At 37.7% G+C, this 71,769-nt stretch overlaps 4 protein-coding genes across 11 annotated transcripts in view; all 4 read right to left on the reverse strand.

The window, feature by feature from the left end:
- Positions 1-490: 490 nt before the first annotated feature.
- Positions 491-11,621, reverse strand: zc3h11a (zinc finger CCCH-type containing 11A). 6 transcript variants are annotated; one of them, XM_027144300.2, is made up of 17 exons: positions 11,483-11,621; positions 10,077-10,648; positions 9,809-9,937; positions 9,572-9,691; positions 9,233-9,356; positions 8,920-9,114; positions 8,768-8,839; positions 8,598-8,678; positions 8,396-8,512; positions 7,946-8,014; positions 7,726-7,836; positions 7,118-7,642; positions 6,971-7,029; positions 6,402-6,861; positions 6,148-6,314; positions 5,967-6,046; positions 491-1,691 (listed from the first exon to the last, which is right to left on the reverse strand). In XM_027144300.2, the coding sequence occupies exons 3-17, from the start codon at positions 9,869-9,871 to the stop codon at positions 1,487-1,489; spliced, it is 2,448 nt and encodes an 815-aa protein (XP_027000101.1). In that variant the 5' UTR covers positions 9,872-9,937; positions 10,077-10,648; positions 11,483-11,621; the 3' UTR covers positions 491-1,486. The 6 variants fall into 6 exon arrangements, with proteins under 6 accessions (XP_027000101.1, XP_027000102.1, XP_027000103.1 ...); XM_027144301.2 differs by having other exon boundaries at positions 10,077-10,592; positions 11,483-11,616; XM_027144302.2 differs by having other exon boundaries at positions 10,077-10,143; positions 11,483-11,605.
- A 22,618-nt stretch (positions 11,622-34,239) lies between these two features.
- On the reverse strand, positions 34,240-37,311 carry chia.2 (chitinase, acidic.2). 2 transcript variants are annotated; one of them, XM_027144306.2, is made up of 12 exons: positions 37,241-37,311; positions 37,085-37,142; positions 36,974-37,000; positions 36,653-36,857; positions 36,493-36,549; positions 36,204-36,369; positions 35,960-36,084; positions 35,679-35,802; positions 35,370-35,552; positions 35,169-35,285; positions 34,962-35,094; positions 34,240-34,875 (listed from the first exon to the last, which is right to left on the reverse strand). In XM_027144306.2, exons 2-12 carry the CDS (start codon positions 37,107-37,109, stop codon positions 34,610-34,612), a joined length of 1,428 nt encoding a protein of 475 aa, XP_027000107.1. In that variant the 5' UTR covers positions 37,110-37,142; positions 37,241-37,311; the 3' UTR covers positions 34,240-34,609. The 2 variants fall into 2 exon arrangements, with proteins under 2 accessions (XP_027000107.1, XP_047659857.1); XM_047803901.1 differs by lacking the exon at positions 37,241-37,311 and having other exon boundaries at positions 37,085-37,226.
- Positions 37,312-48,837: 11,526 nt separating this feature from the next.
- Positions 48,838-56,048, reverse strand: chia.1 (chitinase, acidic.1). The gene is made up of 12 exons (XM_027144307.2): positions 55,980-56,048; positions 55,606-55,669; positions 55,445-55,468; positions 54,120-54,324; positions 53,886-53,942; positions 50,960-51,125; positions 50,606-50,730; positions 50,389-50,512; positions 50,119-50,301; positions 49,833-49,949; positions 49,366-49,492; positions 48,838-49,225 (listed from the first exon to the last, which is right to left on the reverse strand). The coding sequence occupies exons 2-12, from the start codon at positions 55,628-55,630 to the stop codon at positions 49,017-49,019; spliced, it is 1,362 nt and encodes a 453-aa protein (XP_027000108.1). The 5' UTR covers positions 55,631-55,669; positions 55,980-56,048; the 3' UTR covers positions 48,838-49,016.
- Positions 56,049-57,221: 1,173 nt separating this feature from the next.
- Positions 57,222-71,769, reverse strand: part of cntn2 (contactin 2) — a 27,164-nt gene continuing 12,616 nt past the window's right edge. For both annotated transcript variants that reach the window (XM_027144298.2, XM_047810344.1), the window contains 21 exons: positions 70,961-71,102; positions 70,664-70,839; positions 69,996-70,091; positions 69,697-69,909; positions 69,144-69,246; positions 68,833-69,014; positions 68,455-68,591; positions 68,150-68,279; positions 67,414-67,564; positions 67,028-67,155; positions 66,559-66,734; positions 65,997-66,117; positions 64,879-65,037; positions 64,416-64,565; positions 62,716-62,786; positions 62,285-62,519; positions 61,982-62,097; positions 61,202-61,388; positions 60,529-60,641; positions 59,867-60,035; positions 57,222-59,736 (listed from right to left, as the gene is read on the reverse strand). In XM_027144298.2, coding sequence (XP_027000099.1) covers positions 59,624-59,736; positions 59,867-60,035; positions 60,529-60,641; positions 61,202-61,388; positions 61,982-62,097; positions 62,285-62,519; positions 62,716-62,786; positions 64,416-64,565; positions 64,879-65,037; positions 65,997-66,117; positions 66,559-66,734; positions 67,028-67,155; positions 67,414-67,564; positions 68,150-68,279; positions 68,455-68,591; positions 68,833-69,014; positions 69,144-69,246; positions 69,697-69,909; positions 69,996-70,091; positions 70,664-70,839; positions 70,961-71,102 — 3,068 coding nt within the window. In that variant the 3' untranslated portion in view covers positions 57,222-59,623. The remainder of the gene's footprint in view (positions 59,737-59,866; positions 60,036-60,528; positions 60,642-61,201; positions 61,389-61,981; positions 62,098-62,284; positions 62,520-62,715; positions 62,787-64,415; positions 64,566-64,878; positions 65,038-65,996; positions 66,118-66,558; positions 66,735-67,027; positions 67,156-67,413; positions 67,565-68,149; positions 68,280-68,454; positions 68,592-68,832; positions 69,015-69,143; positions 69,247-69,696; positions 69,910-69,995; positions 70,092-70,663; positions 70,840-70,960; positions 71,103-71,769) is intronic.

The raw sequence follows: 71,769 nt of genomic DNA on the forward strand, positions 1-71,769 counted from the left end.
TACTTAAAGTCGTAAGCATAAGAAATCACATGCTCAAGGCCCAAACAAATGCTCCTGATCTTGAAAGCAATTCATAGCCTATCTTTCATGTCCAAAAACACTACAGATTAGGTATTGACTACAACAGGATTGTGGATCCTGGTAACAATTCTGCAAGGGTAAAAATTCACAAAGACCTAGCATTGAACCCCAATCTTTGTTGGGGCTCACTGCATCAAAAAATATTAGAGCCTGCTGCCATATGGACAAAGGTTCTTGCTTAGGCAAAGACATGTTTCAAAAGGCAGAACCCCTTGTTCTGATGGGTGGTGACAGATTGGATCATGCATAAACAAGAATGGTAAAAATGTAGCACAAATGGAATTATTTGTATGAAATTTTTTGTTCTCCCTGTGCCAAACAGCAAAGATTTTAGATGTTGTGAGATGGAAACATGCTGTCCTGAAAGGCAAGGGTTATGAAAGTACAAAAGAAAAACGTCCAAAAAAAATATGGAAAAAATATTTTAATAAAGCCCATAAATAATGTCAAATTATTTCACAAAGCTGCAGTTAAACCAACCATGATGCAGATGCCAAATATATCTATTTAAAAACCTAAATTAAAACAGTAATCTTGAGGTCAAGCAGTAACAGCTAACAGTACAGAAACTAGAACCTCTATCTGTATAGGTACTTAAATCCACCATGGGAAAAATATTTGGAAAGCTAAAGCAGTCCCTGAGAACCTACACAAAGAGTAAAAACATGTAAGACAACTAACTGACAATTTCTCATTGGGTTTTTGCAGGAAATATTGATAATGGTTCAAACATAAGCAGATGTAAAGTAAAATACATGCAACACAATATAGTATGTCAGACAAATGCCAGAATCCTAAAAACAAATCTATGACCATTCATTCTTAAATTTTAGACACGGTTTCAAAATCACACAACTAGTTCATTAAAAGAATATAATCAATTCACAGCCGATAAACATTCAGCAAATCCAATATCAAACAGTACAATTTACATGAATGAGAGCACCGATTAAGACATCACTTGCCTTCCTGGCCCTCCATCATCTTAGTTCTCTGAAGCATACACAGTATACAAATAAACACTTTCTGCCTTATTATTACATGATTAGCTGTAAGTTCTTTGTACTACAACAAAAAAGATTTCATAAACAAGCTATAAATGTACAGTATGATCATAAGAGATGCACATAATGTTTTAATGGTTCAATGAATTTGAGATCTTTACAATATCCATCAATATTGAAATTAATTTTACTGAATATGCACAGCATTTAAATAGTCAAAGACAAGAGAAATAAATGGTAAACTAACATTTACTAAGAAAAAAAACATTTGAAAGATATTTAAAAATAAAGATTTTTTTTTGTTTAAGACAATGAAAAGCATCAGATCAATAAGTAAAGGGTGTTTTAAAGGACAAATAACTTGACATAGTTCCATGAATGAGTATTCCTTGAGATCAAGCTTAGCTGTCAATCATCTCTGAAAGCTCCAACAGAAGGTCATCCTCGCCTTTGCCTGGGTCCAGTTCAATCTCATCCTCCAACCTGTCATCTGTAAATTCATCCAGCAGGTCCTCCAAGTCGTCTGCTGTGGAGGAGTTTCCTGAAGGAGCACTAGTACGTGCAGAAACCAAACTTGCCCGGCGTGGCCGAGTTTGGGTGGGAGTCCTATTGAAGATGAGAGAGACATATATACAGACAGGTCCATACATATTGGGACATCTACACAATTCTAACATTTTTGGCTCTATACACCACTACAATGGATTTGAAATGAAACGAACATGTTGTGCTTTAACTGCAGACTGTCAGCTTTAATTTGTTGGCATTAACATCCAAATCAGGTGAGCGATGTAGGAAATAACAGTTTGCATATGTGCCTCCCACTCGTTAAGGGACCACGAGTAATGGGCCAATTGGCTTCTCAGCTGTTCCATGGCCAGGTGTGTGTTATTCCCTCATTATACTAATTATACCAATTACAATGAGCAGATAAAAGGTCCAGAGTTCATTTCAAGTGTGCTATTTGCATTTGGAATCTGTTGCACTAACAGTGAAGCAAGCCATCATTAGCCTGAAAAAACAAAACAAACCCATCAGAGAGATAGCAAAAACATTAGGCGTGGCCAAAACAACTGTTTGGAACATTCTTAAAAAAAGGGAACGCACCGGTGAGCTCAGCAACACCAAAAGACCTGGAAGACCACAGAAAACAACTGTGGTGGATGACCGAAGAATTTCCCTGGTGAAGAAAACACCCTTCACTACAGTTGGCCAGATCAAGAACACTCTCCAGGAGGTAGGTGTATGTGTGTCAAAAGCCCTATTCGGACAGAATTAGTTTTACGTGGGGACGTGGAGTAATGCAATTTTACCTCAGGACGTCTGTAATAGGCCAATTCGCACAGGACAAGACATCTCAGTAAAACTAGCAGAAGTGGGAGGGGTAACTCGCTTTAAGCACCGTAGTAACCTCCTTGTCGTCATGTGCGTATGACGTTGCTTCCTGTTATCACGTGCGCAAACAGACAACATGGGGCCCACAAGAAAAACGCGAAACTGGAGCAGGGAGGAAACACTGTTTAATCTCGGTTTGGGGAGAATGTCGGTTTCAGAGGCAGTTTGAGACCATGGCGCTTAATCACACTATTTGGGAACAGATTTATTGAGAAGTTGTAAGTAAATGTCCCAAAGTGGAGGAAGATTTTGTGGGGAGTGGGGAAAACTGAAGGTTTGCCACAGAGTTGGCCCACCACCTACAACACAACCGAATGCTTCTTCAAGCGCCTCCATGCTTGCAAGATGCGCCAAAAACTACTTTTAAACAAGAAATTTACCGTGCATTTTTACAGCGGGTCTATTCGGACGGGATTAGTATTACCTGAGGTAAATTTTTCGGACCTTTTTACAGAAGGTAAAAGGTCTTTACTGACATTGTCCGTAATGATTACCGAGATGGCACATTCGGACAGGACTAAAATCACTGAGAAGCTCTGTTAATAATTACTTTACCCCCACGTCCCCACATAAAACTAATCCCGTCTGAATAGGGCTAAAATCAAGACAAGACTTCACCAGCATGAATACAGAGGGTTCTCCACAAGATGTAAACCATTGGTGAGCCTCAAAAACAGGAAGGCCAGATTTGAGTTTGCCAAACAACATCTAAAAAAGCCTCCACAGTTCTGGAACAACATCCTATGGACAGATGAGACCAAGATCAACTTGTACCAGAGTGATGGGAAGAGAAAGAAAGGAACTGCTCATGATCCTAAGCATACCACCTCATCAGTGAAGCATGGTGGTGGTAGTGTCATGGCGTGGGCATGTACGGCTGCCAATGGAACTGGTTCTCTTGTCTTTATTGATGATGTGACTGTTGACAAAAGCAGCAGAATAATTCTGAAGTGTTTCGGGCAATATTATCTGCTCATATTCAGCCAAATGCTTCAGAACTCATTGGACGGCGCTTCACAGTGCAGATGGACAATGACCCAAAGCATACTGCAAAAGCAACCAAAGAGTTTTTTAAAGGAAAACATTTAAATGTTATGCAAAAATGCTTTAAAGCATTTGCAACCAAGTATTAAAAGAGTGAAAGTTTGATTTATGATTATTATTCTGTCTCATTACTTTTGGTCCCTTAACAAATGGGAAGCACATATGCAAACTGTTGTAATTCCTACACCGTTCACCTGCTTTTGATGTAAATGCCCTCAAATTAAAGCTGACAGTCTGCAGTTAAAGCACAACTTGTTCATTTCATTTCAATTAATTAATCCATTGTAGTGGTGTATAGAGCCAAAAATGTTAATTGTGTCAATGTCCCAATATTTATGGACCTGACTGTAAATATATAAAATGATGCAGTGAAAAGTATAAATGATAATGAATTCTGTATAGGCTCTAGATTCTAAACACCAGAAATGCACCCACACAACAAATTGTGAGGTTAAATATTTCTTTAGGATACTATGATAAAAAGTGTTATGTTTATATAAGCTTATGGTTATTTTGTTGGTGTACACCGATCAGGCATAAAATTATGACCATGTGCCACAACTGTGTTTGGGCCTCCCTTTTGCTGCCAACACAACCCTGACCTGTTGAGGCATGGACCCCTGAAGGTGTGCTGTGGTATTTTGCACCAAAATGTTAGAAGCAAATACTATAAGTCCTGTTTGTTCATACCACACATGCTCGATTGGATTGGGATCTTATCAATTTGGAAGACAATTCAACAACTCAAACTTGTTGTGCTTCTCCATTCCTGAACCACTTTTGGCACTTTAACCTGCTGATAGAGGACAAGCACCCGGCCTTACAGATGATATAAAAAAACGTGATTTATCAGGCCAGGCCACCTTCCACCATTGTGACCATGACCATCTATGGTCCAGTTCTGATGCTCACATGCCAATTGTTGTGGCTTTTGGCAGTGGACGGGGTCGGCATGGGCACCCTATCTGGTCTACGGCTATGCAGCCCAATATGCAACAAACTGAGATGCACTGTCATTTCTGACAGCTTTCCATCACAACCAGCATTAATTTCTTCAGCAATATGAAATACAGTATCTCATCTCTTGTATCAGACCACACGGTCCAGCCATCGATTTGATTGGCCAGCCTTGGCAACCTATGACCCTGTCTCTGGTTCACCCAAGTTCTTGGACCACTGCAGACCGGGAACACCCCAGAAAAGCTGCAGATTATTGGCCATCACAATTTGGCCCTTATCAAACTCACTTCTTACACTTGCTAATTTTTCCTTCTTTTTGTATCAGCATTGAGATGTGGTAGAACGATCGATTTACTGAACAAAGCCAATAAATCTTTAGTAAATTGGTGATGCAAACATGTAAACATGGATCAGAATATGAAATTAATTACCGCAACCCTGCAAGTACATTTTCATTTCATCTCGTAACACATGAACTTTGAGGAGTCTGTCTGTTGTGATTAGACATTGTTGAAATTAGTGACTTGGCAGACTTCCAAAGGGAACAGATAATGGATAAAGGAGCATCTGTAAACTTTACAGTCCATTTTTTTGGTGTTTCAAGAGCAACAATGATCACAATTATGACTGCATATACAAAGTATGGCAGGATTTCATCAGCTAAGAATAGTGGAAGAATATATTCCAAGAAGGCAAGAAAAAGACCTTATTAATAAAGATTAGATATTTCATCTGTGTTCCCATTATTTAATCCAAGGAACACACACACATCTCTTGAGTTTACACAGCATGGTGAAAAAAAATTAAAACAGTGAACAACAGAATGCATAGCATTAACAGTTAAATAGTAACTCATTCCATAACCATAACATTTCACTGGTAATTATGAGCTTAAACGTCACATTAATAACCCTGAAACTGCCCTCCACCATAAAAAGGGAATCAGAGATGCAATATAGTATGCAATATCAAGAGATTCCATAAGCCCACTACTTGTGCTAAAAGGACACATCACTGCCAAGGACTATCAAACCATTTTGGAGGAGCAGGTCATGAAACATTTTCCTCCAAGCTAAGAAGCATTTATTGTCATTTCAACCATATATAGCTTACACAGTACATATTGAAATGAGATGAGGGTTTTCAAGGATCATGGTGCTACACAAAACAACATGGAGCTAAATTGTCCTAGCCAAATCAAGTGCATCGTGTGCAACCAGTTCAAGACAAATGTTAAAAAATAAACATGCTAAAAAATATTGTGGTATAAAACTAGGTGTTTCAGTTTCATTGTCCCCTATGGATCACTTGGACAACAATTTTTTGTTATTTATGTCTCCTATGAAATAGTTAAAGATCTAAAACACACATGCAAAAAATTGTGAACACAAACATTTAGATTCATAAACGAACGCAACATGTATTACTGTTTTTCTTCCTAAATTTTCCGAAAACTGATTCAGAAAAACCAGAGCAGCATACCTTGGCTTCAATGGGCACTGCTCGGTAGATGACACCTGCTGAACCCTGGCTTCATCTTCCAAACTGCAGGATGGTGCCGACTAGGAGACACAGTGAAAGATTTCAGTTAATTAATTATAATAACCATCAGTTAATTATGTAGTAATTCTGCAAATTGTTGTGAAAATGTTCAGTGCTTCACCTGAGTCTGCTTGCAAGGTGGTCCATCATCAGGAGTAGGGACAGCATTAAGAGGTCTCACTGCAGCAACAGCAGAGCAATAGATGCCTGCAGCTTTCCTTTTCTGGCCAGGTTTTACCTGAGCAGCTGGCTTCATTACTGAAGGTTTTACATTCAGTTTGGGCCTCACTGAAAAGCAGACATAAATCAGTCAATTTAACAAATAGAAAGAAATTGATCAATATACTGCATTATGTCTATATTAATACACTGTACCTTTCAATTCATCAGCTTTGTTTGGTGGCATCTTGGTGACTATTTCAGAGTTCTCCCTCTGTTGCTCCTGTGAACATTGTCCTAAAGAATCTGCCAAGTCTGACACTTGTACCGGAAGTGCCACTGAAGAGAATGACTTGGATTTTTTAGGGCATACTGTAAGAGCGTTTTCCTTGTTCTGCCTCTCTGGAGACTTCCTTTGGGGTACTACAGAAAAGACAGATGAGGCCGGATGACTCTTGCCTGGTTGAATGGCATTTGCTTGGATGGTTATTCCTGGGCTGATTACAGCAGGAGGCTTCTTTTCACAAAGTACTGAGACAGCAGCTTTCTCTGGCTCAACAGTAGATACAGCATGCTCCTGCTGCTTTCGAAGTTTCTTCTCTCGCATTATTTCTTCAAAGCTCTTTACTGTTATATCCTGAATGGAAGAGTCACTCTTTACACTGGTTACAGTAGACTATGTTGACAAAAGAGAAAGAGGTGTAATTTTAGAATTGTATTGTATATTGCAAAGTAATTATATGCCTCAAGATGACCACTAGACAAAAATTACAATTGGGCCTTGCCTCTTCAATGCAATCCATCTTCTCCGAATCATGCACTTTTTGAGATCTGGTGATAGCTGCTGCAAATAAAATATAATACATTTTACCTGACTGATAAACTCTCAAACCATTTCAAAACGACCAATGAAAAACATGGATATAACTTACACCCGGTCTTGGCAACGCAAAGCAACCGTCTTTTTGGGACTGGTTCATGAGAACAAGGTACTTCTTCATTTGTGGTGTCCTGAGTCTTTGCTTGCATTCTGGCAGCTTTTTCTTTACGAATCTCTTCAAGCGTCTTTACTCTGATCTCTGCTGTTTGGTCGGTCAGTTTGATCACTCCAGTATTTGTAGGGTCCTCATTTTTTTCAGTACTATTACTATTTTGCTGAGATATCACCTTTGTCTCCTGGAATTTCTTCTTCTCATGCAGGACCTCTGAGAAAGTCTTTACACTAGGCCCAATGAAAGGCTTATTTATTTTTTTAGTGGAAGTTATCATTTTTGTGGGGACTTCAGCGACACCCCTGATACCTTTGCACTGCGTCTGAGATTTAGCAGCCTTTTCCTGACGAATCTCCTCAAGAGTTTTGATGTGGATCTCACCAGAAGGCTTTGGCTCCCTGTTTGGGCACTTGGGTGCAGCGATATCAGGGGTTATTCCAAGTCTTTCACGCACTGGTCTCTGAGCTAAAACAGTGGATATGAAGAGATTCTTTTGTGTAGAAAACAATACTAATGAAATAAATCATGGATATTGTAAAGATACTTACTTTTAACTTTCTTTATAGCCATATTGATTTTATACTCAGTTGAGTCAGCAAATCCACCAAGGCGCTTAGCAAGGGACCCTTTTAGCCACTCATCTCCAGCAACATGCATGTCTAAACAAGATAAACATGAAAAGCTACTACAAAGTATTATGCTCTTTTATTTTACAACTGTATTGCAAATAGGAAATGAAAAAAAAAGAAACTAAATCTATCAAAATACCTTCCTCAAATTGTTTTCCAAGCCTGTCAGTAATTTTCCCTTTTCCAGAATCCTCCAAAGCAGGAGACTCTGAAAAGGACAATATTTGAAGAAAAAAAAAATTAAAGTAAAGTTTAAATAAACTTTAAGCTAAACTTGTTACAAGTTTGTATGAGGTAGCATAACTCTAATAATATACCCAGATTGTCAAAATATGCATTTACATATTTTGCTCTGCTATCAAATATTCAATCACACCAAAATATTTTATTCTCCTCAAAAGAAACAGGAGATAAATCAGTGGATATTAAAATATGGAATGATTGTAATGCTGTTTTCATATTTGTACCATCAAGGAACACCAACTGTAAATACCCCTTAAGGTACCTTTGGAAAGGTTAACACTGCAACATTAAATAATAAAAGTGGTGGTGGTGGTGGTGAGGGGGGTTTGTCGGGAGAGAGACGTACCACTGGTAGTGACTGCCTGTGTGATAGACTGATCACACTTTTCCTTCTCTGTGCCAGTTCCGTTGCTACTCTGTTTTGTCGAGGTGAAACTATCACGGCCTTGCAATAAGGGATGACCTTAAGATTTAAAAAGAAATGTTTATGTATGAGCACAATTTTGGTAGGTGAAACTGAAATAATCTTACCATGTGACAAACTTTACCTGGTCCATTTAGACTAGCCTTCAGAGCCTTCCCCAACCTGATTTCCTCCAGTGATTTGATACCAAAATTTAGCGATTCATCTGTGCACGCGATATATTTCAATACAATTTAATTTTTCAGAGAATGTAACAAGAAAATCAGAAAAATAATTGTAGAAAAAATATGCTACCTTTACTGGAGCTCAGCAGTTTCTTCGGGGAGACACCAGATACTTCTTCTCCCTCTTCAGAAAACTGATCTACTAACAATACAGGACAGTTAGGCTTAGAAATACTAGGCAGGAAAGTTGTATAGCACATGAGAATCTAAAAATGATGTTACCATCTTCGTCGTCCTCATCATCCACAGGGTTAATCACTACTGGTGGGTGTGTAGGACTAGGGACACTCTCTTGAGTCTCCACCTTGATTACTCCTCTGAGTTGTGGGTTGGTGGTGTTGGACATGTTAGCAGAAACTGAAGAAACATGGTCTTCCTGTGGAGTTTCTTCTTCTTTTTCCTTCTTCACCACTGTACCTGTAATGTAAGCAAACCTTTAGTGTGACCACAAGGTAATTATTTGTTTGTCTGCAGTACCTTGAGTCAAAAAGACTGGAAGCATTGTGAAATAAATGATGTCCAATTGATTTCATACCTTTGTCTGGGGCAACAAAGAGGCCATCAATTAAACGTGGCTTCTCATGGTGAAAAGCACAATGAAACTTTTGGCATCCACCTGGCTGATTTTCCCAGTAACAAGGGATTTCTTTGCGGTTTTTCTGCCAGATACAGCATAACATATTGATAGTAAAATAATACAAGACTTCCACATTTTTAGAATTTATTATATATTCAGATCCCTTAAATTCACAGATTTACAGAAATAGCCTTACAGTGATATAACCACTTATCCGCATAAGTGAAAAGGTCAGAAAATTACAGGCTTATTAGTGTGCATGTAAGCCAAGTGTAGTTCCAGTAGCCTCCACCTTACCTTTATTTCCATGTGACGGAATTTACAAACATTGCGAAAGCAACGGTTCTCCTGCCAAAGACTGCAGACAGTCTCGTTACCCATGGCAGCCTCACAATGTCGGAAAGGGCAAGCATCACCCTTCAATGAAAACAAACATTAATAAAGATACAAAACTCCTTCCATATACCACACAAGGTAAAGGTATATGTAAATAGCAATTCATTATGATGTTTGTTCTTGCTCAATCAATACTACCTTAGTGCACGTCGAATAATAAAAGAAATAGCAATCATCTCCCTTATTGCTCATGCTGGTCATAGCCAGGAAATACTCTGGCTGGTAAGGAAATCTTCAGGTGCTGCTACAAGGCCCTCTGGAGTTTTCCTAGTCAAAGTGCAACAAAAATGTTCAAATCTCCATTGATACCATGCCTTCCTTTTATAAAAATAAAGTTAAGCCTAAAACTCGTCACAAACATTTACATGAGTTTTTCCCCCATACTACCTAGGTTGGGGCCATTCACCTGCAGTGGTAAAGATATCCACTCCAAAACGTGTACGTCTTCTGGTTGTCTCCAAACTGTAATGGTCCTGAAGGAACACTTGACCGATGAGTTAAGAGTGAACAGGGCGAGAGAGGCTTTCGTCATTGAGAAACTTGCTTGTCTTAGACTGCTTTGTTACAAGTAAAACGGTGGTGAAATGTCCTTTTCTATTCCTCAATAAAAACAATTGTTTGGTGACAAAAATCCTCAGGCTAAACGTTCAGGTGACAGCCAGGAAGAACGGGAATGAAAATCTTGAAGGGGGGTGTGTGTGGGGGAAGGGGTGTCTTCTATTTCTTCACACTCATCATGGCATTTGATGACAGGAGAGGACATTTAAAATTAGGTAAAAGTTTAATTTTCAAAATTGGAAAAAAAAAATTCTTTCACTGTGAAAGGGAAAAAAATTAAGTGAGTGTGGGGATAAAGAGCCAATCTTCAGAGAAGATATTTCTCCATTTGTTGGCCTCTATCCAAATCCAGTTATCACCAGGGCTGTAGAAGAAAGTCCTGTATAACCTTTAAAAAGAAAACAAAACACTCCCCACATACTTCACAAAGTGGGCAAATGAGTGAGGAATTAAAATATTATTTGAGAATACTTCCAACTGCCATGACCACAAAAACATTACACATTCTGGCAATCTGAGATTGAGCTTTTCAGAACCGGAAACAGTCATATATCAATACATACTGAATCAAACATCGATTAAAACATGTCTAGCTTTAATTTTGCAAATTATTATGATGTTGCACAAAAAGTCATCTTCAAAAATCAAGGCATCAAGTTTTAAAGTTAGATTTTTCCCCATAAACCATTTCCCAATTTGATTTCCTCTTTTTTTGATGTACTGTAAAAGGTTTTGCCTTTGTGCTCCTGTATAAGACATTTTCTTTAACCCCACTATGATCTGTATGCAGCATCATCATAACATAACATGAATATAAAATTAAGCGTGAAAGACCTGCTCGATTACCCATTAACTTCTATTGTTCTATTTGAAAAAGCAAGTCTAGAGTTATAGGCAATATAATGTAGGTAAATCAACAAGACATACATTTAATGATAAGTAGCTAATTGGCCAACAAAGCGCCCTGTTCCGCAACAGGGCGAGTTTCAAAACTTAGCATGCTGAGACAACTCTGCTAGCTGTGACTAGACTAAACAGTTCATGTATGTTACCCAATAATAATTTACATAAGGTCCCGAAGTTAAATATGATTTCATTTAACGTACAAATAACGTTAGCTGGATATATGAGCCAAGTCAGCTAACATTTGCTCGACTGAAGACAATTACAGCGAAATTAACAACCGCTATCTAGCAAATTTACGATACCATTTACTTAAATATATAAGTGACACAAATAAAACGTAGAAATTACCAGTTTCTATGGATATGACTTGTTAAAACCTGTTTTCGTATAAGATCATTGGTCGACGACAGTCCAGGCCTGGTTTAAACGAACAAAATGGCACCACACGGAAGAAACTCAGCAGGGGCAGCAGTAACCGCCCAGCTTTTGCTGCGTTCGAGGGAAAGTTGCAACTTGGAATTCCTTGATACAACCAGAAAAACACAGAGAGCGACCAGTGTAAAGTACTTATCTACTTTTCTAAATTAGTTAATATCAATAGTGACTTTAGATCAACTGATATACAAACATAGCATTACGTTAAATCTATAACGTTGAAATGTCTAATAATGTTATTAAATTCATAGTCATTTCAACGTTATAGATTTAACCAAATGCTATGTTTGTATATCAGTTGATCTAAAGTGTGTGTGTGTGTGTATATATATATATATATATATATATATATATATATATATATATATATATATATATATATATATATATATAATGGATATGAGCAAGGGTGGGCAATACATTTTACCAAGATTTATTTATTTATTAATTTTATTATTATTTCCCCAAGTGGTCTATCTCTCATTGGGCTAACCCAGTTATAGGAGCATTAACTCTCAGTGCCAAAGCTTGGATAGGAGATAATGATGAGTAGGATGAATTGATAGAACCTGAGCACGGATATAAAATGGGTGGTGTCAGGAAGAGCATTTGGATAAATATAACAATACAAAATATTGTTGTTGTTATTAGTATGATTTTTGATTGGCTGCTAATTGTAAGAATACATGTTACAATAAGGCAATGGAAATGTAGAGTAGGGCAAACAGCAGTATAATACGGAAGTCTTAAGAGGCTGTGTATTATTGAATTTATAATTTAGAAAGAAAATATAGCAACCCTGAACGTGTAGTGCAATTGTCAGAGTAAACAATAAAGTCTGGATCCATGAGGTGTGGAAGAATAAGAATCAGAATCAAATCAGTTCAGAATCAGAATTATGTTTATTGTCAGGTACTGTAGGATCTCCATGTACAGGAATTTGTCTTGATGTGTTGGTGCATAGTAATATTGAGAAGAAGCATAAATACAAGAAACGAAGATTATAAAATAATAATACTAATAATAATGTGTATAAACATAAAAATGTACAAAAAACAAGCAATTTTAAGTAAACAAGTATAGAGACATGAATTGTAATGGAAATGAAATGGATGTGCAAAGTGGCCAATGCAAATGTCGAAAGAAGAGGGAGAAGGATGCAGAGGTGACATTATGGAGTGCCAGGCCCTAACTATTTATGGCACATGTTGTAAGAGTTCATATTCCATAAATAGTTAGTGCCTGGCACTCCACTAATCTGTACCTCTCTAACGATTGCTCTGGTCAGCTAAAAACCATTTAAACTGCATTTTTCAAACATTATTCAGTAGCCCATGCAAAAGTCACGGTCCCCGAAGCTGGCTGGCGATGAAACTGACTAAACATTCATGGTCAAAGTATGGTTAGCCAGCCACTGTCTCTGAAAGCATGGTTAAACTAGCTGCATGTATATTTTAGTGGTGCAGCTTTAAGATACTTAGCGGGACTATCGTAGTACCAGACCAAAAGAACTTACTATAAAAACATCGTATAAAATGAATACCTTACCAAAATGAATGCAAAACAATTTACAGTATAAATAATTCACACAGCATAAAGGCTAAATTTTTTTTTTTTTTAAACTTTTCTCATTTTAAGAATGGGGAAAATAAGATTTAATAGACACAAAATTGTATAAAGGCAGAAAAAAAGATAAGTTAATTTTATTGTAGAATTACAAATGTTTTCCTCTTCAAAGTCACTATGTGTGTAATATAATTTATCCAGAAATCTGTTTTATTTTTACTGTGGAATTCTTTACTAATTTCTCTTCAAAGTCATTATATCTAGCAATATAATTATGCCAGGAAGCATTTTTTAATTCATTAAAAAAGGAAAAATCACATTGTTGAACAAACTGACTATCATTTGTGATAATGTGATAAAACAAGAAAGAAAAAATATAATAATGTATGGGCTCTTAGGACTTCCGTTGTAAAATAAATATGATGTTAATAATTCTATCACTATTTAATTTTATTTTTAACACGACATTTAACATTTTATTTTTAACATATCTTCAAATATAATAATGAAAATGTGCATGCTTTACAGTATCTTAAAGAACAGAATCTAATTACCTTTATACACTAATCTAAAAAAAATGCTGTTATTTTTCATTTCTTTATTTCTTGGCTTCCCTCGCTGTCTTGAACAAGCGCAATAAATGTAAAAATGCAGGAATGTAAAAATACAGTTTTCTGTTTAAAGTATTTTCCCCAGCATATTTCAGGTCTCTCAGATCATAGTCATAGCCATATACTACTTCTTGTAGGAGAATGAAAAGAATCATTCTTAGACCAAAATCTCAATCAAAAATATACTGTGCCTATATAAGTTGTGAGAATATTCTCGAATAATAGCCTCTAAAAATATCTGTTCACAATAAGCACATCGATGCAATCGGAATCCTTGGCTGAACATACACACCGCGGTGTCATCCCAAAAAGACATTTTTTGCTTTAGATATTAGACACTTCCTGTTTCTCTGAATTCGCCATAATTTAGTCGCCCCGCCATGGTAGCACCGTTCGAGATATCAAAAATCCCTTCAGAATTTAGCAAGTGCAATATCTCGGCATCATGTTCACCACATTTGATCTCAATCGCATGAATTCCCTAGGAGGAGCATTTAAAAGTTTATCGCATGCAGCTGTCAAAAAAAATCCACCTTTGCGACTGACACACTTCCTGGGGCCTGTTGGTGGCGCTTGGCCGAACATGCACACCGCGTGTCATCACAATAAGACATTTTTTGCCTTAGAAGACACTTCCAGCTTCTCTGAATTCGCCATAACTTAGTCGTCTCGTCATGGCAGCACCGTTCGAGATATCAAAAATCGTACACCGTGCATGTGCGTAAATAATTGCCCGATCTTTGCACAAATATTTGTTTTTGCATTACAGGGGGCGCTACAGAGCCCCCCCCCCCGCCACACCCGTATTCCAGCCTTTCCCCCGAGCCTAGCGTCGCACGACTCTGACGTGTGTGCCTGATTTCAAGAGTTTCCGAGCATGTTAACGGACCCCAATTGGCCAATGTGTGCTTGCTAAATAAACAAACAAACAAACAAACAAACAAACAAACCCGAGCAAAAACAATAGGGCTTCGCACCATTCGGTGCTCGGGCCCCAAAAACTGGTTTATTTAATATTTTTTGGGTTTTGTACAGGTTGTATTACATATTTATATTACAGCAGTAATGCAGGAAGTTCATTTACACTTGGGACGGCCAAAATTATAAGTAGCACACATGTAGCAGGGACTATGAGGATGTACACAAAAGATATGCTTCAATCAACTTACTTCTGAAGTTAGAGCTTGGGAATTACATAATAATTACATCTTTCGATCTCCGTTTATTGAAAGTGGAAATAAAATATTGCCAATTCAATTTAATTCAGTTTATTTCTATATATGGTGCTTTTAACAATTCACATTGTCTCAAAGCAGCTTTTAAGAAGTATAGAAACAGAATAAAAAAGTTTAAAATTAAGTTATATACTACATATTTCTGGGGGGCACAGTGGCTTCGTGGGTAGCACGTTCACCTCACACCTCCAGGGCTAGGGTTCGTTTCCCGCCTCCGCCTTTTGTGTGCAGAGTTTGCATGTTCTCCCTGTGCCTTGGGGGTTTCCTCCGGGTACTCCGGTTTCCTCCCCCGGTCCAAAGACATGCAAGATAGGTTGCTTGGCATCTCTGGAAATTTGTCCATAGTGTGATTGCATGAGAGAGTGTGTGTGTGTGTGTGCGCCCTGCGCTGGGTTGGCACTCCATCCAGGGTGTATCCTGCCTTAATGCCCGATGACGCCTGAGATAGGCACAGGCTCCCCGTGACCCGAGAAGTTCGTATAAGCGGTAGAAAATGAGGGAGAGAGACTACATATTTCTAACATCTATCCCTAATGAGCAAGCCAAAGGTGTCAGTGGCACGGAAAAACTTCCTGCAATGATATGAGGAAGAAACCTTGAGATGACTAACTAGGGCTTGTTTATGCTCATACTGGAACATCCAGACAGAACAGCATTACTATAATCCAACCTAGAAGTAATAAAATGCATGAATTAGTGTTTCTGCATTATGTAATGACATCTGTAGGAGCCAATGTTGTAAATGCATTTTGGGCTGTTACCAGGTGGGGGCAGTGTGTGCACAGAGGGAAGAGGAACACATACAGTTTTTTACCACACAGAACACACTGGATATCAATTTTCTTTCTTCAAGGATTGTAAAAATGCTTGCATTATTTTCAATAAAGTAGTAAAATAAAATCTACGATAAAAGTCTTTGGTGTGCACAAAGCGTGTGCGTTTTATCCAAGCTATAGGAGCTGCTGGAACAAAAGTAAAAAAAAATAGTTCCCGTTGGATCACTGAGCGGCGTTGGATGGATTACACGTGAAACGTTATTAGAGTGGATTTCTGTATAAATGCCAAACAAACAAAGGTGACTGAGGAATCAACGGATCCCGCTCGCTTTGTTCAAGTTCGCAACGTGCTGCTTAATATGTTTAAAGGCTTCATGCAATGGAATTTTAAGTTTGAATCAAACAGAGACCTGCTGTGCTGCTGATTCCTGCTGGTGGTGTTGTTGCTCATGTATAAAAAGGAGAAATCAGACTCTGAAATGGCTACTGGTATTGATGGTGGAAAGGTTGTTACTGAAGAGGTTGCAAATGATGACGTTACTTCTGTTGATGAAAATGAGTCACAAAAAGAGTGAGAGAAATGACTGCAAAGGGGTTGCTCTGCTCTTTGAAAGTTTGCAAACAACTAGAAAACAGAAGTTAAGTCAAATAAATGAAACCAAGCAAAAGTGAATGATCTAATTTCTCTCAAAATCACAAGTGAAACTATACCAGATGTGGAAAAGCAAACGAAGAGGTTTGATAAATATTGTAAAGAGGCTGAAGAATTGCACAATTCAATTGTTGAAATGCCTATGTCTCTGAATGAGTCTGACAAGCAGAAGAAATGGTTTAATGCCAAAATGGCTGAAAATCTGCGTTTTTACAAAGATATCAGTGAATGGGTGTCTGATACTGGAAAATCATTGAATGTGGATAAAATCTGTGACACTTCATCTACAACAAGCAGTGAAATAGGACCAGATGATAGTATTTCAAATGTGTCCACAAAACAATCCCATCACAGCAAAGCACCGAAAGGTTCAACTACTACTTCAAGTACAACTTCTTCTGCACAGAAAAGGCTGCATTATTGCAACATGGTGCTGCTATGGAGAAGAGACATGTCTTGGAGGAGGAGGAAGAAAAGCTTCGCATTCAAAGTGAAAGACTAAAAAGACAAAAGGAACAACTCATAATGAATGCAAAAATAGCAGCCAACGATGCAAATTTGTCAGTTTTAAGAAACAGTGATGTTGGAAGTGGAAAAAAAGGCATCATCCAATGATTCAAAATGTAAAAAATCACGCTCATTGAATCACAATTTGCAAGTAGAGCTGCCTGGGAATTCTACTGAAGCTGCAATGCAATGTTTAACCATACAAGTTGCAGGCACACAGGATGGTACAACTGCTGTTCAAAGTAATCCAGTCTCTAATTCTCAATCACAGATTCATTTTTCACAATCTTATTCTCAAACTAATACTGGACAAGATATTTTGTATAACATTATGCAGCAGCAAGCAAATATAACAGCTCAGCTTGTTCATTGGGGGGATGTGGCATCTTCTTTACCTCCTCGAGTAATTCCAATTTTCGATGGAGATCCATTACAATTATTCAAGCCTTTGAGCATGGAATTGAAAGAAAGACCACAAAGCACAGGATTGCTTGTACTATTTAGAACAGTACACTAGAGGACAACCAAGAGAGTTGGTCAGAAGCTGCCAGCATATGCCAGCACAACAAGGGTTCAGCAAAGCCAAAAATTTGTTGAGGGAACATTTTGGTCATGAGTTAAAATTACTGCAGCCTACATGGAAAAGGCTTTGGATTGGCCTACAATAAAACCTGATGACATTAAAGGGTTGCAAGCGTATGCTTTGTTTCTGAGAGGGTATTACAATGTGATGGTAAACTTGCATATGGAATGTTTCATCGAACCTTAAGAACATCATGATGAAACTGCCTTACCAGGGAAAAATGGAGAGTCATAGCGTGCAAGTTACAAGAACGGAATGGCTATAGGGTCAAGTTTACAGACTTGGTGGATTTTATCGAACATCAGGTAAAGATTCTCACAGATCCTCTCTTTGGAGATATTAAAGATACACAACCACACATGTCCTACAAAGTCAAATCTGTACCTTACAGTGGTAGAGGGAGAAGTTCAGGTACAGTGGCTATCGTTGACGCTGTTGAAGATTTTCAGCCTAAAGTACATCCATCACAGCACAGTTCTTCATCTTGCTGCTATGCATGCAAAGAAAATCATGTTTTTGAAAAATTCCCTCTAATTCAGAAAATGACTCACAGACAAAGGATTGAATTTTTGAAGAATCATGGAATTTGCTTTGCCTGTTTAAAAGTTGGACATCTTAGCAAAGATTGTACAAGTCGGCATATTTGTAGTGTGTGTAGTCAGAAGCATCCTACTATATTGCATATCTAAGCTAAGAGTAAACCCTTTGAGGAGAAACAATCGAGTAATGCTCTTGTTACTTTGCAGACCTATGCTCATACTGGGGCTGGAGAACAAGATTCTTCATTGTCCATTGTCCAGTTCAGGTCAAGTCTAAGTTTGGAGACTTTACAGTAACAACATATGCTTTCTTGGATCCAGGGAGTACAGACACTTTTTGTACTGAAGGGCTTATGTGGAAGCTGAAGATGACTGGAACAAGAAGTTGCACATTGCTTCGAACAATGGGACACGGAAATGTGGTAAACATATCTGTGCTCACTGGACTGGAGATATCAGGATTGTCTGAGGATAAATTCATGGATTTGCCAGAAGTCTTTACTCAAAAGACAATACCTGTCAGTAAAATTAATGTGATTGGTTCTTGTTCCTCAGGGTTCATTTGTACATTTTGTTTCCCAGGAATATCAGGCTGTGTTGGTTCCTAACATGGGTGTTTACAATATCGCACCAACCAAGAGAATGTGCTGTGTTAAACACGAGAATCTGTTAGATTATTACCCATTGCCTGAGTACAGTGTGTGTGGCATGCCTGTACTAGATCTTCATCACTCTTTTATCTTCCTATAGAGCAATGTCTTCCTGGAATAATGAGGTTAATCATTTTGTGAGCGTTGCATAACCTATCTTCAGCTGTTCTGCAGCCGATACTTTCAAAACTTCAGAGCTCTGGGCTAGAAAGCAAAGAAGATTTGCAGTATGTTCAACAAGAAGACCTTAGTGATGTCTTGCCAGTTATTCAGCTTAGAAAGCTTCTTCAGGTCTTCAAATCAGGTCATTTAACAGAGAGATTAAAGGTTAATGAACATACCTGCACATACTGTAAAATGTAAATATTTTCTTACAGGCATTGCCATTATATATATATATATATATATAGCTTATTTTTGTTTTTGCAGAGTAATATTTGTGGTTATATGAATGTGTTAATATATAAATAATTTCAGAAATAAAAATTGTACATTGTTTCATCATCAAAGAGTTCACCCCAAAATGACAATTTTATCGTAAATCACTTAATCGCTGTGTTGTTCTAAACCACAAAGTTCTTCGATTGTCTTCTGAACACATTTTCAGATATTTTTTATAACTGGGAGCACTGGTGTAGTCTACGTGATACGCGAGTATATGCTGTATACCCACTAGGAAAGGCCAAGGATTTCCGTATACCCCCTTAAAAAGCGTGAGGATACGTAACAATATCGTTTTGTGACAGAACTTTCATTCATAAATTCACCCCGTTCTGTGTTGCGAACACAGACTGTGGTTGCGATTGCGAATCACTAACGTTTTTGGATTATTGGGGTTTCCGTGGCCTGTGACCTGATCTGACGTCACCTACCAAGGAGGAAAATCAGTTGCTTGGCGGTCTTTTTTGGTGCAAATTTGAAATTAACTAACTAATGTAAAATAAGATATGAAATGAAAACAGACTCAAACTACACTCTTTTGTTTTCGGAAGCCTGCGCCTAAAGCTACAGCAGCGTCGGGTGACATTTCACCCGCAGCCCGAGTGCAAATGTATTTGGAAAGCTTTGAAAACTACCAGTTCATTCAGTTCATAATATTCTGCAATGAAAGCGTGTTGGTGATAGAACTGAACAAATGTTTATTGTTCACTCTTAAATGTACATTGAAAATTGACAGCTGATAAAACCTGTGCTCCAGTTCCCATATTTCATATAACATTTAAGGCTAAATGTAGCTCAGTTAAAATGTAGCTAAAGGTATAGTTCACCCAAAAATGAAAATTGTGTTATTTCCTCACCCTCAATTTGTTCCAAAACTGTATGAGTTTCTTTCTTCTGTTTAACACAAAATATGATATTTTGAAAAATGTTGGTAATCAGACAGTTGGCAGCACCCATTGACCTTCATAGTCTACTGCATATTTTTTCCTACTGTGAAAGTGCTGCCAACTATCTGATTACATTAAGCCTTAAATGTTATATGAATATGGGACGTGGAGCACAGGTTTTATCAGCTGACTGTCTTTTGTTGTTTATAATAAATTGGAATGTTGATAACACATAAGCAGTCTTTAATAATGCTCTAAATTACATGTAGATGCATATTTTATGCATTAGTGAGTGTGGTGGTGCCTAGGATGGGTGCATAAGAGGCTGGGAGGGGAAAAAAAAAATCACAGTATACTCACTACAAAAAACTAGACTACACTACTGACTGGGAGGCTTGTGACTGTCCCATAGACTGCAGTTTGATTTTCACAATTCTTTCCCCAGGAAAGAATAAAAGACATCGCCAAAAAGGTCCATGTTCCATCAGTAGTTCTATAATATTATTATGAAGCAACAAGAACACTTTTGTGCGCAAACAAAACAAACAATTTCATTAAACAATTAATGCTGCTGACATGACCTGCTGATGTAGTGTCTGGCAAGTAATTTGTGCATTTATCTGGGCTGTTTAAGTATTTTGTACAATGTTTGCATAATGGTTAAAATATAAAAAGGAAAAAACAAAACCGTAAATAAAGAACAAATTGTTGAATAAAATCAATTGTTTTGTCTGCACAAGTGTTCTCGTCACTTCAGAATATTATTATTGAACTACTGATGGCACATGTACTGAGCCCCTAAGGGGACATGGAGCAAAAAAATCTAAAGTTTAGTTTCATGTGCACACATGAAACTTTCGCATGAGCACATGAAACTAAACTTTAGATTTTTTTGCTCCAGGTCCCCTTAGGGGCTCGGTACACATGGACCTTTTTCCAATGTTTTTTCATTTTTTTTTCTGGGAAAAGAATTGTGAAAATGTCTATGGGACAGCAACACAAGCCTCCTGTTTTTTTTTAATCAAAAATATCTAAAAATGTGTTCTGAAGACAGTCGAAGGACTTGGTGGTATAGAATGAAAAAGTAATTGATTTATGATCAAATTGTCATTTTGGGGTGAACTAACCTTTTGATTTTGTTTTAATAAATATATGTATATTTATTAATACCCTTAGACGATTTGTCGGGATAAACCCTGAAAAAGGCTCGAAGACCAGAACAGACTTTCCACTCTTGTTTCGAACAAGAGTGGAAAGATTGTCAAAAAGAAGTCAGCTACTGTCAATGCAAAAGTTGCTTCCCTCCTAAAAAATCTCATCGATTTTGAATGGGATTTTGTAGCTGAACTGTCTGGTCTTGACTTGCAGTTCTGTTAAGATTGTGTTTTGTCAGACGTATTAAAAAGTGTTTGAGCACTAGCTTTTACCATCTGCTAAATTTTGTCACTAACATTTTTAAAATGGTTTCTCTCTTCAGACCTGGATGTCCTCTAAGGCCAGAGAAATCAGAAGCTGTAGTAAGACTTTTTTTTTTTTTTTACCTATTAATAGGTTTTTTCTAATAATTAGTTTGGTTAATGTGTTCCTCATCTCATGCCAGATTTTTTTTTTAAATGTTGTGCCATGTTGGCAGCTTTTTCTTGCAAGGGTTTTTTAAACTCTGTGGTTCCTTGAATTGCACTTTTTTCTGTGAGACAGTTTTTTAATATACTGTTAAACATACAGTTACTGTTACTCTTTAGCTCTTTAAATTGCACTTTTTTTCAGAAACGTTTTTTTTAATATACTGTTACATATACAGTTACTGTTACTATTTAGCTCTTTGAATTGCACTTTTTTTCCTGTGAGAGTCTTTACTCTGTGTTTATTTAATTGATTTAATTTATTTTTAAACTTCAATTTTTCTTTGTGACAGTGCAATTATTGTTAAAAAAAATACTTATACGGGTAGTTGACGTGACATGGTTTTTTCACTGTCACAGAAGATAAAACATAATTTATTTCACATTTTCATAATTTAGAATACTGTAAATGGTTAAACATTTTCTTGTTTTATATGAATTTGTTGTTTTAATACTCAAGTTATTGTTCATTTTTTTAGAACTTTGAGCCAAATCTCAAAATTGTCCTATGGTGTGACGGTAGACAACATTATTTCATAAATATTACATTTTATAAATAAAGAAAATAATGTTTAAAAATCTTAATGAACACTCCTGGCATAATTGTGCAAGTGTCTATTTCACTAAGTGGCCATCACTTTTCATATACATACATTTCTAAAAGTGTAGGAATTTCATAAAGTTTGTCACAGAAAAAAATGTCCTTTGGTGTTATGCAAAAACCTAATTTTAATTTGGGCAATATCATGGACAACTACATTTAATTGAAAGACCCCACTCAAGGTCATGTGACTGAAGACCCCTATGAAGGCCATGAGAAGTGCACATGGTAAGTATTTCTCTCAGAATTGTTTAAATATTTAACTATGTTTTAAGACCACTGAAGTTGAAGTTGTTGAAGTTTTTTTGTGATTTGGTGTGACACAAAAAAAAGTTTTATTGACATTCGTAGGGAAAAGTTTGTCAACTTCATCTATTCATGGTGAAAATGATTCTAATTAGTACTTTCATGTAAAATAAATATCACTTTAAGAAATAATGTTTCAATAATGTGAACAATTATGTCTCACACTACCCACACATGTTTACAGTGCTAAAAGATTGTTAACAGCAAATTTAACAATGCTTTATTTGTTTAAATAAATTGCAAATGAATTGCACTATGTCAGTCTATTTCTCTTTTATTTTTTATTTTATTAGATGTTAGGATATCAGACAGTAGATTAAATATGAATTAACTTGTGTTATGTTTCACAATTATAGCTGTAGCCATTTCTGTGAAATTACAGCACAATCTTAAAATGTAAAACCGTAATGAAAGTGTAGAATTATGAGAAATTGCTGGAACCATTGCTGCCAGTACTTTACTGTAAAATTACAGCACAAAAGTAAAATGGATAACGGTGGGAAAACTGTAAAATAACAGTATATGGCTGGAACCATTGCTGCCAGTACTTTACTGTAAAATTACAGCACAACTGTAAAATGGAAAACAGTGGGGAAACTGTAAAATTACAGCACAACTGTAAAATGGAAATCGGTGGGGAAACTGTAAATTTACAGTATATGGCTGGAAAATGGATAACTGTGGAAAACTGTAAATTTGGAACTACTGCTGCCAGTACTTTACTGTAAATTTATGAGAATTTTTTTACAGTGTAGCCTCAGCAGATGTTCCTGTTCTGTCCTTCCAGTGACCAGTAAGTCATCAAGGTATACGGCAACATCCAGATCTTTCATGATGTTCTCCATGATTCTTTGAAAAATCGAGGGTGCTGAACTGACACCAAATGGTAACCTATTGTAGACAAATAATCCTCTGTGTGTGTTAATGGTCAGCAGCAGTTTGCACTAGTCATCTACAAGAACCTGCTAGTATGCGGACGCTAGGTCTATTTTAGAAAACACAGTTCCTCCACTCAGTGTAGCCATCAACTCCTCAATCCAGGGTAATGGGTACATTTCTGTGATAGCTGCTTGATTCACGGTTAATTTATAGTCTCCACACAGTCTTATGGTTTTGTCTTTTTTATCACTGGCATAAATTGGTGCCGCCCATTCACTGTGTTTTACAGATGTGATTATTCCAGCTTTCTCTAGTCTGTCCAATTCCGCATCAACTTGAGCCTTCATGGCAAAAGGCAGTGGGCGAGCTTTACAAAAACGTGGGAAATTTCAGGATTCACCAGTATCTTTGCCTTAAGCCTAGTTCATCTTTGAACACCACTGAATCTAGCACTTCTTGAAGTGTCTTTGGTTTGCACTTGACTGACATGTTTAATTTTTTTCCAATTCAAGGTAAGCTTTTGTAGCAAATTTCTGCCACACAGAGCTGGCCCCTCCCCTTTTACTACAACTAAGGGTAGCAGTTCACTTTGTCCTTCATAGCTCACTTTCGCTTTAAACTGTCCCAATACAGACATTTCCTCAGATATGATACTCACGGCTGCATCGGTATCAATTTCCATCATTATTTGTTTGTCATTTACCTTAAATGTCTCTGTGAATGACTTTCTGTCCTTCTCATAACTTTACAGCGAAAACATGGGCAACTCAGCTTCCTCTGCCTCCACATACTTAGTGTTTTTGTCAGCAAAACGTTAATTTTTTTTCCTTCTTTCCTCTGCATACTCTTAATGTGGCCAATTTTTCCACAATTATGGCACTGCGCACTCTTGAAATGACACACATTGCCATGACATCTGTAACACGTCTTCCCTCTCTTATTGGAATGGCATGCTGCTCGCGCATCCACTTTATGCACTTCCCCTAGGCGCGAGTCATACCCTCTCAGCTGCTGCGTTTCCTTTTCTGCAGTCTCCATACTCAATGCGATCTCAAAAGCACGTGCAAAAGTCAGATTCGATTTTGACAACAGTCGTCGTTTACAGGCTTCGTTGCGGATTCCACTTACAAAACGGTCACGCAATGCCTCGTCCAACGTTGCACCGAACGGTCTGCATAAGCCGACCAAGACTCTTTCAGGACAAACTCGCCATAATTTAAACTTTATCCTCGTCGCCAACTTTTACTGTGATGTATCAGTTTGAAGAACACACAAGAGGCAGCCTGCTCATTTCTCAGGTGTAACTCTTTTACTGAACTCTCTCGAACCAAAAAAAACGCGACCCCGCCCCCGTTAGCTACGGAAAGTTTACTGCAGAGGTATTCAACTAGAATTGAAAGAGGTCCAGTAAGATAAAATTTCTTGAAGCGAAGGACCGGAAGATCATAATTACTAGTTAGTGTGATATATATTTATGTAGCCTAGTAGTTGTATGAACATCTGCAAGCAATCAATACCTGACTGTCAAATCAAATAAATTCAGTACAATTCAAAAACTTTTTGACAATATTTATTGTCATGTAACATAGAACTGAACATATGTATGATTGTAGATATGTATAACGTTCTCTCATTAAATAAATAAATAAAAGTAGGGCTACATTTCAAGATAAGAGAAAATAAATAAAATGTGAAAATTGTGTATGTTTAAATAAAGTGCTTAACCTTTCCTTTTATATCTCTGAGAGAACTGAGCTCTAGCTTGGCTTGCCAGGATTTTAAACCTGGGCTTGAATGGAGTCAGGGCCGCTCCCATACACATGTGGAGGTGCTCATTAGTGACCCTGGAACCATTTTTAGATTTGATTATGTTCATTGTAGGGAAAGATGGCTCGCAGTTCCATGTAGAGCCAAACATGGTCAGGATGTATAGGGCTACTTTCCTCAGACCTGGGAAAGCTGTCTCAGGGACGCTGTCTTCAGTGGATATGTTTGTTCAAAATCTGTATGTTTTGTCTCATAATGGCGTTTCACATTGCCACTTTTAATAAGTGCCACGGTTTCCGAACATATGATACACACTGGTTTAGTCTGAAGTGGGAAGTGTTTTTGTCCGATAACTTAAACAGAGACAGTAAGTGGACAACGTGAAGATATTTTTATTAAAAGAACTCGTGCCCAACATATAACGCATAACACCCGAACATGGCTCACATGTGTTCTTAGTACCTATGCCCCAGGGGGTGGGAGTACCTTCTTAAAGAGCCCAATACATGTTTAAGCTGCAGCACATCATAACATACAAATCACATTGTATTTCTGAACAGATCATCTATCACGATGATCTACAGCCCTTTCCTTTAGCTGAAACCTCCTGTCAAAGGGAAGAAATGTATTTAACAATGAACAGTACTGGCATGACACTGACTTGATCAACATTTGGACCATTGCAGTGAATAAATAAATGAACATTAGCAGATACAAATCTCAAGATGTTTTCTGTATGCATGAAACAAACTACAGCAAACAATGACACTGGCAATGTGGAAAAATCGATAATAAACACATTTGAACAGGTACTCAAAATAATAACCTGAGTGTCGCTAAATAAGCCATTACTAGAACTCACTGCTAGTATCTTGGATTAGGCTTGCAGATACGACCTGAACGTGTTCTGTAAGGTGTATTGCATTAATAGGAGATTGTACAGTGTGTTTTGGCAAGTCAGTAGGAATGGATTCTGGTTGTGGAAGGTGTGTTTGTGGTGAGTGTGGTATAGGGGGAGCAAAGTCTGGTGTATGTGTAGTGGTGTTCTGAGAGTGAATGTTCTCGGGGATGAGCCGTGATGGAGGGGGCACAGCAACAGGAATGATGTGGCGTCTGTTCCTCCTGTATGTTTTCCCATTGCATTGGAAAGTGTATGACCGAAGCTCCTTATTCACCTCCTTTACTGTGCCAAGGTGGTTGTAACCTTTCTAACAACTTGTCCCTCTGCCAATGGTTGTAGTGGATGGCTTGAGGCATTGTAGTACCGCTTGTGGGTCACTCTCTTATGACAGAGCTGAGCGGTGACTTGCTGGGCATGTTTGGGAGCTGACTCCAACAGACTGGAATTAACAGGAATGGCTGACCATGTCTGTCTTGACAGCAGGCGTTGTGCAGGGAACCCAACATTGACTCTCGGGGAATGTTTCTCAGATTTAGAAGATTAAGAAATACATCTGTCCCATCTCTGTGAGACTTCTCCATCAGCTGTTTGGCACTGCGGACCGCTCTTTCTGCTAGGCCGTTTGACTGTGGGAACTCTGGACTGCTGGTGACATGTATAAAGTCCCACTGTTTGGCAAAGTCTCTGACTTGTGTACTGCCTGGCATTATCAGAAATGAGTGTGTGGGGTGTGCCATGGACAGAGAAATGTCTCTTCAGTTTCTTTATTACAGCTGACGATGTTACATCACGGAGAAGGTCAATCTCATACCAACCTGAGTATGAATCCACAAGCACTAGGTAGTGTTGACCATGCCATTCAAACATATCTGTTGCCACAGTAGACCAAGGCAGGTCTGGAACAGGGTATGGCTTTAATGGTTCTTTTTGTTGATGTGGCTTCGTGCTGTTGCAAACTGAGCATGTTAGGAGTTCTGCAGTGATATCAGCCATCATCGTTGGCCAGAAAAGTATACCTCTAGCTCTGTGCTTCGTAGCATCCAGACCAGGGTGACTTCTGTGGACTTTGCAGATATATTCTCCCTGTAATGAGCGAAGAATGACTGTTTTGTGGCCCTTCATTACTATTCCGTCTTCCACAGCAAGCTCATCTCTGTAAGGAAAGTATGGATGCACAGCTGGGCACAAGCTATGTTCTTTATTTGGCCAACCTCTTTGAATCACGGTGCTGAGACTCTGTAGCACTTCATCCTCTGCTGTGTGCTTTCTGAGTTCCTCTAGTCGGGCAGTCGAGATGTAATTGACAGACATGACTTCAAATGTGTCATTTTCGATGTCAGGAGGGACTCCTGCATTTGGAGCTCGAGATAGGGTGTCAGCGAGATACATGTGCTTACCCTTTTTGTACACCAGAGTAGTGATGTAGCACTGTAACCTGAGCAACATTCTTTGTAGTCTTGCGGGGGCTGTGTGGATCGGTTTCTTTAGAATGGTCACCAGGGGTTGGTGGTCCGTTTCAACAAGTGTGGGTTTTCCGTACACATAGTCTCTGAAATTAGTACAAGCAAACATGACAGCTAGCAGCTCCTTTTCTATCTGAGCATACCGTGTCTCTGTGTTTGTGAGTGTACGAGATGCATATGCAACTGGTCTGCCCTCCTGCATGCAAGTAGCACCAAGCGCAAAACATGAGGCATCACAGGTTAGTGTAACCGGCTTCTTCACATCATAGTATGCTAGGACGGGTGGGGTGGACAAACATGACTTGAGGGTTTCAAATGCATTTTGGTGTTATGGGTACCAGCACCATGCAGTCTCTTTATGTGTCAGCTTTCTGAGGGGTGCAGCAATGTCGCTGAAGTTTGGTATAAATTTCCCCAGATAATTTACCATTCCGAGGAAACGCTGTAATGCAGGGACATCCTTGGGAACTGGCATCTCGGAGATTGCCTTTGTCTTGGAAGGATCAGCTTTCAGGCCTTCACTTGTAAAGATGTGTCCCACATAGCTGACTTGATCTAGGCGAAATTTGCACTTAGCAGGGTTTAGCTTGAGCGATACCTCACGCACTCTGTTCAACACTCTTTCCAAATTAATGTCGTGTTCAGCAGTGTTGCGACCCCTGACAATGATGTCGTTGACAATAATTGTGCAGGGATACCCCGAAAATAACTGCTCCATCGAGCGCTGGAACACTTCGCTTGCGGAGTTTATGCCAAAAGGCATACGGAGAAATCTATAACGCCCAAATGGGGTGCTAAATGTGGTCATCATAGAGGACTTGTGATCTAAGCGAATCTGCCAGAAAGAGTTCTTCGCATCCAGCACTGAAAATACAGTTGCTCCCGACATCTTCTTTGTAGTCTTGCAGGGGCTGTGTGGATCGGTTTCTTTAGAATGGTCACCAGGGGTTGGTGGTCCACTTCCTCTACTCTGCGCATTGGGTGATGTGGTCTTTTTAAGGCAGTGTTGAGATCTTTTGGGTTGATGCACAGCCTGATTTCTTGTTTGTCCTTTTTATGTGTAGCCACCATGGACGAGACCCAATCCGTCGGCTCTAAGACTGCCGTTATGACGCCAAGGCTGTCCATGCGGTCCAGCTCTGCTTTGACACAGCTTTGCATTGCAAGAGGAATGCGATGAGCAGGGCGGACTACAGGCTGTACGCTGGGGTCCACTGTCATAGAATATGTTATCGGGAGTTCTCCAAGCTCGTCTGTGAACAAATCTTTGTACTCATTGAGAAGGTCTTTAGTGCTGCCCTCCATACTGACATGATGCACATCTGGGCTGGTAGTAACGACATCCATGTCGAGGCATGCACGAAATCCTAGCAGTAGTTGGACATCTTGATTTACGAAGAAGAATGGAAGTGAATGATTTTTCCCATTTAGGCCACACTGCAATGTCACTAAGCCTTTTGTCTTAATTTTGCTTCCACCATAAGCTACTAGCCTAGGTGTTTATGATTGCTTCACCGGTCGTCCGTTGGCAATTTGTTCGAAAATCATTTGTGACATTACGTTACCTTTTGCCCTAGTGGCAACTTTCACTTCAATTGGAGTTTTCTTTATGTACAAAGTGGCGAATCCTTCCTCCAACCCTGGCATTTGGGGGGTAACAGTGTTGACAACCTTGTCAAATTCGATGCCATCAATATAAAAAGTGTCATCATGTTCAAGGGATTTGTCTACTTCAAGTTCATGTATTGCTTTCTTATGACTGAATTTCTTCTGACCAAACTGTCTACGTGCTTTGCAACATTTCTTGTAATGGTTCATTTTCTTGCAGTTATGACACAGTTGTCCGAAAGATAGTAGCGCCCCGTCAAGTTTTAAAGCATAACCTTTTGTTTTGGCCGTAGGTTCCGGTATTGGACAGCTTCTGGGTCCGGACCCGGACCGCGGTCCGCCTGTTAGTGACCTCTGGTTTACTGAGTTAAATGCAAACTTAAATCATTCAATACATCACATACAGCAATACTGTAAATTCTTATGTAAATATATATCATATCATTGTGTCACAACCAGGGTAGGAGGGAGACAGACCCGTACGCAGGATAGCTTGTTCAACAAATGTAACAAATGTAAGGGGTTTAAGAAATAATAACGACAAGACAGTAAAAGACGATAACTAAAACAATGCAAATGACGACATTTAACAACGACTAACGTAATTAATGATTCCGCGCTGCCCTCGGCAACGCGGCTTCTTAAATATGATAGTCAATGATGAAAATTGGGAACAGGTGTGGAAACAGGGAGGAGTGAGCGAAGGCGGGGCAGACGCATGACAACAACAATAACAATAGCACATGGCCAAAAAGTCCGGGCTGATCCTTAACATTGTGTTACTTCTACTTGATTGGGTTTTGGGAATTTCTTTGTTTGAGAGGGTGCCCTCTAACATCGAGTATGAAAAAAAAATGCAAATATTGCATGAAAGGGTTACATGAATATTACCTTATTACATAAAACGTGTCAAAATTGTAACCCATTTTACAATTCAAAATGAATATACAAGCATATAAATTCTCTTAAAATTCAGTCATAAAAAGTGCCCTATAACTAGATCATCGATGCATTTATGAACACACTTGATGAGGATGATGATGATTATTATTATTTTGCTTTAGTGATGAACATGCATTCTAGCCACAGCACATTTTACCAGCTCAAGATCAGACTAACATTTCTATACGTTCACAAAAAAGACATCGCATAATTGGATACCTTTATTTTAAAACACCCAAAAATTGCACAGGCTTGCTTAAAAAAAAGAAGTGAAATTTATCTCTTGATTTTATTAGTGATATTTTATAATAAACACAGAACAAATTTTAAAATAAAATATGCACATTTTTTTTAGTGATCACATAAATTTTTTTAATGAAAATTTCAAGCCGCATGATTCATTTTTTAAGTGCAATTTGCTCTTTCTCAAGCTTGTGAATTTATTTACAGCTAGAAAAGCCTCTTGTATAGAAATGTCACTTGATGAATGCTTAGCTTGAAGCAGTTTTACTTTAAATATTATTGGAACACTAAGATATATCAATCATTTTTGAAGTCAGATATTTAAATTATAATTTTAAAACAGCTGCTTCAATTTCCTTCCTTGGTCATAGAAATTTATCAAAGTAAAATAACACTGTTTTGTATGTCTTACATTCCAGATGCTGTGAGTTGCTACAATGGTGGAGAAAGTGGGCAGTCCCACTTAGGGTCTCCAGTCTCCCACCTAGACCCAGTCCTCACCCACACCATGTGTCATTTACTTAAGCATTTACTAGAGCAACAAGGGAACTAATTAAGTCAAAATGTATTTATTTAATGCAAAATAAGAAAAATACAAACCATTTATCCAGTTGGGACCTGAAATTCTGGACGTAGAGTTTTTGGTAAAATGAACCATGTGCTGATTAAAAATAGCAATGTTTTTGTTACAGAGCTTCAGTATTAACACTGACAGCACTACTTGTCGGAGCTATCAAACTATAGAAAAACATAGAAGTTGAGCAAAACATCTCCCAATAGCTGCTCATTATTTGTTGTGCTGCGGCTTATAAGCTATATGACTTAATCTGCTGGGAATGTGTTTAGATTGTCATTGTGTATGTCAGTCTTTCTTTATTTCTTTTTCTTTTTAGGGGGAATTTGCCATTTTTCATTAGGAACATATTTTTCTCCTGTTTTGTTAACAAGGGAGTGTAGAATAGTTTTTCTTTTGTTTGTTTAGCATATTTCATCTTTATTTGATTTACTTCTAGTAAGTGACAATTTTGTTTTTCTTTTTGGCCATTTTTGTTTTTCATTCATACTGAGTCACAAGGTGCCATTGAACATTTAAGCCATTTAAGAACATGCTGCACGTATATTGTTTTGAAACTGCAAAGTACTGGGATGAGGGTGTTCCCCTTTGTTTTCTGTTCGTGATGCTGTGAGTCTCTTGGATTTAGTCCCTCTGAGCTTGTGTTCGGTCATATAGTTCAAGGACCATTACACGTCCTGCAGTTGACAATGGTTGTCAACAACACATGGCCTCCTAGAGAAGTCCATATTGACATGTTTGTGCCGTCCGTAAGCATTTAAGATTAATGAGCGACACTGCTCAAAAAGTGTTTACATGCTCTCAGGATGACATGAAAGGAAAGGTTCGACTGTAAGCCACTTCCCTGTTAATTTTGTGTTGGAGGTCAAATTTTGGATTGCCACATACTGTAAGTATTTGCCATATAAATTTTTTGACGAAATACCATACTTGCATCTCATCTCCTGGCTCAGAGCAGGTTTTGCCTGTGGTTCCAGTGTCCAGTGTGGTTCTGTCTGTGGAAAATGTTGCACCTTTTTCTTTTATTATTCCTTATGTTTACCTTCTGCTCTATGTTCTGTAAAGCTGCTTTGAGACAATGTCTATTGTAAAAAGCGCTATACAAATAAACTTGAATTGAATTGAAACCTTCCAAATACTTCCCAGAGGTAGACGATCTACATTTTGGTAGTAATTGTGTGTCTTCTATTCACCTACTAACTCTGAGGTCACTCTCACTCACTCATTTTCTACCACTTATCCGAACTACCTCGGGTCATGGGGAGCCTGTGCCTATCTCGGGCGTCACCGGCGTCACCGGGCATCAAGGCAGGATACACCCTGGACGGAGTGCCAACCCATCGCAGGGAACACACACACTCTCATTCACTCATGCAATAACACACTAGGGACAATTTTCCAGAGATGCCAATCAACCTACCATGCATGTCTTTGGACCGGGGGAGGAAACCGGAGTACCCGGAGACCCCCGAGGCAAGGGGAGAACATGCAAACTCCGCACACACAAGGCGGAGGCGGGAATCGAACACCGACCCTGGAGGTGTGAGGCGAACGTACTAACCACTAAGCCACTGCAGCATTTTTTTAAATAAACAGCATTTTTTTAAATAAATTTGTCAAAGAATAATAATAATAATACTAAGCTTATAACAGAAGTCAGAATGTTGGCTTCTACAAAGCCAACATAATAATAATAACTAGATTTGTAAAGTTTGTCGCGACAAACTTTGATGTTGGCTTTGACGGTGCAAGTATTCGCAAAGGCCGGTGCATTTTGGAGGCGAGTGGACAGAAACTAGAACGGTAGATTTCCTAAAGAAAATGTGAATGTGCTTGCACGTGGCAAGTTCCCCTCATCGTGCTGAGTGTTTTGATATATGACATGTCCATGTTGTGTTAAATTTTTGATTTTGCTTATTTTGGGGGCGGGGCTACACGTGACGTCAGTTCCCCTCATCGTGCTGAGTGTTTTATGAACACGAGAAAGCCTTTGCGGTTTTATTTATTAATTCACTAATGTGAAGAATGGCGCGTCTAACAATACCCAAGCTTTATTATATTAAAGTCCTTATCATTCTTTGTGATATACGTGTCATATCATGTCAAAAAATAATTATGTAATGTGAGGAGACAAAGAAAAAATGCGCTTAATTTTAATTAATGGGTGGCTCTTAAAAGAGCCGTTGCTGTTCTTAAAAGGACATTAGTTTAAAGTGACATAAAAAATTATAAAAACTACACTGAAAAAAAAGTTATACAAATGACAGAAACAACAACATATGTGACCGCCGTGCTGTCCAAGGCACGCCATTACTAGTTTTAAGCATTAAATACATGGTTAAATGTTATATTGTTTGAAATCTTAGACTCTCGGGATTTTATTAAGCCCACACACAAAGCATAATATGATTTATAGCCATCATACTAATTTAATCCAAGTTGATAGTCACCGGAAATAGGCGGCGCTTACCTTTCATCACTGGGGTAATATTTTCCAAAACAAATGCTTGTAAAAAATCCCCAAGAGTCTAAGGAACTGGAATATGTAAGCCTTTTAATCCAAAACGCGTTTCTGGCCAAAATGTTCCAATAATTATGCAAGAGAATAAGAATGTGCTTTGCAAGCACATTAATAATAATAATAATAATAATAATAATAATAATAATAATAATAATAATAATAAGTATGCAAGAGAATAAGAATGTGCTTTGCAAGCACATTAATAATAATAATAAGTATGCAAGAGAATAAGAATGTGCTTTGCAAGCACATTGATAATAATAATAATAAGTATGCAAGTGAATAAGAATGTGCTTTAGCAAGCACATTAATTAATAATAAGCTTATAACAGAAATCAGAATGTTGGCTTCTACAAAGCCAACATAATAATAATAATAATAATAATAATAATAATAATAATAATAATAATAATAATAATAAGCTTATAACGGAAAACAGAATGTTGGCTTCTACAAAGCCAACAACAACATAATAATAATAATAATAATAATAATAATAATAATAATAATAAGAAGAAGAAGAAGAAGAAGAAGAAGCTTATAACGGAAATCAGAATGTTGGCTTCTACAAAGCCAATATAATTACTGTGTCTTATCAGTAAGAAGAGCGAAAAGTAAACATTTTAGGATTCATCTTTTCTAGAAGTCTCTGTAAAAGACTCAAATGTTATTTTGCTCTAAAATGTTACCGAACAGCAGTTGTTTATCTATGACATAGTGAGCTCTGTGATATCCAGAATATTTATAAAGTTGTAATTTAAAATCTAAGTAAACAAATACAATGACTTAAATGGTCTTTGCTTCAATACATTTGTTTTATTGTTCAAAAAATAGACAAATTAATATGGTACAAACATATTTTTTTTACATTTTGTATAATATTGATGTTTAATGTTAAGGTAATGATTCTTGTTGGTGTTAACGAACATCTACAGAAGAATTTAAAATGTTCAAAAGAAACACTGGGCACATATACATAATTATATAAAATACAAGGTCCATATACAACAGTTTTCTTAGTTTTCTGAAGCTAAAATAAGATTATTCACAATTTGTTCTTTTAATCAAAGATTTTATCACAATTGTTTCAGGAATTCTTCCTTATATTAGTTTCTAATATTGAAAAGTGGTGTTTCTCTTTCTCAGAATAAAACATGCTATTGTATTTAAGGCTTAGCCCAGGAACAGCACTTGCATGTGTCATCAAACACTGTTCCATCTCCACACCTCCTTTCAAATGTTTTACCTCCAGCACAGTCATAGAATTTATTTGGGTCTTCCTCGTGAAGATAAAGGCCATCAGGCTTTCCAACACAGAATCCAGTTCCAGGCTCATGTGTGGTAGTTGTGGTAGTTGTGGTTGTTGTGGTTGGTTTTGGAGAGGTCGATGGACCAGGTTTGGGGGTAGTGGTAGGAGGTGGTGTAGGCATATCTAGAATGCAAATTCAGGTGGTTAGATTTTGGTTTTGTGATTGTCTCTTAAGTAAACAGGAGTAACAGGTACCCATGGCTACCTACCAATATCCAGGAGCTTGCGTAAGTGACCCATAAGAGGATGCTTTCCTTGCCCACAGAACTCACCAGCAAAGTCATCCAGATCCAGAGCCCAAACAAAAGCCCCCCCAAACTTGTTGTCTTGCAAATACTTTACCTGTGAGAAACAGAGTAGTAAGTGGAAGAATTTATGATGTATGTTCATTTGCTACTTTGTGAAATTGAATGTACCTTGATCTCATAGCTTTCCCTGGTGTCAAAGCCGACCCATTCACCACCCTTTGAAGCATATGGTACTCTCTGATCCTCAATCCACTCAAGTTTTGTTCCCTGAAGGAATCCACAGATCTGGGGAAAGTGGTATATTTCATTAACTAAAAGCTTAAAAAAATGCCACTTAGAATCATATTATGGTTAACTCTTTCACAATACCTCATAGTAGGACCAGAAGCCAGCCTCCCTGGTATAAGGTCCAGCAGAGGCTGGTCCACTTGCTGGAGCTCCCACTCCAGTAGCTGAAGAACTGAGGCGGAATGTACGACCATATGTGGCAAATCCCATCCTTAGTTTTTCCAGAGGGGTACCATTGTCCCGCCAATATTTCATTGCATAATCCTGAACAAGAAACCAACAGTTTCTTCAGTTTTGTAATACACAATGAATACTAAAATTAACATAATTAACATAACATCTTAGATATTATAGTATACTAAATATAGTTTTGATATAGAGCATTCTTACAGTGTTGAAGTAAACAAGATCCCCATAGTCTTGAGATCCCCTATACAGGGGGCTGTTGTGTCCTGTGAAGCTCTCCCAAGTTCCATGGAAGTCATAGGTCATCACATTGATGAAGTCAAGATAGCTAGAGATTCAGTCAAATATTAATTATGAAATTCACTTTTCATGAGAGAGAGAGAGAGAGAGAGAGAGAGAACAAAATTCTTTCCTAACTTAATTGTTACTCTAACTACTGAATATATTTTTCCCAATGTATTTCATTTAAAAATACTAAAACATACTTTGCAATCTTTGCTATTTCATATCCAGCATCAATTGTCCCTTTGCCAGCGGATACAGCAGCAGTAACCATGAGTCTAGGCAGACCTGTAGCTTTACCTTCTGCCTCATAAGCTTCCAACAATTCCTAAGCAAATTCCACAAGAATGCAAGGTTAGATCAGACAGAAAAGTGAACTATTTTGAATAATGTATTTCCAACAAATAGCTACAGCATATACAAAGTTGTTTACATGGTCAAGCCTACCTTGCACAATAAAGTAAATCTCTGTTTGTCTTCAGGAGGGCTACCTCTGGAACCTGGGTATTCCCAATCCAAGTCCAGGCCATCAAATCCATATTTCCTTAAGAATGCAATAGTCGACTGAATGAACTTTTGACGGTTGGCAGGTGAGGAGACAGTAATGGAAAACCTGAGGAAGTGAGAATGTTTTTCATGAATTACATTGTCAGTGCAACATAAGCAAAATATCTTAGACTGTGTTTATAGTATCCCAGCACTATTATTTGTAAATAACTGATATAAAAATACTTACTGAGTTGAGCCAAAATTCCATCCACCAACAGCCAAAAGAGTTTTAAGGTGAGGGTTACTGTATAGATTAAGGAAACACCATGAACACATATGGTTTCATGTTGGTACTGTAAAAAGTTATATTATTATAATTACACATCTGAGAACTTTTTCATACATACGTTTTCTTTAAAGCATTGAAGGACTGGTAGAGGGTTTCATCATTCCATTCATAAGTGACAAGCTCATTGGCATGGTTAATCATAGAAAAGGCATAAATCAGATGTGTACACAAAAAGGGATCTACATTAGCAGGCATGTACTTCCCAGTTCCAGGTCGGTATTGAGACCAGTTAGTAAAATAGCACACCAGTTGCCTGGAGGTTGCTGTAAAATTAAACCACAAATATAAATAAAACAATTAAATAACTGCATTAGAAGTTGCAGGTAGTGATTTTATTAAATATTAATATTAAATAGTAATATTAAGTTGCATGACTCACCAAAGTGACACAGAACCAAGCACAAACCTAAAAAATACGTCAGGATTTATGTCAATGTTATATATCTTATTTTTACAGTGAAATATCAATTAGAAAAGAGTTTTCAAATACCTGCAAGAAGTGTAAGCCTGGCCATTTTGATAGCACCTTTGTGTTTTCAGGTGTAAATCTTTTGTCAAGGAGAGAGGTTACTTTTAGTAATTTGCTCTACAATTTAGGATTAGACATGTAAAAAACTTTTATAACAGCTAACCACTGAAATCCTACCTGGGGTACTTTCTGGTGAAAGACAAATGTACCTGCAGCTCACAGAGTTTAAATATTGTAGATGGTGGCTTGTCTAATCAGGTAAGATTATTAGGTCATCCAATGATAAAGTGTAATGTGTGGACTGATATCACACAGTGTGATAACATGTTGGCAAAAAGAACTCTGGCCTCCCTTCAAAAAAATGCTGATTCTTTTACAGCTTGTGCCTGTATGTTCTAGTCAGTTATTATTTTTTTCTAAATGAATAACCGCTATGCTTATTTTTGCTCAGATATTGCTAATATATTTCATTCTGCAGTTCTGTGAGTTGGGGTGGCATAAATTACATATTAGAAACAGAATAAATGCATGTAAATTTATAATAAATTACTTTTTTACTTCTATCTAGTCATCAGTCATTAGTTACAGGTAAGGATTTTATAAGGTATTTGTATGTTTGTATGTACGTTATTTACAACTGAATTAAAAGCTGCATGCAGACATAAATTTAATGTATAACCACATTTCTATATTGTTTATCTTCGATTCTAGATAAATTACCTGTGCTAAGGCTATTATTTACATTCTAATTTGTAAATAACACATGAATTTGACCTGATAAGCTATAAAAAAAATTCTTGTATCCTTAGAATCCTTATCTTATCAGTACAACGTGGTTTATGAGGCACCCTTTTGTGTCTTTGAAAAAACCCCACTGTTTTCCACTAATAAATATCTACCATTGGTTATCTTGGGAGGTAGTGACAGCCTCTTAACTACTGTAGGCATATTGTTTTCTAAGATCTTGTGGATTCAAAGGTCCCCTGCATTTGTCTACACAGCAGAGGCACAGGCCAGAAAAAAGTAGGCATCTATTACTTGTTCTGCATTTTTGTACTTGTTTGTACTTATTTTATGTTCTTTGCCACTTAGTATTTAAGTGAAATTAGATATAAACTTAAAATATAGCAGGTTTATGTTTTAACTTTTCCTAAACAAATGTATATATAAGAAAACCTTTTGATAACATGAGAAGTCAAGCAGAAGTCTATGTATCAGGACTATCATATCATCATATCAAAGGTGGTCTCCATATGAATAAAAAATGCCAAATCTACCGGTCCATATTCACCCCATGTTTTTCATATAAAAGTAAAAAGCACTACTGATGCAATTTTTGCTTCAAGAATGTTAGTGTAGAAGTACAGGGATGGTCAGAAAGAGCTGCACTGAGTCTTTGTGAATTGTAGAGAAAGCGTATGACAGGGTGCTAAGAGAGGAGCTATGGTACTGTATAAGGATGTCAGGAGTGGCAGAGAAGTATGGCCAAGAAATTCATTCTATGTATGAGAGAAGTATGACAGCAGTGAGATGTGCTGTAGTTCAGACAGAGGAGTTCAAGGTGGAGGTGGGGCTGCATCAAGGATCGGTTTGAGTCCCTTCTTGTTTGCTATGGTGATGGACAGGTTGACAGATGAAGTCAGAAGGGAATCTTCATGGACAATGATGTTTGCAGATGACATTCTGATCTGTAGTGAGAGTAGAGAGCAGGTTGAGGAACACTTGGAATGGTGGAATTCTGCTCTCAAAAGAAGAGGAATAATAGTCAGTCGGAGTAAGACAGAATACACCTGTATGAATAAGAGGGAGGCAAGTGGAACAGTAAGGTTACAGGGGGCTGAGGTTGAAAAGCTGCAGGAGTTTAAGTATTTGACCTCAATCGTCCAGTGGGGATTGTGGAAAAGATGTGAAGAGACAGGGTGGAGTGGGTGGAGAAACGTTTCAGGAGTGTTGTGTGAGAAGAGTGTCAGCAAGTATCAAAGGTAAGGTGTACAAGATAGTAGTGAGACAGCTATGCTGTATGAATTAGGGTCAGTAGCAGTGAGGAAAAGACACAAGGCAGGGATGGAAGTCACAGAGATGAGGATGTTGAGGTTTAGGAGTGACAAGGATGGGCAGGATTAGAATGAGCACATCAGAGGGACAGCTCAGGTTGGCTGTTTTGAGGAAAAGGTCAGAGAGGCTAGATTGAGATGGTTTGGACATGTGCGGAAGTGGAGAGTGGTTATATTGGTAGAAGCATGTTGGAGATCCCTGCCATAAGGTCAAGAGGAAGGCCAAAGTGCAGATACTGTATATGGATGTGTTAAATGAGGACATGAAGGTAATTGGTGCGTAATTGGAGTAGAGGATGCTGAGAATAGGTGGAAACAGATGATTTACTGTGGCGACCCCTAATGGGGAAAAAAGATTTAAAATGAAATAACATGAACAGGATAATTTTTGAACTATGGCCTAAATTTTGTTTGTAAATTTAGACTAAACTTCTTTAACTTGCTGCAGATGGTGTCACTGTGCATCGTTCAACAATTCAGCGCACTTTGCACAAGGTGAAGCTGTATTGGAGAGTGATGCGAAAGAAGCCTTTTCTGCACACACGCCACAAATTGGGTCAATTGAGGTATGCAAACGCATTTGGTCATAACAAGGGATGTTATGCATGGTGGCAAAAGAACACAGCATTCCAAGAAAAACACTGTCTACCCACAGTAAAATTTGGTGGAGGTTCCATCATGCTGTGGGGCTGTGGGGCCAGTGCCGGTACTGTTTACAGTTGAGGGTCGCATGGATTCCACTCAATATCAGCAGATTCTTGAGAATAATGTTGAGGAATCAGTCACGAAGTGGAAGTTACGCCGGGGCTGGATATTTCAACAAGACAACAACCCAAAAAATGTTCTGAAATGGCCATCCCAGTCCCCAGACCTGAATATCATTAAGCATCTGTGGGGCGATTTGAAGCGGGCTGTCCATGCTCGCAACCATCAAACTTAACTGAACTGGAGATGTTTTGTAAGGAGGAATGGTCCAAAATACATTCATCCAGAATCCAGACACCTTAATGCAACCAATATTATGTCAGTTTAGAGGAGACTTCAAGAACTTACATGATGGGGCATGTAGCTACCAAGGAACCCCTTCTGAGAGTGCAGATCACCCTCATAGGTCGCTCTCACAAGGTCAAAAGTCTTTTTTGACAATATTTAGAACCCATACTTGATAGGATGCTTAGGAATTTATTCAACAGTTATAGCTTCAAGATATGGTTGTTTTGAAGAAGCAGGCAAAATATGTAATTTTGTTGTTTTTATTTTCTGTATTTTATTGTTAGTATAAATGCATATATTGATTGTAATGATATTATGTTGTTTCTTGAAAATGAAACATGAAAATTCACAGTGTTTGACTGGTAGTGTATGCTAATTGCATTTCCTTGCCTTGTACTGATGTGCAATGACAACAAAGTTGAAAGTTGACAACAAAGTTGAAACCACTGAGTTGGTTTAGTAGGGCTGCAACTAGATAGTGCAAGTAGAGTTTTTGTTTTCATTAGGTACCAATACCAGCTCTTACTATTTTAAGGACACTCTTACCCATGACTTTCTCACATTTATTTTTGCAATTGCGGTTCAGATAATTCAAACTCTGGGTGGAATTATGTTAGTAAACTTTTCAATAATGGGCTTTTCTATACCCAGTTATGAATTATGTGTTTCATTCATGCATTCATTCCGACATCTTTAGTAACTGACATATCCTGGTCATGGTCATGGTGGATCAACACTGGCTGTTGATTGGCTACCATAAATCAGGAGACTCTTTGGAAGCTGGGAGCAATCAACAAACCTGAAAGAAACAATTACAGACACAGGGAAATTGTGGGACAGTAAGTAAGTACACAGACAGTAACCATATAGTAAGTCTTTATTGACCTAAGAACCCAGGAGTTTTGAGTTGGTGATGTGGCAGTGCTGAAATTCTGTTTTGAAAATATAACTGCCAGACATTGAATTTGCATATAAGATAATATACTGATTCATCTTTTGCCCTGAACACTTTAACTACATTAATACCTAACATGAGCATTCAATATCTTAATGCTCCTAGATATTTGCTATCTCAAAGGAACCTTATCACACCACATGGTCTGCCAGTCATTCATGACACAGTATTGATCAGATATGCTAATCTGTGAATCCATTTGTAATTTTTGTTCTAGTATCTTTTTCTATGCTGGAAATAACTCTCAGAGAAGGGATAAGGTACAGTTAGAATGCAAATGAGCTTCATTTAAGGGGAGTATATATTATGAACATTGTTATTTTATTTTATTATATATTTTTTGTTCTGTTGTCTTCATTGTCTTGAAGCTATTTTGATAAAAGTGTACAAATAATGTTTCTTTTTTTTAAGAAATATACATAGTGAAGTTAATGTCCATGTAATTATTTTAGAATAAAATGTACTTTTAAGTCTGATGTCTAAATAGTTTTTACTTAATGTAATAATTGTCCTCAAACAAGTACAGTATTTTAATGCTAAAGCTCATGATGCTGGTTCAGATGATCCCAAGAGTACAGAAACCTTCACCTTCTGTTAAATACTTGATACTGTTAAGAATGTAAAAGTATAGTTTAGTTTAGTTTAGTTTAGTATAGTATAGTTTTATTTTCCACTTCTCTTGGTCTCTACACTGTTCCTATTCAATAGTATTCATGTATTCATTATAGCCTTGTCATTTGTACATTGGTAAGCTTGACACATGTTCTCTTTTAACAGTTTAAACTGCATAGTACTGCCCCAAATATATTTACTAAAATCTTCAAATTTTTATTGACAAATATGCTCATAGGTAAATGTTTGTTATGGAGCCCCATGTGCTAGTGCTAGAAACAGGAGGTCTTGGAGAAGAAGATAGTTTATATTTGTAGACCGAATAGGTAGGTTGGGGAGGGATGTGATAGCCTAATGTTTAAGGTGTTGGCCTACCTATCAAAAGGGTCAGGAGTTCAAATTTCAGGTCCACCAAGCTGCCACTGCTGGGCTCCTGAGCAAGACCAATAACCCTAATTGCTCAGTTGTATAAACTGAAATAATGGGTGTCTGCTAATTGCTGTAAATTCAAATGAGTGTCAATTCTCCAGGAACAATATTTAGCAGAAAGCAAATGTATATGGATGGAAAATTATTCAGCAGGTTTAGCATTTGATTACAAAAGTGTGTTAACATGGATTTCAACACAGTTGGTTTTAGAAACAGGAAAAAAGCATCTCAAAATGCACTTCAGAGAAGTGAGGAAACATTCTCAAATATGTCAGCAGTTTAGGTCAGGCAACATTCTGCCCATAGGAAAATGGAAAAAGAAGAACATTGATCTGTGCAAAATTAGGGAATTTCAAAAGCATCTTGTCAATCATTGATGAAATCCTGAAAAAGAGAAACTGTCACGATTCGAGTCACAGAGGCGAATGAGGATCCAAATGCAGTTTGAGATTTAATAACAAAAACAAGAAACAAACAGATAAGCAGGCAAAACAGGATAGAACACTGAGCAGAACAGGGAACAGGAACAGACAACATACTACACCAAACAACGACTAACACCATGGAAGTGAACAAACAGAGTAGACATAGTGAACAAGAACCAATAACAAAGCATAGACAGAGACAAAGACACACCTGGAGGAAAGATTGAGCACAAATAGTGTCCATGGTAACCAAGAAGCCCCCCCCCCCCCCACGAGCGGCTTCCAGACGCACCCAAGTCTGCGGAAACCAGTCCAGAAGGGTGGAGCGAAGGCGCAACCTGGGTGGGAGGGCAGGCCAAGTTCGTGTAGTGGCAGCGCCAGCTGAGCAGGAGGCCAAGGCGGCACCGGCAGAGCAGGAGGCCAAGGCAGCACCGGCAGAGCAAGAGGCCAGGGCGGCGCCGGCAGAGCAGGAGGCCAGGGTGGCGCCGGCAGAGCAGGAGGCCAGGGCGGGGCTGCAGGTGGAGACAGAGACCAGAGCAGAGCTGGGAGCCAGGGTGGTGCTGCAGGCAGAGCCAGAGACCAGAGCAGGGCTGGAGACCAGGGCAGGGCTGCCGATGCGCTCAGTGAGCTGGCCGTGATTGCAACCCATAGTGGTGCTGGGGGTGCTCTGGGCCTGTAAACAGGGACAGGAGGTAGAGGGGCTGGCAAATCCAGTGAAACAAAACACAAGACAGATAACACAGGAAAATTGGTTGGCAGAGAGTTCAGGGAGCTTGGGTGTAACCATGTCGACCGTGTTCTCCGACTCAGTCATTTCGGTCAACCCGGCTGGTTCGGCTGGTTCCGTCGACCCAGCTGGTTCTGGTGACATGGTCGGTCTGGCTGGTTCCAGTGTCTCGGCTGGTTCTGGCGACCCGGTCGGTCCGGCTGGTTCTGGCGTCTCGGCTAGTTCCGGCGACCCGGTCGATTCCGGTGACCCGGTCAGTTCAGGTGGTGAGGCCGGCGACCCGGCTGGTTCCGGTGACCCATCTGGTTCTGGCGACCCATCTGGTTCTGGCGACCCGGCCGGTCTGGCTGGTTCCGGCGACCCGGTCAGTTCGGCTGGTGAGGCTGACGGCTTAGGGATGCCGGCCGCCCGAACCAACCTCATTGGGGTATCCGCCAGTTTGGAGACCAGTCGGTTCGCACGGGCCTCAGCCGAGCTTGCTGGTATGGTAGGCAAAACAGGATATCTGCTGGAAACTTCTCCCCAAAGTCCACCTGGTTACATAGGTCCAAAAAGACCTTGGCGTATTTCTCAATTGAGGAGTCTTCCTGGCGTAGGCAAAACAGGATATCTGCTGGATCCATTTCAGTTAGTCGTTCTGTCACGATGAGTCACAGAGGCGAATGAGTATCCAAATGCAGTTTGAGATTTAATAACAAAAACAAGAAACAAACAACAGATAAGCAGGCAAAACAGGATAGAACACTGAGCAGAACAGGAACATACAACATACTACAAAAAAAGGAAACTGTGTTTCACCACATTTTAACCAAATACAAAGTATTTGTTCAATTTCCTTTTATTAAAAGGAACTTGTGTATGTGTGTGTGTGTGTGTGTGTGTGTGTGTGTGTGTGTGTGTGTGTGTGTGTGTGTGTGTGTGTGTGTGTGAGAGAGAGAGAGAGAGAGAGAGAGAGAGAGAGAGAGAGAGAGAGAGAGAGAGAGAGAGAGAGAGAGAGAGATTATGACTGTTGTTGTTTATTGTAAGTGTTTGTTGCCTTTTTGGACTCCTTTATCATTTGTAATGTTGGCTCCCATTTAAAACAATTCGGCTCAAGCCCAGCCAATTATTAGGGTCATGATTGAGGACAATGTCCCGTCCACAGACAAGCTGTTTCGTGTTGAGGTTTTGTTCAAACTTACCATCGAAAATACTGTCTTTAATGAATATGTTTTTTTTTATTTGTTGTTGCATTAAATCAGATACAATAGTACTATTTTCTGATTGTGTAGCCTCTTTTTTTTGATTGGCTGATAAGTGTCAGGCTCGACTAAGAACTCCAGGGGAGATGCCTTATTCCTGCCTGGTTCCATAGAGAGAGCGGTGTGGACAGATACATTTTGGGCACTGCGATAGTCATATATATGATATGATAGCCAGATGCGTATATATATGATATGATAGCCAGATGCGTATATATGATATGATAGCCAGATGCGAGCTGTGATACGAACAAATTTTTGAGATACGAGCATCCGAGCCGCCGCTGCCGAAACAAAGATCACCAACAACCACGTGTGCTCTGTTTCCCCCGCCTCAGCTTCCCGCATCTCACTCGGTTAAAGCTGCCTTTCCACTGCACAGGACAAACGACGGTCGATAAAACGGAAGTCATTAATTTCCTATGGAGAGTCGCAAAGGCGCTGCGTGAGGTGCCGACCATCTGGTGGATCCATAATTTTCGGATCCGTTTTGAGTGTTGGATCCGTAAAAAAATTTGGACTTGTGCAACTACACCGCATATGATATGCCGACCGGACAGGTTTTTTATTAAAACGACCGGCAGATGTTAGTGAGGAAAGAGTGACAAAAAAAGCAAAAACAAGTGAAGAGAAAAGCGATAAAGAAAATTAAGCAAAATTAATTTAAAGAAAACTTTTAAAATTGAAAAATTGTAGCAATTAAGTTCAGTTAAGAGAATTTCAGTTAAGTTAATTTTAGTGAAGTTTAGTTAAGTTCCATTTAAGTGTAAAGTAGCATTAAGAGGGTACAGTAGCGAGTAAGTGAACGAAAGTGAAAGTGTAATTCCTCCTCCGCCTGTTTACTCCGCCCTCAACCTCCGTGCGCATCTTCGTAAAGTAAAACCAATTCATTTTTTTTAACATTCTCTTTTATTACTGTATGTTTTTATACGATATTTGTCATTTATAAATACAGGTACTGTGCATTTTTCATATTCAAAACACATAAACAAAACAACTGGAGTGGAATTTTGTGAGCTGGAACGGATTAATGGGATTTCAATTAATTTAAATGGGGAAAATTGCTTTGAGATACGAGCAATTTGAGATACGAGCAAGGTCACGGAACGAATTAAATTCGTATCTCGAGGTATTACTGTATTTCTATATTTTGTTTAGTTCAGGGAACAGACACAGTGGCTATGTAGTGGAACCATAAGACTCAAAGCAGCTAGAACAGAGTCAGTTTAGCCTGCTTGCTTACTGTCCCTGGCCATGGCTCAGGATTGTCACCAATTAACTAGACTTGTTCTGTCAGGAATGGCAGGTGAGGACCCAAATGCAAGACACAGACCAGATTTCAAATTAAGAGTCTTTAATGTGAGCTGGCTTAAAACAAGGGAGGCACAGTTCAATACCTCAGACAATCCAATAATCCAAAACACAGGCAAAGAGGGCAATGCAGGGCAGGTATCAAACAAAGTCAGGAAAAGTTCAGTAATCCAAAAACCGGAAAACATGGCAATGTAGAGCAGGCAGAATCCAAAGTCATAAACAGTCCAGTAATCCAGGCAAGCAGAGCAATAGTGCAGGCAGGAAACAGGGTGATAAACAGTCCAAAAATCCAAAACCAAAAACAGAGCAGTACAAGGCAACTAAAAAACCAGAAAGGGTCAAATCACACAGAAGTATCATAAAGCAGGCAGAATCAGGGACCAGGAACAGGCACAGACAAAAGCAGTCAGGGTAGGAACAGGAACAATGATGCTAACCCGGAAGTGAGAGTCCAGAGCAGGGAATTACTAAATATACAATTCGCAAAGATGATATTTTGTCATTCAATTTGTTAAAGCTGTTTTACAAACAATGAATGAGGTGTTCCCCTGTAAAAAGAACTAGAAACCACCCAAAAAAAACATGTTTATATGCCAAGATAGCACTAGCTCTACAAAAATACAAGGGGCGGCACATACCCACATACCTAGTGTGTCTATACAGAGGATTTCCTACACACCTGCTTACTAGTTTATCTTCCCAAAGCACACCACATGATGAGACATCTAAGTGTAGCAGTGGGACAGACAGTACACCAGGGCATAGACTAGCAGAACAGCGCAGCAGAGACAGCTAACACAATAGTGCAAAGCAAAGAACATGCACTCAGCACAACAGTGTAGCAAAGCATACAAATGTAAACACAAACAGAGCACTAAGTCAGTAAGCAGTGTGTTTGTGTGTGGGAAAGCCAGGAACTGGCTCACCTTCGCCATCAAGCCTGCTTTAAAGAGAGGGCTCCTCCCAATCCTGCTCATCCCCATGATTGATTGGCTCAGCACTAAAGATGAGTAACGGTTGGTCAACCAATGAAAGCTACATGTTTATATCTGCTGTGACATTGTTTAATTTATACGTTTTACCTGTAGAGAGTTTGTGCACATGACAGATATGAAAATAAAAGTGAGCTACTGTAGACACAGGTTATGAAAAGTCATAAAGTTCTGAATCGTTGTTTTGTGTTAACATTTAATAATGGATGATCAGACTGTTAAATAGATCACTAAGAACAGTTAACAGAGTTTGTATAATTAGAGAATGCCATGAATGAACACTATCAGATGTAGATATAGATTCAAAAGCAGGCATCCTTCCAAGTAAGAGAGGTATAATTTTATGTGATACTTTTTGGCCAAAAACATTAAAGGGAAAATCTGTAAGTCATTACTCAGTCTGAAGATGCCCTTTCTTCCCTAACAGACATTTTTTGTTCTTTTAACATGAGAATTGCTATCTTGAAGGAATTGTTATCGCACCAGCAATTGTACCACAAGTTCAGTATTAATAACTGGAGCTCATAAGATAATTGATATTGCATAATATTTTCATCAGATATTATCATGTCCTTTGAAGAATCAAGAGTGGGACATTTTTATAATATGAGTCATGAGTATGCAACATTATATGAGGTTTGTACAAATAATCATCCTGACATAATCACCCTGACGTACCAGAAATAAAATCTATTTTTGTACTAAGCAGTTTTTATATTTTATTTAGATCCTTATCCTATCAGATTTATTATTCAGATTATTGATAAGTTCACATCAATAAATGTATTGTTGGTTATCTTTGCAGAGACTGGCATATTATAAAATTGTGTGTTTATAGAGGAGGCCAACCTATCAGACTCTGACTGGAGCTCTGGTGAGGATGTTACTCACCTCCCCTTCATCACTAATAACCTCTGGTCATGCATACCAAAGGTTATTCTAAGAATCCTGCTCTGGATCCCTATGGAGGATCTTATGTGACGATTTATCTTGCATTGAGCATTTAGCTTATAACACTTTTGAGGGCCTTCTCCTCAATATCCTACATTGAAAACCAATGGGATGGAGTTTATGTATATCTCCAAACCTTTAGGGCAAAACCATTCCCACTCCAGATCCATTTCCACAATGAAAATGAAATAAATGAATTTTAGAATTTCAGTCCATCTCATAATGTGTATGATTATATATGTGACAAATAAAATTTGCGATTGAAATTGAATTTGAACGTCTTTGAATGGCCTGGGGTAAAATAGGACTGATGGCGAATGAGGTTTTGAGTTTTTGAAAAGGATTCATTGGCCACTTTTTAAGAGTCAAGTAAAATGATATTAAAGTTCTGCATGAACATTAAGTAGAAACTGGTATAACATAAATATTTGAAGCCCCTTGACACTCGTGCGAGTGGACCATACTGTGGCAGCCACAATCTTTTCCTGATAAATGGGATTTTGTTAAGGACCTTTGATATTGTTAAGGTAGGAGATGGTGGACACATTAAATTAGCATTTCTTTAATTTTACACAGAGCTAATTAAACAGGAGCTATGCAAGAGCTTAACATCACTATGACTGGGAGGACCTAACATGGGTGATTTTGCAGGTAGGAGGGACCTTCGAATAGTAAAAATTAAATCTCATATGTTCTTGACCTAAGAGTAAAGCTCAGGCTCAAGAAACTCAATCCTGGCTGGAACATTTTGGATTACATTATAGCTTCCTAATTTGTATCAGAAAAAATTATGCTACTGTTAATTTTAGCACCAGTAACTTCATGTAGAAGGATACACCTGTATATGCCATTTTCTTTTCTGAGAATTGTTTCCTTATGTCTTTTCCCATATTGGTAGACATTTTTAAGTGATTTTGTAATGCTGTGATCAGCTATATATACATTTGTTTAATTCTTTCTTTGATTTTTTATATGACAAAATGTATAACACACTTTTGAAATTTAACAAATCCCATTGAACTGGGATCATTTTGTCTCTATTACGTAGATATTAAACCAGAAACATGAAAAAACATGAAAATAAATGTAAAGTTTTTATTTTTGACTGCCCAAAGAAAGTTCTCATTTTAACAGCAATAAGTGATACAATGTTAATAATTTTATTGAATGCACAGCATAAACTGAAAGTCAGGCAAACTATTGTGTGGAGAAAAACAGTTTTGACTTTATTGAATATTTTGACATATATCTTCTAGATTCTTATGGCCAGTTGCAGCATTTGCAGGCATCAACATAAACCAGGCCTGGTTGGCATCGGTGCAAGTAGGTGTTTCCACGAAAGCACTGGAAATAGGTGGTAGCATCAGCAGGGTTTGGGTATAAACCATCAGGTTTTCCAGAGCAAAAGGAGGCAATAGGGTCTGGGGTAGTGGTTGGGGGATGGGTGGTGGTTGGCTTGGGAGGGAAACCTATAAGAGTTTTACATTGTCATGCAACAGATTTAGAATGGCAAAAACATCTCTTCAACTTTAATTTTACTATTTTATGTCATAACCTAAGAACATATAAGTAGCTATAAAATCTGCATATTAAGCTAGAATTTATTTACCCAGTGATTTGCGTAGGTGGTTAACAAGAGGGTAGTCTCCCTCTGAGCAAAAATATCCTCCAAAATCATCCAGGTCAAGGGTCCATACTGATGCCCCTCCTAGGTTCATGGATGTGAGCCACTGAACCTAAAATGATTTTTTTTTAAACATAGTATATGTCAAATATATATATATATTGCTAAAAAATTATTAAAGGTCAAAAAAGTGATGATTTGTGTTTGGAATGATAATTTTTATGAAATTTAATATTGTGTTTTGACTGAATCCATACATGCATGCACAAAAGAGTGTCTTGGGCACTGAAAGTGTGTTTTTGCAAGTAGCTCTTCAGCAAAGCCATTCTTTGTGCAACCTTATATACTCACAAGTCTGACCTGCCTTTAAAGGGGTTTTTTCTCTTATGTCGATACAATATGTTATGACAAAGGATGTTTGTCTAATTACTTCCGTAAATAACCTTATTTACCTTGGCAGCAAAGCTTTCTTGGTTGTCATAGCCCACCCAAGCTGTTCCCTGAGTAGCATATGGAACACTTTGCTCATCGATCCATTCGAATTTTGCAGAGGGTACAAAATTACAGACCTATGGATCAAATTATAATAAAAATATAAATATAAAATAAAAATAATTTCCTCATTATTCTTTTAGATTTTTCACCATTGAATTTTATATTTAAAAAATTGTAAACTTTAAAAAATGAGTTAGGCTTAAATAAAGAACGTAAAAAACAACTCAAATAATATTCAATCACCTCATAATAAGACCAGTAGCCAGGATCACGCGTGTAAGGCCCAGCATCAGCTGGGCCATTGGTTGGTGCACCAAGTCCTGTTGAGGAGGTTGTAAGGTGGAAAGTGCGCCCATATGTGGGGAAACCAAGAAGCAGCTTTTCAGCTGGAGCCCCTTTGCTCATCCAGTAAGACACTGTAGCATTCTGAAAAAAATGAGGAGACATTTCAGACCCAAAACGTAAGTCATATTTTAAGCTGATCATATTTAAATCATAAGGTTTGTCTCTTACGATATTGTGTTGGGCATGGGTTCCTTGATCTAGAGAACTCTTGAAAAGAGGACTGTTGTGACCAGTTACCTTCTCCCATGAACCATGATAGTCATAAGTCATGATATTAAGAAAGTCTACTTCACTGCAACAACAAAAATATAATGACTGACCTTTTATAATAACCAACTTATGTTTGCCTAAGCCACTGAAGAGGTCTCAGGTATATCTGGAATACCTTGTTATTTCAGGGACTTCATAGGCTGCATTAATGGTAGGAATAAGGGCTCCTGCTTTGATTGAAAGCAGTAGCTGTGTGTTCCTGGTGTCTATGGCTTCCTGTTTAATGGCTTGCTTCAGCTCCTGCAAAATCCAATGTTAAAAAATACCAATGACATCAAATAATTTCCACAAATGAAACTGATGATTTCATGTACTGTATATTTCAAGCCATCTATCAGTATTCATTCAACTATATATATATATATATATATATATATATATATATATATATATATATATATATTATATATATATATATATATATATATATATATATATATATATATATATATATATATATTCTGCTCACCTTTATCAGTGCAGCAAACCTTTGCTTGTCCTCAGGAGTACTTCCATTCTGTCCAGGAAACTCCCAGGCCAGATCTAGGCCGTCAAAATCATGTTTCCGGAGGAACAGCAGAGCAGAACGGATGAAGCTCTTACGATTTTCTGGAGTGGCTACCATATTAATATAGCTGTAAAAAAAAACAGATGATTATGACTGTCCAAGTAAATAAACTGGTTTCTTTGGAAAACTGGTTTAACTGGCCATTTTCTTATATTTGCTGAATGTCTTCAGCGATATAATTGGCCTTAAATACAGCCCTCTCTTCCCATATCTCCAGCATCATTAACAAAGCAAGCAATAGGCCCAAAATGTTATTTAGCACAATTAATAAACTGATTCAAGCACCAAAGCACAGCCTTAGTGACTCTGAATCCATGGTTATGTGCTGCTCTTTCCTGAACCATTTCCAGGGTAAGGTAGATACTCTGTATGCAACATTTGTTGATGAACCAACTACTGATGAGCATATGAAATCTCAATCTAATATTTCTATGACAACCCTAGCCTTTTAACCAATTCCTCATTAATCACTGAGCTAATACAAAAATCTAACTCCTCATCATGTATTCTTGATCCTGTGCCTACTTTCCCGCTAAAAGACTGTACATCGGCAATTTCTGCCCCCATTTCCCACCTTATTAATATGTCATTTATCTCCTCTACTGTACCTGTGTCACTTAAGACTGCTGCTGTTACTCCCATACTCAAAAGGACTAATCTGGACCCGGCAGACTTATCCAACTACCGCCCTATTTCCAACCTGCCATTTGTATCAAAGTTTATGGAAAAGGCTGTGGCCTCTCAGCTGCAGTCATTCCTAGCTGGTAACAACTTCTTCGATATTTTTCAATCTGGCTTCCGCCAACAGCACAGCACGGAGACCGCGCTAGTAAAGGTTGTTAATGATCTTTTACTCACTGGAGACTCAGGTAGTCTCTCTATACTTCTGTTATTAGATCTCAGCTCTGCCTTTGATACTGTCTGTCATAAGATATTACTTCACCGCTTAGCATAATTTGGCATATCAGGCTCTGCACTATTCTGGTTTTCCTCTTATCTCACAGGCAGGCAATACATCTCCATACACAATTCCAAATCTCCTACTGTCTTACTTAAGCAGGGTGTCCCACAGGGCTCTGTTCTTGGCCCACTACTATTCATTTTGTACATTCAGCCGCTTGGCAACATCATTCGTCGACATGGTTTTAGTTATCATTGTTATGCTGATGATATTCAGTTATATACTGCCTGTCAACCAGTTTCTGTTAATGTAAAATCCTCACTCTCCTCTTGTGTTATCGAGTTAAAACTATAGCTACACTCAAATTTTCTTAGCCTGAATCTGGGTAAAACCGACATTCTAATAACTGGTCCTCCATCTCTAATAAAAAACAACTCTGTGGACTTTAGTCTTGATCTGGATGCTACTACGATTTTCCCCTCAGCTACTGTTAGAAATTTAGGTATCATATTTGACCCCTCATTATCCTTTGATGCCCATATTCGCAGCCTCTCCAAAACGTCTTTTTTTCATTTACAACGCATTGCCAAACTGCGAACTTCTATCTGCCGAAATGATGCAGAAACATTAGTACATGCTCTGATAATGTCCCGTCTCGATTACTGCAATTCACTCTTCTCTGGTTTATCAGCTCACTCAATCTCACGTTTACAGTACATACAAAACTCAGCTGCCAGAATGTTAACCTCCAATAAAAAATCTGCCCACATCACCCCTATATTATTTGATCTTCACTGGCTGCCAGTCTCATCTCACATAAAATATAAAATCATACTGCTCACTTATAAGGCACTAAATCCCCCCCCTCCACCCAATCTTTCCGAACTTCTCTCATCCTGTGTACCTTCACGATCACTCCGGTCTTCAAATTCTGAACTTCTTTGTATTCCTAGATACCGTTTATCCTCTACGGGTGGCAGATCCTTTTCTGTCATTGCTCCAACACTATGGAACTCCCTACCCATTGCACTCAGAACCATCACCACTTTGTCTGAATTTAAATCAAGGCTTAAGACCCACCTTTTCAACCTTCACTATCAGTATACGCATATGTATTAGGAGTCCTTAATTTTTCTGAAATGTGGAGTATGTATCGTGTACTATGTAGAGTCCTATCTCTTGTACTGTATGTTTTTGTGTATAGCCCTATCTTCTGTTATCTCATGCAGCTGCATGTGATCCTTCGTCCTGGGCAAATGTCCGATGAATATGTATGTATATGTATGATCCTTCGTCCTGGGCAAATGTCCGACGAATATGTATATGTATGTTACACTATATTCCATTTGTCTATATTGTATCTTGTAAAGCGTCCTTGAGCTTGGGAAAGGTGCTATATAAATTAAGCATATTATTATTATTATAAACACAATTCCATTTGTTTAAGAATGTTAATGCTCAAAATTCATGTCAAAATTTCTCCCCAATTTCTTAATCTGCCTATTCCCCCCCGACCAGCCAGCAGTTTACTCTCATAGGATAGTTAGCAAACAAGGAGGGTGATGGCAAACACATGTTTCAAGAAGCCAGGCAACCTCCTACTCATGCTTTGTCATGTGTCACAGAGCAGCAAAACACTCTGAGGAAAGTGATCCTCTTCTTCATACATAATTGGCTAATTTTGCTATGATTGACAGGGAAAAGAGATTTTGCCAACCCTCACACCCCTACAGCACAGTCCCAGACATGGACAGTTGTGACATTGTCAGAATTTGAACTTAATCAACTGACAATAAAATGAATACTTTTCTCTTGCTCAACAAGGGAACACCAGCAGTTAGTTTTTTAAAATTAGTTTGATAGTTCAGTTACATAATTATAGCATGTGTGTAAAACTGTCATTGTCATTTCACTAGGGATACTTACGGGTTGATGACATTGTACAAGCCTCCAACTGACACCATTGTTTTCAAATAAGGGTTTCTGTAAATAAATAAATAATAAGTAAATAAATAACGTAACATTTATTACGATACATTTATTTCCTTACCATACTATGTAACATCAGTTTTGTTGCATGGCATTGTTCTGTTTTACATAAAGCATACGATCTGATTAACTGCAATTACAATTAGCCTATTAATGTTTAGTCTCACTTACACCTTTTTCAGGCTGTTCAGTTTCTTGTACATGTCCTCATCATTCCATTCTGTAGTAGTAAGCTGATTGTCTTGGTTGATGGTTGCCAGTGTATAGATGACATGTGTGCAGAGGAAGGGATCAACATTCTCAGAAGTGAAACGGCCATTGCCAGGCCTGTACTGGGACCAATTACTAAAGTAGCACACCAGCTTTGTAGCATAGGCTGTGAGAGGAAGAGTTATTTCCTGTAAAAGTCTTGTGTGTAAATTTTAATGTACTCTTTACCAAACTGAAAAGACTTGATTTGCAGTTAGATAACCAAAAACTATATCAAATAGTATCTACGAACAACCGTAAGTACAGTAAGTACAGCGGTATTATAATTAATAAGCAAATAATGTTGATTTTGCAAGAACATTAACGGAATATCACATTAATAATTAGGAAATAAGCTTTAGAAAAAATTGGGTGAAAAGGGCAAAATAAAAATGTATTAAAAGTAAAAAGAAAAAAATATATCTTTTACAAAAGTATACCACATATGTTTTACTAAATTTACTATAGAAAGTGTACATTCAGTTTTGATAAGTGGGCACAGTACAAATCTTACAAACACAAACACCAGTACTACTTACTGTATGTATTGAAGTACAGTCATTCAAGTAGTTTTCAACCCATTAAATAGTGTTTATTGTTTTTATCATATTATTATATGAAATAACAGTTTGGTTAGTTGTACAGGGTAGAAACCCTGCTTGTGCATATTTCATACTATTATTAATATAGAATAATTTTACCTAACTTATTTAAAAATTAACTTTGAATGGAAGTTGCATGGTTTGCTTTATAAAAAATAGAGCACACATCCATAATTAATCATTTTTATTTACATCAATCTCAGACAAAAGCAGCTCCAGTTTGAATGAAAGTTTTGGAAGCCTTTCCTCATGTCTGGTTAGCCTGCCAAATGCTTTCCTTTTTTGGGCTGGCTAACACCTTATATATTAGTATGTGTCACATGTATTAATTATAGGAGTATAAATTTTGGTGTGTTGTATAAATGTTACATGCAAATTAGGGATTTAAAGGTGATGGCTTGATTCCACACAAAGAGGCTGATTCATTAATTCCACAGGTTTTGATGTTGTATGACATATGCCTTATGTATAATACATAAAAATCTGTGTCTGTTCCTACACAACTTCAAAAAATAAATAAGGAAATAGAGGTGTTAGATTGAACTAATCTGTTAGTATTAAGCACCAATTCCACACCTTCATTTGAAATTTAAAACTGCAACCATATGCATACATAGGACCATACACATAAATAGAGATAATTACCAAGATGAAGAGAAAGCAGGAGTCCTGTAAAAAAAAAAAAAAAAAAAAAAAAAAAAGGAAGAAGAAATGTAACACATGAGTAAAATATGGCATGACCAGATATCTTGTTGAAAAATGTTTTGTGAATATTTATGAAATATATTTAGATGTCATAATTATACCTGCTATTAGGGTTAATTTGAACATGGTGGTGCAGAACCAATTCAGACTGTTTTTAAAATCCACCTATAAACATAATTATTAATTTATAAACACAATATTAATAAGGTATTAAAATAAAAAATAAGTAAAGCTAAAGATAAGGATAAAATTAAGATTAATATCCATCAGTCTTTGCTTTTCCTTTTCTTTAGTAAAAATTACAATAAGCCAATTGATAAATGTTTACCCAATTTTAGTTGCTTACAGTAGCATACAGTATGTTTAACCAGTAATAGTCATTACTAATAGCCATTTCTGATTATAGCCATTTCTACGCGAGTATTAGAAATCTAAATCATGTAACTAATAATTGTTAATTTAGTAAGATATTTACCTGTTACATTCCAAGAGAATCCTCTGAAGAATTTTGAACATGTTCAAGCTCATTTATACTTAGGTCTTATTAATGGGTACCAAAGTGCAGGTGATAAGTGTTTAAAAGCCTAATCAGGAAGAAGGAAACACATTGATATTTTTTATTTATGGTACACAACAACATTTTATGATTGCTTTCATCATTTCTGCATTTTATTTATTACCATGGAGCCACTTAAATGCCAGAGCCTGTAGATAGCATAAGCTCTTATCATCTCGAAGTAGAATTTGCAAAGCCAGTGTGTTTTTTAACCTGAAATACAGAGCATAGTAATCTAATTCAGAATGTCCTTATCTGATTAAATAATGTCTAATTAAATAAGATATTAATACTCAGTATTGAAATTCATGTGAATTTGTGTAATTAGTTGAGTAATTAGCTGAGTAATTATAAATAGTAATTATTATTATTTTGCATTCATATGGTGGTATTATAAATAATGTAACCTTGTGAATTGCTTTGTCATTGGCACCATTCAATTCAATTAAAATTTATTTGTATAGCACTTTTAACAATGGACATGATCTCAAAGCAGCGTTACAAACATAATATAATACAAAAAAATAATATTATACAAAGATTAATATAATACAAGATTAATATTAGACATATTTATTTGTGATTGTATTTATCCCTGATGAAAGACAGGTGACTGAGGCATCTGTGGCAAGGAAAAACTCCCTTAGATGGAAGAAGAAGAAACCTTGAGAGAAACCAGACTCAAAAGAGAACCTCATCCTCATTTGGGTCAGTCCGACAGTCCGACAATTGTGTATTGACGAGGAGGTTGTTGTCCTCAAAGACCACATGAAGTTTGCATCTCCTCTCCACTACTGTCAGAGTTAATTTTAATGAAATTTTATCAACATCTTTAATAAACAAATTTGATTTGAGAAATCAGAAATGTAAAATCACAATGAAACAATGAACAAGATACATGAATTCTCCGGTATCTGCTTCTCTATTCCAGACATGTACTACATCCATTTCCTTATTATGCCTTGATAGATTACTTATTAGTTTATATCACTGGATAAATGTAATATGACTCAAACAGAATATTGTACACCTCTCATACACCTCATACACCAGAAACTGTGTTTACTGAAGAGAAATTATTTTCTGTAAATGGCCATCAAGGACTTTAGTTGTAGACTTAAATTAGTTTAACCTGTGTAAAAATACAAGACAAACTTTAAATACAATCAGACCGTCTTTATTGAAGAATATTTACAAGTTCCATTTCATGAAAAGCTCATTCAATTCACACTGGACATTGTCAACCAGATATTTACAATATATAGTAGTTCAAAATGTTAACCCATTGTAACAACAAATGACACTAAATATGGAGGTTGATTCATTTTATTGAAATGTAACCAATGCTTTATGTAATTTATGTTTTTTTTTGTTTGTTCTGTAGCTGCAATTAACTGATTTTAGGTTAGCATGAAAAAAACTATGTGAATCACAATGATAATAATAAATAAAACACATGAGGCCTACTGCACATTTAATTTTTGGAATTCTCTCAAGAAATTTTCTCAAATACAAGATTTTATTTTGTCTAGATGAATTTAGTACTTGGTCCCTGCTGTCTCTAAATGGTGTCGCTAATGTACTCTGAGTGAAAATGAAGAAGGAATATGAGTTATTTAGTGAATATGACTAGACAAATTAATTGGGGAATAAACTGGACACAGAAGATAAATGAGTACCGTTTTTCTAGTTAAACATTTTACACGTGTGTGGATCATGACTACCCTGATTATTCAAGTTTCCAAAAATATATAATTAATTGGAATAAATAAAAACTGTTTTTATGCAGTGACAAGAAAATGGTTATATTAGGCTTTGCTATGATGTACAATTGTAAATTGACCCTGTATATCTATAGCTCATATTCATGGTAAATGTAGTTATATCGAATACTTATAGATTGTCTGATTTGTTTCAAAATGCAAGACAGGTAAATAAAAGTACTGTATCTCTGATCTGGAAAGTGCAGGTAAAAATAAAAAACTATAAATAAATAAATAATATAAATCCTGCTCTGGTAACATTATACTGGGGTAGTCCTGATCTGATCAATATTGGAAATAACAGAAAATTATGATTTTTCCTGTTTGTCTGTAAATCTTTCTTCACAACTAGGCCATGCATGTGCAAATCTATACGGCACATAAATAAGATGAATAATAGTGCCATAAATATTACCACAGTAAGATGATTAACTGAAGTGCACTCTAACCCACTGCATTGTATAACATCAGACTCCAAGGACTTTTTACAACATGTCTGGCAAACACTTTATTTCTGGTTATTGATTCTTTTACATAACACTTGATAAAGAAACTGTGATAAAATTGGTTTTGATAACTAAATAACCCTGATGTATAAAGATAATAAGATACCTCAGAAGCCATACCGCCTTTATTATCAGACATTATTTTGTTGAACCATTGTGTCTATGGCAACCTTAACCAGTCTCACACACACTCACTTGGGTGCACATTGTAGGAAGAAGTTGACGCTGTTCAGTTTGTATTGGCTATGTAAAGTAAACTTTCCTATGAATACTCATTTAGATACAATCCTCATGCTGCCAAACACTGGCAACAACTTATAAAAAAGAGCATTTATCTACTGTACATGGTGATTCACATGGTGTCAGTATACCATGATGAACATATTATCCCAACATTGGGCCTCATTTATCATGTTGGATAAGAAAGTATTTATATGTAAAACCTTCATAGGAGCATTTCAATAATCTAGAATTTTTTATTCTGTCAATTCTTTTACTTTTATTATTCGTTATTTCCTTTATCATTAATTATGTTTACCTTCTGCTCTATGTTTATGTTCTGTAAAGCTACTTTGAGACAATGTCTATTGTAAAAAGCGCTATACAAATAAACTTGAATTGAACTGAATTTCTACAATAAAATTGGTATTCAAGAAAATGCTATAATTTCCCCCAAAATTTTCATATCTTACACATGTTAATGAATGTGTAAATCTTCCCATTAGAAGACTAATTTCTTTAAACCTCAACTGAGTGGTTTGAAATTATATGGTTCAGGTTATGCTATATATAGGTATACACAAATTTAAACACGGGAAATAACATTTTCCATGCTATCTCAATTTAATGCTACTCTTTATTAGAGCCACTACCAGTAAGGGCCTGATAGGTCTCATGTGTCTGAAGATTGATTAATTTGCTGTGTAATCTTGTGGTGTCTTTGGGCTTATTCTGACACTAATTTAGTTCAGATAGACTTAAGGAAATATATACAAACTATATTGAAAAACTGATAAATGAGGCCCAGTGTAAGTCTATTGATCTTGTCCGGTAAAAATCAATGCGCCAGTTATCAATTAAGTCTAATGATGACTAAAATGAACACTAGTTGTTCTTGTTAAAAATATTTTTTTATACAAAAGTGTAAGTCAAATGATGTTTGTCATATTTTGTAATTAAACCCCAGGCACTCCCCCCCCCCCCCCCTTAATTGGAGTCCCCACTTCCTAAAGTCACGACCCACCTGGCGTGTAACCAGCCAGTATCTGTGGGGTATTACATTTGTACTGGCTAATCATAGCACCGATAAGCCAGTTACAATGACAACCATAGCATGGCAGAGCAAAAATAATATGCTGTGGCATCTGGAGGTTCCCACACTGTTGTTCTGAACCATCATTCCAGTTCCTGTAGAATACACGCACAAAATAATAGGTCATCTTTTAAACAAATGTTCTTGATTAATATAGAAACTATTATTAAATTTTGAATCCTTTGATTTGATGCTTAAAACTACTGAAAATTTCCATTCTGTTACCTGAATCTCGAGATACTATTATCTCGTGAGCTGCCCCATCACCTCCCTCTCCCCAAGATCGGATTTCCAGGACCACATAGCCATTATCTTTGGGAAGTGGAAGACTGATTGATGTCTTGCTTTTGTCTAAGACCTTTAGAGCTGACTGTCCCTCATGCTTGTATAAGACCTATGAAAATGAGGAGAATATAAATAGCCAGATAATTGGTATTTTCTCAGTCAATTAAATGTCCTGTACCTTTTAAATTGATCTGATTTGTGAAAAGAGTTAATCAAAGTATTTTAACATTTTTCCAGAAATACATAACACTTTAAATTTAACCATATCATCATCTTTAAATGAATTATAAATTAAATGTATATCCTGGTTTGTGCAGCGTAAGTCATTGTGCAGTTGTTCCTCAATAAAGAGCCTCCTTGAAATGATTTGCTTAAATCATTTTACTCTACTCTGTTTTTAGAGGTAACCTGCTCAATCACCTATCTCATAAATCCACACTAGCATTTAAATGAATCTAGTTTCATTTAGTTCAGGTCTGTAACAAAGTTACAGAGTTCATTTAACAAAAGGAAAAGGCATTGAATAACTATACTGAATTTGGGTCTAATTCTGTTTTAATTTAAACCAGTGCATACAGTACATGCCCCTCTGTGCCACTTACTTTGTAGCCCTGCACTGTAGACTCATTTTCCATAGATTTAACATGATCCCATCTTACTGTTACCCATGAACCATCTGTCTTCCACGAAACATTCCCTGGAGGACGGTTAGGGGCTGAAAATGAAGACATTCAAATGAAGTAATCAGTCTTGTTGCATTCACATAATTTAAAAACATTTAATTGGTAGATTTAAAAGGTTGATCGTTAGATTAAACACTAGAACATTTTGATGCTTGGATGGAGGCCTCACTTGTAATTTGCTTTCATAAAATTTACTACCCAATGCACTTCTCTGAGATATTGCAGGTGTTGATATTTTTAGCTAAAAATTTTTTTAAAGAATGTTAAGACAAACTTATTGAAAGCAGGTGACTTCCAATTTTCTACTGAACCTTTAAAACTGTAAAATGTAAGTCTTATCTGTTGTTATAAGAATGAATTAACAGTATTACAGTATTTTTAGAAATTGCCAAATGAACTTCTCTTTTGGAAAACATATATGTTGTGATACATGTGTATTTGTAGAAATTAATTATGCAAGAATTGTGATATGATCATTTTGTCATATTGCCCACCCAAACTAAGCATCAAGATCAGTATGATTAAAAATCCCAGATTCCTCTTCCATTTGCAACCCAGGTCCCCAGGAATGTCAAAAAATCAAAACTTTTACGGGGTTTCTTGGTGATGACAGTGGTGCGTGGAGAGGGTGGCCCAGTGCCAGCACTGTTATAGGCCTGAACAGTGATGTGATAAAGTGTGTTGGGTCTTAATCCAGCCACCCGTGCTGTATTCTCCAGACCAGCTGTACGCACACGGTCTGCTGCAGCTTCCCTCTCATGCTGCCGCCAGTACCGGATCTACAAAAAGATGACAGTGTTAGGAACATGTAGTGTTAGGAACATGTAGCATTTAAAAAATGTTTGCTTTTCTGTTGTTTAATATAATTAAAAAGAGCTTATGTGATTCCATTGTTCTTATTCTGTCTACTCCTTTTCATAAATAAAGCCCTCTGTGTAGCACTTCTTTAAATATTTTTTTGCACAGCTAAAGATTCTTATGACTTGTACAGTCATTCAACATTTTAGGCTCTATGATACCAGAGACTAAACATTTTGTGATTACGCTGTTCTTTACATATATTACCTACAACAGCTCATTTGAATGATTTACAGTATTAATGACTGATTTACATTATTATTTGAACTAGTCTCCATCCAAGACAGAAGGATGTATGAGTTTCTAGTTATTCACATTATCTTTAATTTCTAAATATTTGTTATATGTGCTTAATAAACTGATGGTAATAATAAATGTTGCTTATTGTTGACACAAAAAGTCATAGATTTTAGAATATGATGAACTGTGGTTTCCCCTATTACTTCTACAATTACCTGATAATGTTATGTTAATTAGATATTAATAGCTGAATATAAAGAATTAGGAAGTAAACCTCATAGCCACGTAGTACTCCATTGCTGACGAAATGCTGAACAGCGTCCCAAGACACCTGTATTTCAAAGGCTGTTAATGCTGAGGCATTGATCTTGCGGGGTGACACTGTGGGCTCTGAAAAAGATACAATTATTCAATTCTTTGACAATTAAATACTTTCACAAGACACTTGTGAAGTAGTGACATAAACTACTTATATAAAATATAATGATATATGGAATAACTTTTGACAATTGCTTCTCAAAATGGATGGATGGATGGATAGATACTTTATTGGTCCCGGAGGTAATTCAAGTCTTACCCTCTTCAGCCGAGTGCACCAAGGCTATCTGACTGAAAGGGCCTTCACCTTTCCTGTTGTAGGCTTTTATTTTAACTTCAAAGGGGCAGTATGGCATGAGACTCTGGTTACTGTAGACATAACGTGAAGACTCCACATTAGGAACACGCACCACCATCCATGTTGGTGCCTCTGACTTCTTAAATGCCAAGATGTACCCAAAGCCATCACCATTTTGATACTCCCTTGCCATGGGCTATATATCACATGGAGGGAAGAAAAAGTATACAGTTGTTTTATGATCAGGATATCCAATAATAATAATAATAATAATAATAATAATAATAATAATAATAATAATAATAATAATTGTATTATTTGGGTATAATATAGTTTACAAAACTAAATAATATGTAAAGCATGTAATGTATGTAATCACACTTAACACGCACTGTCCATGTGATGATGAGCTCATTGCGATCTCCTCCTCCTCCACCCAGACCACTAGGTGCCACTGTTGGTGCTGAGACACAACCACATACAAATAGAACTTACTTACATTACACTGAATTTTCTTTGAATTCAGGCCATCTCTTTTCATTGAACACTGCTCAGAAAAGTACAGGAACACTTATAAAAAACATCGGTTTTATATGGGAAAAAAATCATGCTGGATATTTACTGTATAATGTGTTAGGAACAAAAGGATGCAAATAAAAATGATCGTGCTACAGAGGGCTGAATTCAAAGACAACCTGAAAATGAAAGTAAAAACATTATGGCCAGGCTAGTCCATTTTGCTTGAATTTATTGCAGCAACTCAAAATGGAACTTAGTACTTTGTTTGGAGCCCACTTGCTTGTATGCATGCCTGACAACATCAGGGCATGCCCTAGTGAGACGACGGATGATGTCCTGGGGTATCTCCTCCCAGATCTGGACCAGGGCATCATTGAGCTCCTAAAAAGTCTGCGGTCCAACCTGGCAACGTTGGATGGACCGAAACATAATGTTCATCTCTGTGGGATGTAGGTCAGGTGAGCATGGGAGCCAGACAGTGGTATCAATTCCTTCATCCTCCAGGAACTGCCCACATACTCTCATCACATGATTCCGAGCATTGCCGTGCACCAGGAGGAGCCCAGGACCCACTGGATCAGCGTAGGGTCTGACAATGGGCCCAAGGAATTCATCCCCATAATGGCAGTCAGGGTAGCATTGTCTAACCTGTATAGGTCTGTGTGTCCCTCCATGGACATGCCTTCCAGGATCATCACTGACCCACCACCAAACCGGTCATGATGAACAATGCATAACATTCTTCACTGCTTCCCCAGACCCTTTCATGTCTGTGACATGTGCTCAGGGTGCTTCCTCCCATGTCACATGTGCTCTGGGTGAACCTGCTCCCATCTGTAAAAAAAACAGGGCACCAGTGGCGAAACTACCAATTCTGTTGTTCTATGGCAAATGACATTCGAGCTCCATGGTGTAGGGCAGTGAACACAGGCCCCACTAGAGGACGTCCGGCCCTCAGGCCACCCTGATAAAGTCTGTTTCGGATTCTTTTGTCAGAGACATTCACACCAGTGGCCTGCTGGAGGTCATTTTGTACTGCTCACAAAGAGCTCGTCCTGTTCCTCCTTTCACAAAGGAGTAGAAGCCAGTCCTGTTGATGGGTTAAGGACCTTCTATGGCCTTCTATGATCTTCTGGAATACTCTTGAGACTGTAATGGGAGACACAGCAAACCTTCTGGCAATAGCACATATTGATGTGCCATCCTTGAGGAGCTGGACTGCTTGTGCAGGTCCAGGTATCGCCTCATGCTACCAGTAGTGTCAATGACCATAGCCAACTGCAAAACTAGTGAAAAACAGTCAGAAATTATGTAGAGGGAAAAAATGTCAGTGGCCTTCACCAATTCTGTTTTGGAGGTCATCTCATTTTTGCCACTCTAATGCACCTGTTAATTTCATTAACACCAAAGCAGCTGAAACAGAAACAACTCCCTCAGCTGCTTAACTGACTAAATCAATAGTCTTAATTTAATAGGTTTAATTTATTATTATATCCTTATTGTCTAATTATTAATATGAAAATTATATTTGGACAGATTATAACATATATTTGAATTTAGAGAGTTCTCTGACCTGCCTGCTTGGTACGAATTGTTTGTGAAGGCATGCTGGGTTCCCCACTACCCAAAATGTTGCTGGCGATGACCTGGAACTGATAGTCCATCCATGGACGTAAGTCAATCACACGTGCAGATTCAGCATTGCCCTCGATATTAGCAGGATCTAGATGGACATAGATGGACTACTTTACCCAAATGCTAATTACACATACTGTAACTGATTAGATTAGTATTTCCCTAAAAAACTTAGTTGAAATGGAAACACAGTATTTACACAGTAGTCATTAAACATGGCACATCCTATTAGTAACACAATTAATTAAATTAAATAGCTATTTGATATATTTACATCAATGGGCAATTTTCCAAATATAAATGCTCATATGAAAATGATATGCTGGTCCCTAAAATACCAAACTATGACACACACACACAGTCGAGTTTTCTTAAAATTCACCAGAATGAAAGTGTTTCACCTGTCCTCATTCTCCTCCAGTCATGTGAGTGCTCAGAACGGCCCAAGATGGCATATTTCCCGATGGGGCTGTGGTTGTCATAGCCACGACTCCACCTTAGCTCCAGTGATGTTTCATTCACATTCTTAACCACCAAACCTCCAGGAGGCCCAGGAGGACCTTGAGTTAAAAAGCAGAGGCAGAGAGAGAGAGAGAGAGAGAGAGAGAGAGAGAGAGAGAGAGAGAGAGAGAGAGAGAGAGAGAGAGAGAGAGAGAGAGAGAGAGAGAGAGAGAGAGAGAGAGGGACTTTCAGCAAAAAATGTATCTTCATTATATTTAAGGGATTTGGCAGACAGCCTTACCCAGAGCAACCTAATGTTTTATCTCATTTATACAGCCGATCTGTAGAGCTCAAGAGCCCAGCAATTGCAGATTGGTAGTCCTGGGATTTTATCTCACTTCCAATCAATAATCTACAACCTTAAACACTGAGCTACCACTTCCTATTAGAGCATATTCGCATGAACATATTCACAGAGTAACTAAAAGAGGTAAATTATTTATAATAACTTCTAATACTCTTTAACAATAAACACGATATCTTATATGATAAAATAGGGTAGTAAAAAGTATTTAATGGTAGAACAGCCATTGCCTTAGGTCTCCTAAAACCAAAGAAACACACACACTCACACACACACACACACACACACACACACACACACACACACACACACACACACACACACACACACACACACACACACACAAACACACACACAAAAACATTTCAACCCATTTTAAAACTCGGGGGGATCTTTTCACTCTGTGGCCCCCAGACTGTGGAACGCATTGCCCCTGTCTCTGCGTGTGGCCGATTCTGCTGATTCCTTTAAAAAGCAACTGAAGACACTCTTATTTAGACAATATTTTGTAAAGCACTTTGTGATTTTATCTGTGAAAGGTGCTATATAAATAAACTTTACTTACTTACTTACTTACTTACACACACACACACACACACACACACACACACACACACACACACACACACACACACACACACACACACACACACACACACTCACACACACACTCACACACACACTCAAACACACACACACATACAGTACACTCACCCCTAACAACCAGTCTGGCAGATGCCGTTGCACTGTCTACCACCGTCTGTGCTGTACATGTGTAGATGCCTGCTTGGCTTAATTGTACATTCATAATGATCAGGTCACCAACGGTTTCTTTCTGCAGAGCATGATGAACAAGGGAAAGAGAGTTTGGCTTCCCAAGAATTATTACTGCATTTATTTTGTAATTTAACTAATCACAGTACAAATAATACACACATACATTTATGAGAACGGAAAAAAGGTTATTTAAAAACTATTTCACTTTGAAACATTTCCCATTAAAAGACATTTCAAAGGCTGCTAAGATGTGTAAATACTACTCCTGCTTAACTCATAATAAACATCAACACCCTCAATGCAACATGGTTTTGCTTGAATTCACAACAATTTACAAAAGCCAGAATTATAGAATTACTGAGAAAATAGCAGCAGATTCGCTGACTGCATTATCATCAAACCAAGTAAAAGGTGTATATAATATATTTTGCAGTCTATCATCATTTGGTTTTTATGATCTTTGTAAAAGTGAGCACATTAATAAATTACCCCACATTACCCCATCCATACGATGGTAGCGTCCATTTGGTTGCTCCAGGTCTAGCAAAACCCCATTGAGGGACCAAGTGAAGGTGAGGTCCATGGTTGGATCATGTGATGCGTGACACTGTAGTGTGACATTATCCCCCTGGTTGATGTCAGCATTGGAAGGTGCCAGTGTAATTTTGGTTGCATCTGTTTGTAAAGGGAAAAAGGTCAAAAGTTAATAGAGTCCAGAATCATTATCGCAGAATGTAAACTGTTAATTGAAGGGGATGGTTTTAATACTAAAATTTTTATTAGTCACATTCTTTAAGGAAAGAGTATTATTAGTCAAAAACTTTAAGGAAAATGACCCAAGCATTTTAAGGTTGCATGTTGAAAACATGCTTTCTGTTTATTTTTAGTGAATACTACTGTTTTAATAAAAATAATTAATTTAGCCATGTTAAACAGATCAGGACATACAGGTTCATGAAGGTGGTTACCTCTGACTGACAGATGGCCGGTGCTGTTGGCTTTGCCTAAGTAATTCTCTGCAAAGCAAGTGTACTTTCCTTCATCTGCACGGCTGATGTTATAAATCCACAGAACCCCGTCTGGTGTTACCGTAACCCTGCATTCAGTTGCTTACTGTTACTCCTTCTCACGTTCTTTCATCAACACCACTTAAGCTACTGCATTCATTATTTCAACATTTATTTCACTGTTAACTGTTAACGTTAAAGCCCATTTAAGCCTAGTGTGACATCAAAGATACTGTAAAAATGTTAACATGGTCTTCTTGATGTCTTCTTAAAATAGTGTTTACCTACTCATACATTTCTCCTTAAAAGACAGATGAGAGAATGTGGTGGATTATGGTACATGATACCTGCTGCTATTGGTAAGGAGTTCTGTGCCACGACTCCAGAAGAGAGTGGGTTTAGGAGCGGCACGTGGTTTACACTCAATCTTCACCTGGCCTCCACGAGCAGCAGGGACCAGCTTTCTCACTGGGTTCAGCCTAAAATCTGGAGCCTGAACTGAGAACCAGAACAGATGAACAGGACAGAACAAAAGAGGACGGAAAGGGAGAAAGGAGAAGGGGGATCACACAGTATGAGAAAAGGGAGGAGAACTATCCTACAACACTGTAATCACAATTACATTTATGACCAGGCTGGTGGTATGATTGGATGTGCAATTAGGATTTGTAATAGGTATAGCAAGGGATGAGAAAATTCAAGAAGATTAATGTTTACCACATCCGTTAGTATTGTAGGATTAAATTACATATCTATACTCTGTGTGCTTTCAGAGTATAGATATGCAGACCAAGTTTGTCAAATCATTTGAATTAATTGCATTTGCAAATAAATTACATCGATGCAAGCCTACTAGTAAACTTTATTTAATGCAACCATGCATGTAGACAACTAGGTGGAATGGTGTATCAATATAAATAAGTTATGTATGTTAACTGTATTAAATTGTAACTATAGTAAATGAAGATTTGGATTAGGCAGATTTTGAACTTTGGAACTAGATTGGTTTTATTCACGAATGTGCTGTTTTTTAGGTAGCTTTCATCAGACAGACCTGGCAACCCTGATGCATATTCTGCTCACCTTGAACTCTGAGTTCTGCATTAAAGTATATGGTGCCATGCTTGTTCTCAGCCACACACTGGTACATCCCAGAATCCTCCAGTGCCAAGTTACTAATTTTTAGGTGACCATTATTCACCTCCACACGATCCTGCACATGATAATTCCAGTATCAGTATCCGTGTAACATGTGTATTGAATCTCAAGCTGAGCTTTATGTTGCTGGTGAAAATGCATCACACACGGCACGTATGAGTAAAAAAATGTAGTTCTACTTAAATATAGTAAAGTTATGTTATATTTAATATGTAGATATTGTAACTAACCTGTGAGCTAAGAGGTAGGCCGTTGCGAAGCCAGCGTATTAATGGTCTTGGTTTTCCTGCAGCCAGACAACTCCAGTGTAGCTCTGAGCTAATTTCCACCTCAGAATCGCTCATCACCTGTAGCCACTCTGGTTGGGCTACACACAAATTCAAATACACACCATTAGTGTATGAACTCCAATTTTCTGTATACTTTCTCTTATGGATCATCTTCATCAGATTTACAGATCATTTTCAACAATTTCTTCAACTGTTTACATTGGCTTGTGCCTACAAATGCATAAAGGATTTATTTATTGCTAGCAGCTACCTTACAGTACATGCAAATAGCACAGTGCAGGATCATTTAAGTTTGAAGTATTTCAGTTTAAAGTCTACCTTGGACAGAGATGCGACCCTGGTGTATATCACGTCCCTCCGAGTTGTAAGCCTCACATTCATACATGCCCTCATCATCAAAGCTTAGGTCAGGAATGGTCAGGATAGAGCTTTCTGCACTTGCTCCAACTTTGGAGGATAAAACTCCATCCACTTTCCTCCAGCGCAACTTAGGTGTAGGACTTAGATAAAGATGTAGATAAATAAATAGACAAAATGGCAGAAAAGGTGGATGAAATTATTTATATGTATATGTTTACAGTATAGTGAATCAACAGTGAATGTACTGTAGGTGGGCCAAAGTTACTTACTTGCCATAGGCAAAGCACTCCAGCTGTGTGGTGTGACCTGCCAAAGCATAAGTCTCAGAGGGAAAGCGCACACGGATGTTGGGGGCTGATTTCCGGGGGTTAGCTAAAAATTTGAATGAATGAATGAATGAATGGGAGCCAGTTCAAATGACGATAAAACACTTACTGTCGATCAAATATCAGAGGTATAATAACAGATACATATAACAGAATAACAGTTATTTAAGAGTTATTTACATAGACTGTGAAATTACCATTAGTGGACTGAAATGAGGCTAATCATAGACTAGCAGTGAGCTACAGTCAACATCAGAATTAGTGACACCCTGAAGGAAAAAAATAACTAATGCAATTATTTTATTTATTTTAACAAAAATACATTTTCAAATTACTGACCATTCAATAGAATAAAAAAATACTAATTACAAATTCATTCATATAAAAATATTTTATTTCCCTGCAGAAACATCATTAAAAACCTTTAAATCTTCAAACTTCAAAATTAACCTTTATTGGACAATATAACAAGATACATAAAAACATTAGTGCTGACCATCAGTGTGCACTGTGAGCTGAATGGCTTTGCTGAATGTGCTCTTAGTGGTGATGTCCAGGTTTATGGTGGTGAGGCAGAAGTAGTTGCCGGTGTCATTGACTTTGGCATTGGACAGGTACAAGTTGCCTGTCACCTGGGACACAAACCACCTTCCACCATCTGGCTGGACAAAGCTAGGAAATTCATTGAGGATCCAACGATAGGAGAGAGCTAGGGAGAAAGAAAACAGACACAAAATGACATTTTCACTTCACCTTTGAGAATGGTTCAATTTTTGTCTTGTTTCTGCAACTTACCTGGGTAGTGAGGTGGAGGCTGGCATGCAAGAAACGTCCCAACTCCCTCAAATACTGTCTGAGGACTTCTGCTTTCTGAAGGAAAGTCGTGGAGATCTAACGGAAACAAGTATGAGCCAAATTTACACTGCCAAATTTTTGGGTCATCATGTAAGAGAAGATAAACTTAATATTGCAGAAAGTAAAGTTTCATTAATCTTCCTGAATAAATAATACCCATCATTGCTGTTTAAATTTGTAATAAACTGGCAAATGGTTTCTATAATGATAAATGTTTTCCACGTTATATTAGGATCTCCAAGGAGGGGAGTTATATCTATTATTTATATTTGCATGCAACTAATACATTACAAACATTATTACTCATTATACTATTCAATTAATTATTATAAACAACAATAAAACAAACAGAAAAGGGTATGGATGGTATGAAAGGGTAAAATTCTCCTCTCTACATGGGTAGAGTGGTATGTAGGGTTTATAGGTTTCAAAAAATATATTTTGTGTATTTTACATTTAGAACTGTATTGTATTGGAATTGTATGTATTTATTTTCTATTGGAAAATCAACATAGCAAATTTATTTCTAAGCAGTAAATAATACTTTAAGGTTCCCTCAGAGAGTGAATAAAGAAATCTTAAGGATAAGAGGTCTGGTCTAAACTCACAGCCAAATTTGAGGTTAGCTGCTCGGCTAATGATAGTGCCACAGCGGTTGATGGCAAGGCACTGGTATGAGCCAGCATCACGTCCTTGTTGGGGGTTACTGATCACCAGGTTCCCTGCCACCAGAGTATATTGAGAGTCTTCTTCTATTAGTACATCTGTCCCATTGACACGCCACCTGAGCAGAACCACAAACAAGAGAATAAACAAAGTTTAAAAAAGTCCAATAATAGTTTAATATAGCCATATTTGCTATTTGGTATTTTATATGGAGCTAGGTAGTAATTGAAAATTGTTACTTGTAGGAGGCTGCAGGACTGGCTCTTGCCTGGCAATTAAGTGTCACTTTGCCGTCAGGCAGCCCCTCTGGGTAAATCAGACTGGATGGCTGCTCTTCAAACACTGGCCCACTGTCATGACCCGAAACACACACGTCCCCACCTAATATGAGCACATTCACAAAGGAAAAGAATTGTTTCATTTATCTCAGACTTAATAGCTGCTTACACGGGGGGAGTCACAGGGGGTTGAAAAAGTAAAATGATCTTCGATCTAAACAGTGTATTATAGCTATATTTGTTTCTAATGAGCAGTGAGTCATAACTTAGCACTGCTAATTCTACAGTTGTACAGTTGGCATTGTTGCTGCCTCAAAGCCAGTGTCCCAAGGATTCATCCTGAGCTTCAGATATTTTCTGTGTGGATGTTTTCCAGGTCTTTTCCAGCCAACTCCAAAATATTCCAATAGGTGGATTGACTGCACTAAATTGCACATACTGTAGGTATGAATGTGTGCATTTAACCCTAAGATGAATTGGCATCCATCAAGTATTCTAGGCACAGACACACGATCACAAATTCAGTTTGATCCCTGTTCAAGTGTCCCTCTGGTTAGCACTCCAGCACTGTGCTGTGTTACAGCTACAGCTAATGTAATTTCACAAGAAACCTGGCTTCACATCCACACAAGTTGTTGAGAAGCAGCATGACTAACATTATTTTTTCTCGATTGCATAAACACATTTGCCCACTCTGACATCACATTTTCAAACCAGTTAACACACAGGATAAAACTGAAGCTCAATGGCCAAAATGACTCATTTTGTAA

Source organism: Tachysurus fulvidraco, chromosome 2 (genome assembly GCF_022655615.1).
Source record: "Tachysurus fulvidraco isolate hzauxx_2018 chromosome 2, HZAU_PFXX_2.0, whole genome shotgun sequence".
Lineage (NCBI taxonomy): Eukaryota > Metazoa > Chordata > Actinopteri > Siluriformes > Bagridae > Tachysurus > Tachysurus fulvidraco.

Coding starts and splice junctions, on each gene's coding strand:
- chia.1 (XM_027144307.2), bottom strand. CDS start 55,630: ATGTTCAAATTAACCCTAATAGCAG. Junction 51,126..53,885: donor TTGTACAATGTCATCAACCC/GTAAGTATCCCT, acceptor TTTTTTTTACAG/CTATATTAATATGGTAGCCA. Junction 49,950..50,118: donor GCTACTGGTCTTATTATGAG/GTGATTGAATAT, acceptor TTTGATCCATAG/GTCTGTAATTTTGTACCCTC.
- zc3h11a (XM_027144300.2), bottom strand. CDS start 9,871: ATGACCAGCATGAGCAATAAGGGAGATGATTGCTATTTCTTTTATTAT. Junction 9,357..9,571: donor TCCGTCACATGGAAATAAAG/GTAAGGTGGAGG, acceptor TGTATCTGGCAG/AAAAACCGCAAAGAAATCCC. Junction 7,030..7,117: donor TTGCGTTGCCAAGACCGGGT/GTAAGTTATATC, acceptor TTTTATTTGCAG/CAGCTATCACCAGATCTCAA.
- chia.2 (XM_027144306.2), bottom strand. CDS start 37,109: ATGGCCAGGCTTACACTTCTTGCAG. Junction 36,370..36,492: donor TGGAATTTTGGCTCAACTCA/GTAAGTATTTTT, acceptor TCACTTCCTCAG/GTTTTCCATTACTGTCTCCT. Junction 35,553..35,678: donor ATCTTGTTTACTTCAACACT/GTAAGAATGCTC, acceptor TTTCTTGTTCAG/GATTATGCAATGAAATATTG.